Source organism: Schistocerca gregaria, chromosome 11 (genome assembly GCF_023897955.1).
Source record: "Schistocerca gregaria isolate iqSchGreg1 chromosome 11, iqSchGreg1.2, whole genome shotgun sequence".
Classification (NCBI taxonomy): Eukaryota; Metazoa; Arthropoda; class Insecta; order Orthoptera; family Acrididae; genus Schistocerca; species Schistocerca gregaria.
This window is the reverse complement of record NC_064930.1, coordinates 104732180-104804268: the sequence shown is the minus strand read 5'-3', so window position 1 is coordinate 104804268 and position 72089 is coordinate 104732180. Positions and strand designations below refer to the sequence as shown.

The following is a 72089-nucleotide window of genomic DNA, read 5'->3' as shown; positions in this document are numbered from 1 at the left end:
CTTTAATTTTAATATTCAGTGGATTACATTTCCGAAATTAATTTTTGTTTATGCTGCAAATCGTACTTCACGCGAAGTATTTATTATGTAAGTTTCAGGCTCAATTTAATAAAAAAAAAAAGATTCCGAATAATAGAAATAAAGAATAACAATCAAACAAATCAAACCTAAATAAACAGAAAGAGGGGACGTTACATCCTGTTTCCTCCTGCGTAACAAATCAATATCAACTGCTTTAGTCTATTAAACAGTGTTCCCCCAGGGTTGCCACTTCATGTCTTCCACATTACCCTCTCCAAAGCAACATTAAACAGAACAGTGCATGCACATCACCCTGCCGCAATCCTTGGTTAACTTCAAATGCCTTTGCACTCAACCTTTACTTTGCATACTGTTCTTCTCAAAGTCATTTCAACCATTTTTACCAGTTTGTTGGGTACTCCTGCCATTTGCATTGTCGTCCAGAGTTGATCCCTTTTGATACTATCATAAGCTTACTTGAAATCAATGAACGACTGGTAGACATTGATGTTATACTCGCAACATTTTTCAAGGATTTGTCTGACAGTAAAAATCTGATCTACAGTGGATCTATTAGATCCCAAACCACACTGATAGTCTTCTAGAAACTCTCCTACATATGTTCTTAGTCGCCCAGCCATGATTTTTCGTAATACTTTATAGTTCATACGGCCAGCTTTGTTATGTTTCTTATGTATAGGGAAGAGTACTGTTGAATTCCATTATTCCGGAATATTTTATTTCTGCCATATTTCCACTATAATCTTATGCAAAACCCTTATTAATTTTTCTCTGCCATATTTTATCATTTCTGCTGTAATATTGCCTTCTCCCAGAGCTTTATTGTTTTTATGAGACTGGATACTAGCTTTAACTTCTTCCGGTGTAGGTTCCTTCGCTCATACCTGGTACTCTTCTTCTCTGTTTACTTCCTACTCCACTTCTTCTACTATACTAGCATTAACATCAACGTCTCCTTTGTTTTCTAATTCTTTACTCAGTAGTTCACTAAAATACTCCACTCACCTGTCTAAAATCTGATCTTTTCCTCCAAACAGATTTCCCTCTGTATTTTTTGAGAAAAATGCTCTGGGTTGGAATACTTTCTTTATATCTTTCACCTTCATACAGATTCTCTCTTTCTCCTCCTACATTTCTGTAGTGTCCCGAGAGGGAGTAAGGAGGACGCATTTTGATTACAAGGGCTTACCTCGATCAGTGACATTAAAGAGTGAATTTTGCACAGAAAACTGGTAGAACTCCTACCTATAAAGAATCTACAAGCTAAGAGAGTGTTCAGAGACACAGAACTCAAGTGTAAATCTCAAGGAATCTCAGGCTGAATTAAACTCCAAATAGCAAAGTTCAATGACAGTTCACTTCTGACACTACTGACTTTAACTCACCTTATTCACTGCAAAATACTACTGTATGCGCTTCACTCAGTTCTTAACGATCAGCTCCTTCCTCCCTCACGGTCCCGAAACTATCTTCTCCATTCTAGTTCCCAACATGGCTCTAAATATTCTAAGTGGTGACAACCAGCACAGGAGCAGCATCCCAGACGAATGCCTGCTCTGCTCTCCTTTGGTCTGGAGCGAGTCCCCTCTACATAGTGCTCACCAGGTTGCTGGAACATTCCCTCTGACGCACATCACTGGTAAGGGAGTGTACGTTACCATATTTGGGGCAACTCGTGATACACCTGTATCAGTGTGACACGCTGCTGCACAGGACATGGGTCACGCATTGGCTGACCGTAGTCCGTCTCCGTATGTGTACAGTCTGTGTACCGTCCCCAGCCTATCGCTGTTTGAATAACCAATTGTGCCAATGCTTCCACTGTATTCCCTAGACAGTTCCTAGCTACAAGTTGAATGTAATGCTGAATTCCTCCCTTAATACTGGAATCCATGACATTCCTTATCTGCTTCCATTCCTTTCTCTTGGTATTCTTCTAAAGTACTTATTGTTCTCTGCAGCCTTCTGTTTCTTGTCTCACCATTTCTTATATCTTTTTCCTACAGTCTTCATCACAACAGACGTGGGTTCTCGATTGCTTCTTTTTACCCAGTACTCTTTCAACTGTCTCATGTATTATTCCTGTGACCATTTCCCATCTTTCTTCAATACCCTCTTCTGCCCAATCTTCCGCATCATTAATTCTATTTGTTAAAATAGTTTTATACTGTTGTGCTTTATTTTCATCATTTCTTAACTTGTCATCATCAAACCTTGTCACAATAGTTTTCTTATTATTTAATTCTTACCAAATAGTGATCATTATTTCTATCTGCACCACACACAACAAATATCCACTTTTAATATATCTGTAGCATGTCATCGTTCTATGACTATGTGATCAATCTGATTTTTTTTTCTGATCCCATCTAAGGAACACCATTTAACTTTCCTTGCATCCTTCCTTTGCATCCCCGTGCTTTTAATAAACATGGAAAAATCAATTAGTTTGATACCATTACCATTAGAATCTTTATGCAGATTTTCCTACCCGTCTGTTTTCCTGTATGGAATTTCTGTTCTTACCTGAGCATAGAAGTCACCCATAACCACCTTAACATCATGCTTTGCCACTCTTGCTATTTCCTGCTCCAGCTGCTCATAGAATATATCTTTTCCCACCAGCTCTGCATCTTCTGTTGCAGAACATATACATATGAAGAATATATTGCAAAAGCGGGCTTTCAATTGTAGTACACATATTCTTTCACTAACAGGTTTAAAGTTCAATATGGCAGCCTTATGAGCATTATCAATGAGAAAATCTGTGCCTCCACATCCTCTGCTTCCAGAGCAGTAAAACAATAGTTCAATACCACAGCCTTACGAGCATTATCAATGAGAAAATCTGTGTCTCCACATTCTCTGGCTTCCAGAGCTGTAAAATAATGTGCATGTCACACGTGCTAATATTCCACTTCCTTACCATTTCACCTCTTGTACTGCTACCTTCGTCGCATTATACACTGAAGCACCAAACAAACTGGTATAAGCATGCATATTCAAATACAGAGGTATGTAAACAGGCAGAATATGGCATTGTGGTTAGCACTGCCTGTATAAGACATCAGGTGTCAGGCACAGTTGCTACATTGGTTACTGCTGCTACAACGCCAGGTTATCAAGATTTAAGTGACTTTGAACATGGTGTTACAGTTGGTGCATGAGCAATGGGACACAGCATCTCCAAGGTAGTGATGAAGTGAGGATTTTCCCATGCAACCATTTCACGTGTGTATCATGACTACCAGGAATCCAGGAAAACATTAAATCTCTGACATTGCTGCGGCCGGAGAAATATCCTGCAAGAACGGGACCAACAATGACTGAAGAGAATCATTCAACGTGACGGAAGAGCAACCCTTCAACAAATTGCTGCAGATTTCAATGCTGGGCCTTTGACAAGTGTCAGCATGTGAATTATGCAAGGAAACATCATTGATATGGTCTTTTGGAGCCAAAGACCCACACATGTACCCTTGATGACTGCACAATACAAAGCTTTACACCTTGCTGGGGCCGTCAACACCGACATTGGACTGTTGACGATGGGAAACGTGTTGCCTGGTCAGACTAGTCTCATTTTAAATTGTACTGAGTGGATGGATGTGTATGGGTATGGAGATAACCTCACAAATCGATGGACCTGCATGTCAGCAGGAGACCGTTCAAGCTGGTGGAGTCTCTGTAATGGTGTGGGGCATGTGCAGGTGGAGTGATATTGGATCCCTGATACGTCTAGATACGACTCTGACAGGTGACATGTACCTAAGCTTTGTATCTGATCACCTGCATCCATTCATGTCCACTGTGCATTCCGATGGACTTCAGCAATTCCAGCAGGACAATGCGACATCCTACATGTCCATAATTGTTACAGAGTGGCTCCAGGAACACTTCTGCTGGCCATCGAACTCCCCAGACGTGAACATTCTTGAGCATATCTGGGATGTCTTGCCATGTACTGTTCAGAAGAGATCTCCAACCTCTCGCACTCTTACAGATTTATGGACAGCCCTGCAGGATCATGGTGTCAGTTCCCTCCACCATTACTTAAGACATCAGTTCAGTCCATGCTGCATCACGCTGTGGCATTTCTGCGTGCTCACAGGGACGCTACATGATTTTAGGTAGGGTATACCAGTTTCTTTGGCTCTTCAGTGTATCTGTTAACTTCATTTTTCAGATTCTGTAGTCCTTCAGTCTTGTCCAGTGTTCTCACATCCATGCAGCCCTGGATCTTCGATATTTCCATACCCAGGCAAAAACTTGGCATTTGAGATAGGACATCAAAAAATTCAAAAAAAAAAAATCGATTTTTCAAAGATATGTTCATTTTGTAGCACACATATTTCTGAAGAGTTTGATACATAAAACACTTATATGTTCAAGGAAACGAAAGACATGTTATTTGGTCTTAAGTCTGCCAAAGTGCAGTGCAACGTCTCTTACCCCAGTGTTCTTCTATCACACAATGCTGTATTTCGCTCTGTGGAATTCAAATGTCTGTATTTTGTAATGGAAGCCATCAAACCTATATTCAGGACAGTGGAAATTAAAATGTCCCGTGGTCTCTCTCCTGCTCAAAGTCGGCCGGTTCGACATCCTACCCCCCTTACAAAAAACTCACACTTAATACTGCGTGGGATTATTTGTGACCAGAGAGTAAGAACTCTTCAGTAAATCTACACTCTTTATTGCTTATTTGCTACTAAGTTTCTGTTTTGTGTGACATAAAATTAAATCTAGTAACCACAAAACCAGTGAAGACAAGAGACAAGCAAGGCAGGTCACATTTCTTTAATCCTTAGGCCCCAGAATTATTTTTTTTCTTTTTTCCCTCTCTAATCTTTCTATACCTATACACAGCATGCTTTCCCTTCTGCAAAAGATTTTTTTTTATTTATTTATTATCTTTTTTTGAATATAGTCACCAACTGGTGACTTTTGCAAATGACATAGCATTTTTATATAATTTTTGTACAAACAGTAGGAATTTGCAATTCACATGTACAAGAAGCCACTTATGAGTGATGCACTTGGTGATTTATAGTACAGAACTTCATAATGCAACTTACAGTTGTTACATAGTATAGGTATTTTACAAAAATAATATATATTACAATCACCTCAGAATAGTACATTGTATAGATAGAAGAGTTAGGCCTACATTTAAGAATAGCTACATTTTAATATCAGTAGTCATTCAGTGAGTACAAACATTTGAGAGTTAAGAATGATTTTAATTCCCTTTTTAATACTGTACCTCTGTGGCATCTTTATAGCACTTGGAAATTTGTTAAACCATATCTGGCCATTAATCCAAGAACTATGAGCTGTTGTCTTTAGTTTGGTTCTCTTTCTGAAGAAGCAATTTTTTTGTCTTGTGTTATGGGTATGCACATCAAAGCACTTAGTTTCATTATTTTTATGGTCCACAAAGAATGTTATTAATTTGTACAGAAACAAGGAATATACTGATAGATATTTATGTTGTACTAAGGTTTCCCTACACGAATCTCTGTATCCTAGTCAGTCTGTATCCTAGTAGTATTATGTCATCAAAGTTTGTCAAATGTTTTGCTACATGAAAAATCAAAATGTTGTTGTCTAATACTGAAAAAGGTGTTAATACAAATAGTACCCATGACTGGTGTGATTTATCAATTTGATTACATATATTTTGTCACTATCTGCTAGATAAAACAAAACAGGCCTTTCTAATATTCCAGCAATTGAAAGACATGACAAATAAGCGAGGCTGTTTTGGCACAAGTGGTCATTTTTATGTACCTCATTTACAATGATAATGGGACAGAACATAATTCACCAAGTACCAATATCAATTGACTATTAGGCCTACTACAAGCAAACAGTTTTATGTTAGGAAATAGTTTCATATTTCATTCACACACTCCAGTTCCTCAAGCATGAAATCGAAAAGTGGTAGTACGTAATTTTTATACGAATTTGAAATCTTCATTTTCTTCCATATACAAGGGTTGCCCAGAAAGTAATGTATCCCTTTTTTTTCTCAGCCAGAAACAATTCTACGAATGTGAAACTTTACGTATGTATTATTTGAAGTCTCCTGAGTGAATGTGCAAAGTTTCCACCACTTCCGATATATAGTGTAGCTGCAGGACAGTTTCAAAATGGCATCTGTAGGTGGTGCACTTTACAAGCAATGTGCCGTCATTGAATTTCTCATTGCAGAGAAAGAGACAATGGGGAATATTCACAAATGCTTGTGCAAAGTCTGAGGACTATCTGCTGTTGACAGAAGTACAGTTAGTCACTGGGCACCATCCATAAATTCAGACTATCATGGTGGAAATAAAAGACTAACAGTAAGAAAGAAGGGTGAGGTCGTCAGAAGTCGATTTGGTGCAGCTCTACAATTTGCAGTGGTCTGTGAGACCATCCACAGCTGTCACACCTGACATGTTGCAGTGAGCTGATGTTGTTATTCACAATGACAGACGCCTTATGACTTGGCTGTTGGCACCGCATTTGTCAATCAGTAAAGGAAGTATGGATGCAGTTACCCGCACTCTTGGATATTCAAAAGCATGTGATGTCCCCATTTCTTCTCCTTCCCTGTTCTAACAAACAATCCTGTCATCACGAATTCTGTAATTATACCTGCCACTATGAAAACTTAATCTCCAATTAACTTCATTAATCCTGAAACAATCACAGGTTCAGTGTTACCGCATTTAGTCTCCAGTTAGAGGTTATTACATTTTCATGAACGTGTTTTCTGTGCTATTCCGAGAATAGAACTTAAAGTGGCTACTAATAGGGGACTGTACAACTGGTAATATAGCGACCTGGCAAAAATTATTTTCTGTCAAAATTTCTTTCTTGGATACACCGAGAAGATAATACGTAATCTTTCTTACTGTTAAGTCTTTTATTTCCACCATGATAGTCTGAGTTTATGGATTTTGCTAATTATAACACTGATCATTCGCACAACCAATCAACAACATAAACAAACTGAATGGTATTGTCCCATTCAGGTTTATTTGGCTCAGCTTACTGCAGGAAAGTTGTTTTATTTCTAGATGCGACAGGTATCCCCCTGGCAGGGACATCACATACAACTTCTGATTCATTCAGAAATCAACTTACAATGTGTTCAAAAATGTTTAAAAACCAACTGGTAAGCTTTACAAAATCATGTGAATAATCGATAGACCAATGTAGGCAGGATGCTAAGTGCTTTGTGAGACAAGGTTTTTTCTTCAAAAATATAAATTTGATGCCCCCTGAAATTGCCACAAGAGGCAGATTCTCCAATTTGGGACCCTCCTTCCTCTCCCCACCTGACTCCATGTCGATAAATACCAGTTCATATGTCCAGCTTCCTTTGTCCTTTGGTTCTATAATGAGCTATTTTTTCCATGGTAGGGTTGTTAGCCCCAAACCCAATCCCCCTTCTCTATCCATGCTTGGCATTGGTACTGAGATGTCCATGGCATCTCCCAGTGGTGGAGTTCAAATGATTTATGGACAAATAAATACATAAATCTAAAATGTTCATTTAATCCTGTATTCTTTCACTTGACTTGTCCTATACTATTGATACACTACTCGTACACGTCAGCTACAGAGAGAAATAAAAGCACAAATTCTACTTATTCCTGATAGGGCGTTAACCTTTAACTAACATGGTGCGGTCTATTTGACCACGTGCTTTCTCAACAACTCTTGATTTAGCCAGTTCCCTTCACATTATTGCAGCCGTTGGCTCGTTGCCTTCGAGTTTAGGTGTGAGTGGATCAGTAAAACATGTGGTGTTATTCCAGAGCTTCTATAATGTGAGTGACGTCCTTTTGAAAATCGCTCACTGTTATTTTGCCCACACTACGTTGTTTGTGTAATTTTTTCTGCAATTACTTTCCTTACATATTCTCGATATTTTCCATTTCACAGCTTTTAAAATATGGCAGAACCTAGTAATTCTATAGGTAAAGGATCTGATGCAAGTAGCAGGCAATGTGTGAACAATTCAGACCGAAACTTTGAGGAAACTGTGAGCAGATGGTTGGAGGAATCAGACGATAGTGACTGTGATGATAATTCTGAAGAAACTGAACCCATTGTCAGTGAGCATGACACTTCGTCAGAGCAAAGTGCAACAAAAAATTATTCTGATGAAAGTAGTGATCCATGTGATGAGCAATGAAGAAGCAATTACTTACATGGCAAGAATCAGTACAAATGGGCCAAAGTATCTCTGATCTGAGCTGTTAGAACTCCTTGCCATAACATCATCATGAAATTTCCATCCAGCATGTTGACTACAGGAGATCCAAAAGACCCTTTTCCATTATGGCATCTCTAATTTTGATGAGCCGCGCAGTCTGAGGTTGAGGTGCCTTGCCATGTTTCGTGCGGCTCCCCCTGTCGGAGGTTCAAGTCCTCCCTCGGGCATGGGTGTGCGTGTTGTCCTTAGCATAAGTTAGTTTAAGTTAGATTAAGTACTGTGTGAGTCTAGGGACCAATGACCTCAGCAGTTTGGTCCCATAGGAACTTTCCACAAATTTTCAAATTTTATTTTGATGATGAACGTCTCGATCACATCCTACTATGGACAAATCCTAAAATAGATTGCGTCAGGCAGAAGTACTCTTCAAAAGCAAAGCTGAACTTCAGAACCTGGATTTGGATGAACTTTTGGCTTTTTTAGGACTTATGATATATTCTTCTATCTCTAAATCCAACCACGAAAATGTAAATTATATATTTGCAATTGATAGTTCAGATTGGGAAATTTTCAAATGTGTCATGTCTAGGAACAGTTTCCTAATGTTGTTGAACTGCTTACAGTTTGATGACTTTTGAAATAGAAAAGGGAGTCTCAAACTTGACAAAATGGCAGCAGCCTCTTTTTTCTTTACAAAAATTGTGGAAAATTCCCAAGAAATATTTCAATTTAAGCACATGTGCTACTGTAGATGAGCAACTAGTTTCCTTCCATGGTAAATGCTCATTTGTGGTCTACATGCCAAAGAAGCCTGGTAAATACGGTTTAAAAATAATGTCCTTGTGTGATGCAAGGACCAGTTACTTTTATAATGGGTATATGTACACTGGAAAAGGCTCTGATGGTGATACTTTGCCAGACAATGATAAGAAACTGATGATACCACCGCAGTCTCTGTTGCGATTGTGTAAACCAATCTATGGCAGTAATCGCGACATTACTGCTGACAATTGGTTCTGCTCAATACAGGCCATAGAAGAGTTAAGGAAAAGACGATTGACTTTTTTTGGAACTCTAAAAAAGAATAAGAGAGAGATTCCACAAGCCTTCCAACCAAATAAGCATAGGCCAATTGCTTCATCTTTGTACAGTTTTTACCCAAGGCACCACTCTGTTGATACATGTGCCAAAGACAAACAAAGCAGTTCTTCTGGTCTCTTCCATGCATCATAGCCCCAACGATGATTTGACTTCCGAGAAACTGAAATAAAATCATACTATGACACCACTACAGGAGGTGTCGATGAACTGATACTCCTGTAGTCAAAGGACTCGACATTGGCCGGTGTGTTTATTCTACCGTTTATTGGACATCAGCACAGTAAATGCATATGTTCTTCAGAAGAATGGATAAGATGAAGCTCCTGTCAACAGATTTATCTTTCTGAAAGAGCTGGCACGTAGTCTTGTGCTGAAACATAGGCGAGCTCAGAACCCATGACTTCTGCAGGTGTTACGACTAATGACCTACCGGATTTAAGGTCCCGATGCTCCAACAGAAGGAGTGGAAGCAGAAGAAGATCCTACGAATAAATCAGTGTGCAGAATCTACCCAGGCAGTAAAAAAAAGAAGACTACACGTTTGCTACATCTGCAAGAGACCAATATGCATGCAGTGCTGTTCCCAGGTCTGCAAGCACTAATATGAAAAATTGTGATTTAGAGGGTTCTGATTTTTCATGAGGTATTTTTTCAGGCTACAAACGTTACATTTTTTGTTCCATTAGTTCTTCAAGAAGAAATACAAAATCTATCGAAGCATTAATTTCGTTATTAGCTTATGAAAAACATATATTAGTTTACGAGATGTGCAGTAAACATATCTAAATGCCAGTTTATCAATAAATATTTAATGTTAATATTTTGTATTTTCATGTTTATTTGCTTTGTATTAAAGACTCTACTATATGCAAAACAGAGAGTTTCAAAGTGATTCAAACTGTTAACATTGCAACCACCTATAAGTAGAAGGTCAGACTGACTGCTCCATGTTGTTAGTATCCCATGTTAGCCACTACATTAGTTAAAGGTTAATGATACAAGATTTTCCTTGTATCAAGCTTAATTTTAAACTAGAGCAAGGGCTATGCAACAGATCAGTCTGTCACTGGGTGTACACTACGTTTGTTACCGTATTACAAAGTACTTTGGTATAACAACAATATTTCATTCTTTAGCATTCTGAGTGTATTTTACAACATAATCCAGAGAAAATATTTTATATATTTAAAAACAAAGATGATGTGACTTACCAAACAAAAGTGCTGGCAGGTCAATACACACAAACAAACACACAAAATTCAAGCTTTTGCAACCAACGGCTGCTTCTCCAGGAAAGAGGGAAGGAGAGGGAAAGATGTGGGTTTTAAGGGAGAGGGTAAGGAGTCATTCCAATCCTGGGAGTGTAAAGACTTACCTTAGGGGAAAAAAGGACAGGTATACACTTGCACACACACACATATCCATCCGCACATACAAAGACACAGACAGAGAAAATATTTTGTCATATTTGTATTGCATTCCAAGGAAGTGTTGATGAACTAGACAAAAAGTGCTTCATACACTCCTGCAGTCAAAGAACTCGACGTTGGCCAATGTGTTTATTCTACCGTTTATTGGACATCAGCACAGTAAATGCATATTTTCTTCAGAAGAGTGGATCAGATGAAGCTCCTGTCGACAGAGGTATCTCCCTGAAAGAGCTGGCCTGTAGTCTTGTCCTGAAACATATGCAAAAGCGAGCTCAGAACCCACGTCTTCCGCAGGAGTTACAACGAATGACCCGCTGGATTTTAGGCCCCGATGCTCCAATAGGAGAAGCAGTGGAAACAGAATTAGGTCCTAGGAATAGGAAAACATGCAGAGTCTGCCCAGCCAGCAAGAAAAGGAAAGCTTCACATGTTTGCTACATCTGCAAGAGACCAATATGCATGCAGTGCTGTTCCCAGGTCTGCAAGCACTGTTGTGAAAAATTGTGATTTGGAGGGCTCTATTTTTTTCATGAGGTATTTTTTCAGGCTTAAAACATTACATTATTATAAAATTGCTTCTTAAGACAGCCACTGCACAGTAAGGACCTGTAAGTGAGAAAGTAATGTCAATTCTTCCTGTGCAGGCAAATTAATTCTAGAGCTGTCGGTGACACTACCGCATTTAACACAAATCTCAACACATTGCGTCAACCTAACACAAAATCCTTAGCTCCTTTTAAATTAGCATCCTTGGTGTATTTGCACCAGTAAACCACCAAAATAGGTTGTAATTGAACAGAAAGTACACTTTCCAAATTCCTATGTTCTGATCCTTCGCTAGCATTGTTGTGAATCACCTGATTCAGTTAATTGTCCTTTGTACATAATAAATAATAGAAATTTTCTAATGCAGAAAAATAAAAGAAATATGAACTATGCCCAGAATTGCATGCAGTGTAGATACTATATTTAAAATATCACAGTAGACCACAACAATCCAAAGTTACAATTCGAAAGAAATCAGCCATTTACAGGTGTGAATATTACTGAACTATCAATTTAATAAGTCATGATTGCAAAATACTAACACAAATCCATTACAGAAGAATGGAAAAAGAAGCATACCTCGGGAAATTCAGTTTGGATCCCAAAGAAATATAGGATCATGTGAGGCAATACTGACCATATGACTTATCTTAGAAGATGGGTTAAGAAAAGGCAAATCTACACTTATAGCATTTGTGGACTTAGAGAAAGCTTTAGGCAATGTTGACTTAAATACTCACTTTGAAATTCTGAAGGTAGAAGTGGTAAAATACAGGGAGTGAAAGGCTGTTTATAACTTGTAGAGAAACCAGATGGCAGTTATAAGAGTTGAGAGTATGAAAGGGAAGCAGTGGTTGAGAAGGGCTGTAGCCTATCATAGATGTTACTCAACCTGTACAATGAGCAAGCAGTAAAACTTTGAGGTATGCTGATGACATTGTGATTCTGTGAGAGACGGTAAAGGACTTGGAAGAGCAGGTGAACAGAATGGACAGTGCATGAAAGGAGGATATAAGATGAACATCAACAAAAGCGAAACAAGGCTGAGGGAATTAGATTAGGAAATGAGACACATAAAGTGGTAGGTGAATTTGTTATTTTGGCAAAATAGAGAGGATATAAAATGACAAGAAAAGAATTTCTGAAGAAGAGAAATTTATTAACATTGTAAGTAGAGGGAAGTCTTTTCTGAAAGTATTTGTATGGAGTATAGCCATGTCTGGAAGTGAAACTTGGATGAGAAAAAATTTAGACAAGAAGAGTGAAATTTGGTGCTACAGAGGAATGCTGAAGATCAGATGGATAGATCGGGTAACTAATGAGGATGTACTGAATAGAATTGGGGAGAAAAGAAATTTGTGGCACAATCTAACTAGAAGAAGAGATTGGTTGTTAGGACACATTATGAGACATCACGGGGTTATCAATTTAATTGTAGGGGGAGAGCAAGAGATGAATACAGTAAGTAGATTCAGAAGGATGTAAGTTGCAATTGTTATTCGGAGTTGAAGAGGCTTGCACAGGATAGAGTAGCATGGAGAGATGCATCAAACCAGTCTTCAAACTGAAGACCACAACAACACAGCTTTTCATCCCAAAATGGGAATCAAAACGTCCATCCTCATTCATCTCCCCTCCCACTGTCGCACCCTGCTCCCCTTTCTCCCCTCAACCCATCAATGCCTCTGCGAAGTATGGTCTGTTTATCTCCTCTAATGCAACATTAAGATATTCAGTGTCGGCATACTTGAAACAATGGTTATCTTTGTAAACAGATAAGGTGTGTGTCTGAGGGTTACATAACCGTTAATCTCCTGATAGCATTAGTGTGTGGCACTTCTATTCACTGATATGAGCAGTGCCCTCTTGCATCATCACTCACAGATTACGCCAAGGATGAGATGCTATCTGCAGATAAGCTGTCCTGTTGTCTGATTTGGTAGACACGTGGTAACACACCAAACAGTTCTGTAACTGGAGCAGTGCATAGCGAGTGGACTGAATCGTTGACTGAAAACTCTAAGGTTAGTTTTTTTCCAGTAATATACTGCAGACTCTACCAGAGAGGGGAACTTTGACAGATGTGGAATAAGTCAAGGATTACATTAACATACAACAAAGGTGTCACAGTTACTTACCGTGTGTACAGTATTAACGAATTATTATTATACTGCTTAAAGCGATATGTGCTTACACTGCCTAATATAATCGAGTAACTTAGTGAGGAAGCTAAAGAAAAGCTGCTGCATCCTCAGTTGTTGCTACTGTTGCTGCTGTTTATCTGCTATTAGCAGCTTCCTATTTACTTGATTACAATGGTACATCTACATCTATAAGGTGTCTCAGGAGGAACTGTCGGTTTATTTATTTATTTTTTATTCTTTTAAACATCTAGTTCTGTATGACCAAACTGAGGAGCAAATCTCCCAGATATGGAATGAGTCAGTACATGAAATTAACACAAATAAAATAAAATGTAGACAAAACCTATGCAGATAAACCGAAAGTTATCTATTACCATAATTAACAATATAACACAGAAATCAGCTTTATTTTTCAAGGAGCTCCCCAACAGAATAGGAAGAGTGATCCATGATGAAGTTCTTTGGTATCAACTTAAATGTGCAATGATTATTGCTGAGATTTTTCAGTTCCTGTGGCAGCCTATTGAAAATGCGGATTGGATTTTTGACTAGTATTAACTGGTGGAAGCTGCTAATTCTTGGGATTAAGCTCATATATTTAACAACAAATGGCATTAAAGAAAATAAATGTTGAGAGGCCAATGTCAGAACTCCCAAACTCCTGAACAGGGATTGACAAGAGGTTTGCAAATTTACACCACATACTGCTTGAACTGCCCATTTCTGAGCCATAAATACCCTTTGTGAATGGGAAGAGTTACCCCAGAATAAAATGCTGTAAGTCAGAAGCAAATTAAAATAAGCAAAGTAGACTAATTTTCATGTTGGACCTTCACTTACTGCAAACACTGTTGTAATGGCAAATATAGCAGCATTCAGTTATTGTACAAGATCCTGAACATACGCTTTCCATGACAGTTTACTATCAATCTGAATACCTATAAATTTGAATTGTTCAATACAGTAATCATATGTCCATTTTGTGTAATTGAAATGTCAGTTTTAGTTGAACTGTATGTTAGAAACTATAAAAACTGAGTTCTGCTGTGATTTAGAATCAATTTATTTTCTACAAGCCATGAAGATATGTCCTTAACTTCAGTATTGTATTTAATACACTGACTATGTTGCACTCAACATCCTTCACTATCCAGCTAGTGTCATTAAACAAATGTTTTAGAACCAACTGTTGTATTACAATGTATATCGTTTATACATGAGAAACTGAGAACCATAAAGGGCCTAAAGCACAGAAGCAAATGTTTGAGAACAATAAATTTTTGTGAAAATAAAATTTGTAGACAAACTAACTACTAGTCCCATAGGCCTGAATTCTTTTCTAACCAAATCATTACATCCTACACTGCCTATGAAAAAATAATGCACTGACTTTATGTTATGAAAAATTTGTTCAACATTTAAAATTATATTTATTATTAATATTAGTTCAAAAAAATTTGATATGTAGGCTAGCGACCACAGTGTCTTTTTACAGTTGTGAAGTTTGTAATTAATGTGAAGTTAGTATCAGAACATGAAGAACAGATATTAAAAACACCACACATGTGACGTATTCCAACAGTTCAGTTCATGGCCCTTATCATCTACATGTGCATCTACACTAGTACTCTGCAAATCACACTTAAGTGTGTGCAGAGGGTTAATTGAACGATAATTCTCTATTATTCTAATCACAAACAGCACATTGAAAAAATGAACACTTATATCTTTCTGTGTGTGCACTGATTTTCCTTATTTTATTATGATGATCATTTCTCCTTATGTAGGTCGGCATCAACAAAATATTTTAGCATTCGGAGGAGAAAGTTGGAGTAAACAATCCCTTTAGTAGATCTGTTACAGCTTCTAAGTGTTCTGCCAATGAAAAGCAGTCTTTGGTATCGTCTTCCCCACAACATTTTCTATGTGTTCTTTCCCAGTTGTTCATAATTGTAATTTCTAGGTATTTAGTTGTTTTTACAGCTCTCGGATATGGCTGATTTATCATGTAACTGAAGTTTAACAGACTCCTTTTAGCAATCATGTGGATGATCTAACACTTTTCATTATTTAGGGTCAATTACCAATATGAGAAACAACAGAAGGCACATAACACCACCTTGGGGAACATGAGAGATCACTTCTGTTTTACTTGATGACTTTCTATCAGTTACTATGAACTGTGACCTCTCTGACAGGAAATCACAATTCAGTCACATAACTGAGATGATATTTCATAAGTGCGCAATTTGATTACAACCTGCTTGTGAGGCAAGGTCGAAATCTAGATCTGCTGCAATAAATTTCAAATTTTTTGCAATTGACTGCTGTCCTCATTTAAATTTAAATCTTCAATGATTTATCGACAAAAGTTTACCAATACTTAAGTGGAACATGATGACTCCGCATGGCAATATACACTGAATCGCCAAAGAAACTGGTATGACCATGCATATTCAAATACAGAGGTATGTAAACAAGCAAAATATGGTGCTGCAGTCAGTAACACTTATATAAGATGACAAGTGTGTGGCTCAGTTTTTAGATCTGTTACTGCTGCTACAATGACAGGTTATCAAGATTCAAGTAAGTTTGAATGTAGTATTGTAGTCAACGCACAAACAATGAGAGACAACATCTCCGAGGTAGCGATGAAGTGGGAATTTTCCCATACGACCATTTCACGAGTGTATCGTGAATGTCAGTAGCCCTGTAAAAATAAAACCTCTGACATTGCTGCAGCCAGTAAAAGATCTTCGAAGAACGGGGACAATGACGACTGAAGAGAATTGTTCAAGAGTGACAGAAGTGCAACCCTTCCGCAAATTGCTGCAGGTTTAAATACTGTGACATCAATAAGTGTCAGCGTGTGAACCATTCAACAACACATCATCAATATGGGCCTTTGGAGCCAAAGGGCCATTTGTGAACCCTTGATGACTGCACAAAACAAAGCTTTATGCCTCGCCTGGGTCTGTCAACACCGACATTGGACTGTTGATGACTGGAAATATGTTGCCTGGTCAGACGAGTCTTGGACGTGTACGGGTATGGAGACAACCTCATGAATCCATGGACCCTGCATGTCAGCAGGGGACTGTTCAAGCCGGTGAAGGCTCTGTAATGGTGTGAGGCATGTGCAGTTGGAGTGATATGGAACTCTGGCCCATCTACATACGATTCTGACAGCTGGCATGTACATAAGCGTCCTGTCTCATCACCTGCATCCATTCATTCATGTCCATTGTGCAGTCCAACGGGCTTGGGCAATTCCATCAGGACAATGAGACACTCCAGAATTGCTACAGAGTGGCTTCAGCAACGCTCTTCTGTGTTGAAACACTTCTGCTGGCCACCGAAATCCCCATACGTGAACATTATTGAGCATATCTGGGATGCCTTGCAATGTGCTGTTCAGCCTCATACACTTACAGATTTACGGACAGCCCTGAGGGATTCACGCTGCCATTTCCCTCCAGCACTATTTCTTCTCTGCTCTGATTCTCTTAGTGCCTTACAATCACTGCAGAACCTGTACCCGAATGAGGAGATGGTCCAGTTGATACATGACCAACTGTACTTGCTCCAATGGCGGGGTACAGAAGTATCCTTCTGCTGGGTGCCTGGTCATGTCGGCATCTGGGGCAATCAACAGGCTGATCGGGCTGCCAAGGAGGCCTGCAGAGAGCAGGATGTGGTCCAGTGTCCTATTCCCTTGCAGGTTGTCATCGCTGCACTCCACAGGAAGTGCATGGAGTTGTGGGAGGACGAATGGCTGGCAGTGACGACCAATAAACTTCGGTTGGTGAAGTCAACAACTCGGCCATGGCGCTCCTCCTGCCGGTTGCTCAGGTGGGAGGAGGTGGCCCTCACACGTCTTCGGATAGGGCACTGTCCTCTCACACATAGCTTTTTATTACGGCGGGAGGATCCACCGTTTTGTGACGCTTGTGGTGTGCACATCTCTGTCCGGCACATTTTAACAGACTGCATTTTATACCGTGATGCACGGGCAGAAGCACAAGTTGATGGGGATCTGCCTTCTGTTTTAGCTAATGATGAGACGTGTGTGTCTAGGGTTTTTAAGTTTTGTGATGTGTCTGGACTCTGGCCTAAACTTTTAGGCTGGAGGTTTTAGTGTATTGCAGAGTGGCTGACTCCTCCCCTTTTTTCCTTGCGGCCAGCCAGCCACTTCCATCTGCTACATTGTTTTAGCTCCCTCTATCATTTTCTTCCTGTGTTGTCCATGTTTTACTGCTGACACTCTGCTTCATCCCACGCTTTGGTGTGGGTGGGCACATGTTTTATAATGATTGTTACCCATGCTTTCTGTTTCGTTTTATATTCCTGTTCTGGGATGTTTCTTGACACCCGTCTCACTATGTTACTGAACGGGCGCTGAAGACCTTGCTGTTGTGCGCCCAAAACCCCTCTACTACTACGACTACTACTTCAGACATTAGTCGAGTCCACGTCACATCGAGCTGCAGCACTTCTGCGTACTTACGGGCCCCTACAGGATATAAGGCAGGTGTACCAGTTTTTTTGGCTCTTCAGTGTAGATTGTTATTCCCTGGCATCAGTATACTCTGAAAGAAACCTGACTGGTATACAATCTGGATCAAAAGTCTCGTTTTTCTTAAGGATATTTACTTCTAAGTTACTCATGTTGACAGCTGTTCTTGATTTCATTTCATTAAAGACATCCTGTGGCTTGAGATTCAGCTAAAGCTGCCAATACAATCTGACTATGAAGTATTACTACTACATACATGACATGGACTCTAAATTATATTAACAGCCATAGATACCAATTGACCATTGCAGATCTACAGAATTATGCTTTGTGCTTGGGGCCCATACAGAAATGAATGTCCGAGAAATTGGTGAGACAGCTTTCTGTAACTGTTCATGTGTATAGTGTGGGGCTACAGATATAGGTAAAGTTGGTTTGCCATAAGATTAACAGATGTTTCAGGAGCATGCATACATGCTACAATCTCAAAATCGATGACAGAGGGCTTTACACCCCTATGGATCTCAGTGCCTCATATATAATAAACAGGGATATGACAGGAAAGATCATTCGAAGCAAAAATGTCAAATAAACATGAGCTCTAAAATACATATCTTAAGATCTACAAGCACTTCTTGATAGTCAGTAATGTGAAACAAAGCTCTTCTTGTGCAAGCTCTTTGCTTTCCATATTTTGGTAGAAGGTAGTATGGAACAAAACAAAAAATTTGTCTACGAAACAAGGGCTCTAAAAAACAACATGGGCTTCAAAATGCATAGCTTAAGAGCTATGAACACATCTTCAGTAGAAGAGATGCATTTCACAATAGTGAATATGAACAAGTGCTCAAAGCTGTTAAGGTATGCATTTGGAGCCTATATATCTTAGAGCATTTTGCTAGGGAATGATCATTGCTCTCATATCCCTGAATACTGACTATTGCTCCTGGGGCATCTTGTATAGCTGTCTTTCTGGAAAATATCCCTGGATGTGGTCCAGCTATAGTTTTAGGCTCTTTGGACCAGCGTGTTTAGCAGTCCTTCCGTATCTGATGGGTGATGACAGCTAGAGGTGTAAAGATGTGGGTTTTCTTCTGATAGACACTGTGTCCCAGGGTTCTGTATGGTGCTCACCATATCAGAACATCCCAGAATGATGGCTCCATAGTGAACTGAATTTGGTTGTGAACAGTTCAGGTGTTGCAAGAATATTTGAAGTTCATTTCTCACATAAGGCCAAATGAGAAACATATCACCAACAAATCTGTGAAAGACTATTTTAATGGTGCTGAATCTAGTATCTTGTCCTCAAAGTCTTCCATGTACACTATGTGATCAAAAGTATCTGGACACCCCAAAAACATACATTTTTCATATTAGGTGTCTTGTGCTGCTACCTACTGCCAGGTACTCCATATCAGCGACCTCAGTAGACATTAGACACAGTGAGGGAGCAGAATGGGGTACTCTGCGGAACTCACGGACTTTGAATGTGGTCAGGTGATTGGGTGTTACTTGTGCCATACGTTTGTATGCGAGATTTCCACACTCCTGAACATCCGTAGGTCCACTGTTTTCAATATGATAAAGAAGAAAGTGTACAGGCCGACCTTGTCTGTTGACTGACAGAGACCACCGACAGTTGAAAAGGGTCATAATGTTTAATAGGGAGACATCTATACAGACTATCATACAGAAATTCCAAACTGCATCACAATCCATTGCAAGTACCATGACAATTAGGCAGGACGTGAGAAAACTTGAATATCATGCTTGACGAGCTGCTCGTAAGCCACAAATTACACTGGTAAATGCCAAAATAATGCTTTTCTTGGTGTAAGGAGTGCACACATTGAATGGTTGAACAATGGAAAAATGCTGTGTTGAGTGACAAATCACAGTACACAGTTTGGCAAACTGATGGCAGGGTATGGGTATGGCGAATGCCAGGTGAACATCATCTGCCAGCGTGTGTAGAGCCAACATTAAAATTCAGAGGCAGTGGTGTTACGGTGTTGTCGTGTGTTTCATGGAGGTGGTTTACACCCCTAGCTATTTTGCATGACACTGTCACAGCACAGGCCTACATTGATGTTTTAAGCATCTTCTTACTTCCTACTGTTGAAAAGCAATACAGAGATGGCGAGTGCACCTTTCAACACGATTGAGCAGCTGTTCATAATGCACGGCCTATGGCAGAGTGGTCACACGGCAATAATATCCATGTAATGGACTGGTCTGAACAGAGTCGTGACCTGAATCCTATAGAATATCTTTGGGATGTTTTGAGATGCTGACTTCATCCCAGGTCTCACCGACGGACATTGATACCTCTCCTCAGTGCAGCACTTTGTGAGGAATGGGCTGCCATTCCCCTAGGAACCTTCCAGCACCTGACCGAGTGTATGCCTGTGACAGTGGAAGCTGTCATCGAGGCTAAGGGTGGGCCAACACCATACTGAATTCCAGCATTACCAATAGAGGGCGCCACAAACTTGAAAGTCATTTTCAGCCAGGTGTCTGGACACTTTAGATCAAATAGTGTACATTCCTTTACTGGGAGGGAATGCTACAGCAAGTTATAAAATCCAGTAAGCTCCAAAATGAGAAACAATGCCTAATGGTTTCCCTTGCCTTTTTGAAAACGTGCCAGGAGGTCTGCAGTGTGCCAACCTGGGCTGAAATCGTACTTCATATCCAGACACCAGCAGTGAACCGACTTACCAGAATAGCGAGCCTGACTCTACTGCACAAACGGATGAGAGACACACGCTGCCAGTTTTCACTCCATAGGCCACAAATTCTTCACCCTACATCTACAATTAACTGAAGTGGGTTGACTCCTGAGTGCACGCAGAGCGGGCACAATGAAACACACCTCTGAAACTGTCTTAAAAATTCATCCGACTAGCAATAAAACAGCCAAAATGAGAGACTAGACAAACATACAGTGAAAACCATAATGAAGCTGCAGTGTCTGTCCTTGAGAAAGTCTTAAGCTTTGCCCCAGCACCAGCAGCATTACCTGTGACAGAAATCATCAGCACAGTTGAATAAATTGCCTCCACTTTGCCACCCGATATGGTGGAGGTATTGAGGGGAAATGTGCCGTACTCTTGCCAGGTCTGTGCCACTGAGGCATAATGTCTCCAAATGGGAAGGAGCCATGTTGCATTCTCTATGTGACGATCCAGACATTGTCATCCTCCCAGTGGATAAGGGGAAAATAATTGTTTTACTAACTGTCATACAGTGTGTCTCAAAAGAAAGCTTGCATTTGAGGTGTCGAAATAAAATACAGGTTGTAGTCTATTGACAAAATCTTTATTTATTAGTGAAGTATGGAGTTTAGGAATTTGCTTCTTGAAAATAACATTTAAATGCAATCCAGCATGCCTAAGGCACTCATTTAAATGATGAACAAAATTTTGGATCATGTTCGGCATGTAGACACTGGGAAGGCTGCAACTTCGCTACAGATATTTTTTTCTTCAATTCCTCCAGAGAAGTTGAATTATTGACATGCACTTTCGAAAAAAAATCCATGGGCCTCAAATCTGGACTGTGTGGAGGCTAACTTATGTCACTTATCAGTATCTTAATGCCTCCAGATGTCGCCATCTGCCACAAAGGGAACGAGCGCGAAACACTATGGTCCACAAGCTTGTGTGATAACTGATGAAGAAAGCCTAAAACTGGAACTGCACCACCTCAGGGATGTGTTCCAGATAAACAGCTACAGTGACAGAAAAATTCTACATCCGTTCAAGCAAATGACCACACCACAGCCAATACCAAATGAAGACCAACCAAAGAAGATACTCTACATTCCATATGTGGAAAATGTATCTGGAAAAATCTGTAGGATTTTATGATGACAAAAGATCAAATGTGTGTACAAAAGATGACCTGGAACACTGGAACTCTGGAATGTATTACATATCATGTGAGTGCGGGAATGTGTAAGTCAGATAAAATACCTGTGCAATTGAAGAAAAGAGCACAGAACACAAAGGGGGCACTGACCTCCAGCAGTCCGCAAAATTGACAATTGCTGAACACTGTCTTGAAGCCAACCACAAAATGAAATAAGAAGATACAAAAATTCTGTAAAATACACTCCATTATTGGGGCTGTGTATACCAGGAGGCTATCAAAATCTGGTTAAATGAAAACCTCAACAATGACACTGGATTTCAACTTAGTTAAGTGTGAGCTCTTGCACTGACAAATTCTCCAAAAACAGTGGAAATAGGACACAACAGTGGAAATAGGACACAGCACCACAAAGGCCTTACGTGAGAAGGGAACGAGCGCGAAACACTATGGTCCACAAGCTTGTGTGATAACTGATGAAGAAAGCCTAAAACTGGAACTGCACCACCTCAGGGATGTGTTCCAGATAAACAGCTACAGTGACAGAAAAATTCTACATCCGTTCAAGCAAATGACCACACCACAGCCAATACCAAATGAAGACCAACCAAAGAAGATACTCTACATTCCATATGTGGAAAATGTATCTGGAAAAATCTGTAGGATTTTATGATGACAAAAGATCAAATGTGTGTACAAAAGATGACCTGGAACACTGGAACTCTGGAATGTATTACATATCATGTGAGTGCGGGAATGTGTAAGTCAGATAAAATACCTGTGCAATTGAAGAAAAGAGCACAGAACACAAAGGGGGCACTGACCTCCAGCAGTCCGCAAAATTGACAATTGCTGAACACTGTCTTGAAGCCAACCACAAAATGAAATAAGAAGATACAAAAATTCTGTAAAATACACTCCATTATTGGGGCTGTGTATACCAGGAGGCTATCAAAATCTGGTTAAATGAAAACCTCAACAATGACACTGGATTTCAACTTAGTTAAGTGTGAGCTCTTGCACTGACGAATTCTCCAAAAACAGTGGAAATAGGACACAACAGTGGAAATAGGACACAGCACCACAAAGGCAGAGCGCAGATTGAGAACCGCCAATCGATTCCTTGGTGCGAACTACCCCCACCACCACGGCTGGCACATTGTATGGCTCAGCCAGCAGAAGTAACCTGATGATGATGATGATGATGATGATGATGATGATGATGACACGTTATGCTGTTGAAAATTCATATCTACAATGACCAATCAATATGGCTACATGCCCAAGGAACTTTCAAGCATTCTCAAATTTTGTTGTTGTTGTCATTCATGAGACATTTGTGGGAATAAGTCATATGTTGTCCAACTGCTCCCAAAACCACTCTCTCAGAATTGCAATAAAACCTGTCCATGATGCACAACACAGATATTTTTTACATCTGTAAATACTGAGTCCCATTAATAGTAGAGTATTACTTGCCATTTTGTATTATAAGAAAAGTGTTGAACTTGCCATGTACCAAACAGAAATTTTCAATTCTTCAACCTAGATATTCTGGTAATTTGTAGAAATAGTGACTAATGATATGTGATTTTAGTTTTCATTTGAATTTGCACATATTACCAATTCCATGCTTTATGTTAGATGGGAGCTTGTTGAATGTCAGACCAGTGGAGTATAACTCCATTCTGAGTCTGCTTGTGTCTGTGTATGTGCGGATGGATATGTGTGTGTGTGCGAGTGTACACCTGTCCTTTTTTCCCCCTAAGGGAAGTCTTTCCGCTCCCGGGATTGGAATGACTCCTTACCCTCTCCCTTAAAACCCACATCCTTTCGTCTTTCCCTCTCCTTCCCTCTTTCCTGAAGAAGCAACCGTCGGTTGCGAAAGCTAGAAATTGTGTGTGTGTGTTTGTGTGTCTATCGACTTGCCAGCGCTTTTGTTTGGTAAGTCACATCATCTTTGTTTTTATATATATTTTTACCAAGTGGAATGTTTCCCTCTATTATATAAATACACATTTCCTGAAGAAGCAACCATCGGTTGCAAAAGCTAGAAATTCTGTGTGTGTTTTTGTGTGTTTTATTTACTGTGCCTATCTACTGGCACTTTCCCACTTGGTAAGTCTTGGAATCTTTGTTTTTAATATATGAAAATTATTTTTGGGTCTTATGTTGTGACTGTGTATAGTACAGTTTAGTTGAAAATGATTTTTATTTTCAGCAGCAAAACCCACTGAGGAGTAGACGTATTGGGAAGGCTTCTGTGAGATGTATGGATATACAATATTCTTACAGCTGGCTTATGCTAAACAAATATTTTATTTACTTCAGGTGCACTTTCTCAGAAGACACTTCTGTACAACTACTAGTCTTTTGAACTCTGGGTATAAGATATATGCAGAACTAATAACAAATGTTGTTGTTGTTGTGGTCTTCAGTCCTGAGACTGGTTTGATGCAGCTCTCCATGCTACTCTATCCTGTGCAAGCCTCTTCATCTCCCAGTACCTACTGCAACCCACATCCTTCTGAATCTGCTTAGTGTATTCATCTCTTGGTCTCCCTCTACGATTTTTACCCTCCACGCTACCCTTCAATACTAAATTGGTGATCCCTTCTTGCCTCAGAACGTGTCCTACCAACCGATCCCTTCTTCTGGTCAAGTTGTGCCCAAACTTCTCTTCTCCCCAATCCTATTCAATACTTCCTCATTAGTTATGTGATCTACCCATCTAATTTTCAGCATTCTTCTGTAGCACCACATTTCGAAAGCTTCAATTCTCTTCTTGTCCAAACTATTTGTCGTCCATGTTTCACTTCCATACATGGCTACACTCCATACAAATACTTTCAGAAATGACTTCCTGACACTTAAATCTATATTCGATGTTAACAAATTTCTCTTCTTCAGAAACGCTTTCCATGCCATTGCCAGTCTACATTTTATATCCTCTCAACTTCGACCATCATCAGTTATTTTACTCCCAAATAGCAATAATCTAATTCCCTCAACATCACCCGACTTAATTAGACTATATTCCATTATCCTCGTTTTGCTTTTGTCTATGTTCATCTTATATCCTCCTTTCAAAACGCTGTCCATTCCGTTCAACTGCTCTTCCAAGTCCTTTGCTGTCTCTGACAGAATTACAATGTCATCAGTGAACCTCAAAGTTTTTATTTCTTTTCCCTGGATTTTAATACCTACTCCGAATTTTTCTTTTGTTTCCTTTACTGCTTGTTAAATATACAGATTGAATAACATCGGGGATAGGCTACAACCCTGTCTCACTCCCTTCCCAACCACTGCTTCCCTTTCATGCCCCTCGACTCTTATGACTGCCATCTGGTTTCTGTACAGATTGTAAATAGCCTTTCACTCCCTGTATTTTACCCCTGCCACCTTTAGAATTTGAAAGAGGGTATTCCAGTCAACATTGTCATAAGCTTTCTCTAAGTCTACAAATGCTAGAAACATAGGTTTGCCTTTCCTTAATCTTCCTTCTAAGATAAGTCGTAAGGTCAGTATTGCCTCACGTGTTCCAACATTTCTACGGAATCCAAACTGATCTCCCCCGAGGTCGGCTTCTACTAGTTTTTCCATTTGTCTGTAGAGAATTCATGTTAGTATTTTGCAGCTGTGGCTTATTAAACTGATTGTTCGGTAATTTTCACATCTGTCAGCACCTGCTTTCTTTGGGATTGGAATTATTATATTATTCTTGAAGTCTGACGGTATTTCGCCCATTTCATACATCTTGCTCACCAGATGGTAGAGTTTTGTCAGGACTGGCTCTCCCAAGGCCGTCAGTAGTTCCAATGGAATGTTGTCTACTCCCGGGGCCTTGTTTCGACTCAGGTCTTTCAGTGCTCTGTCAAACTCTTCACGCAGTATCGTATCTCCCAGTTCATCTTCATCTACACCCTCTTCCATTTCCATAATATTGTTGTCAAGTACATCGCCCTTTTATAGACCTCCTATGAACTCCTTCCACCTTCCTGCTTTCCCTTATTTGCTTAGAACTGGGTTTCTACCTGAGCTCTTAATAGATTAGATTAGATTAGATTAATACTTGTTCCATAGATCATGAATACGACACTTCGTAATGATGTGGAACGTGTCAGGTTAATAAAAGATGTCTGTACAAGAAATTACATTACACAAAATATTGCATGACACTAATGATTAAGTTTTTTTTTTTTTTTTTTTTTACTTACTTTATATCTAAAAATTCAGCCAATGAGTAGAAGGAGTTGTCACCTAGAAATTCTTTTAATTTATTTTTAAATGTTAGTTGGCTATCTGTCAGGCTTTTGATGCTGTTTGGTAGGTGCCCAAAGACTTTTGTGGCAGCATAATTTACCCCTTTCTGTGCCAAAGTCAGATTTAGCCCTGCATAGTGAAGATCATCCTTTCTCCTGGTGTTATAGCTATGCACACTGCTATTACTTTTGAATTGGGTTGGATTATTATCAACAAATTTCATAAGGGAATATATATACTGTGAGGTTACTGTGAGGATCCCTAGATCCTTAAAGAGATGTCTGCAGGATGACCGTGGGTGGGCTCCAGCAATTATTCTGATTACACGTTTTTGTGCAATGAATACTTTTCTACTCAACGATGAATTACCCCAGAATATGATACCATACGAAAGCAGTGAATGAAAGTAGGCATAGTAAGCTAATTTACTGAGATTCTTATCACCAAAATTTGCAATAACCCTAATAGCATACGTAGCTGAACTCAGACGTTTCAGCAGACCATCAATGTGTTGCTTCCAGTTTAACCTCTCATCAATGGACACACCTAAAAATTTTGAAAATTCTACCTTAGCTACAGACTTCTGTTCAAATTCTATATTTATTACTGGAGTTGTGCCATTTACTGTACGGAACTGTATATACTGTGTTTTATCAAAATTTAAAGAGAGTCCGTTTGCTGAGAACCACTTAATAATTTTGTGAAAAACATCATTTACAATTACATCACTTAGTTCTTGGTTTTTGGATGTTATTACTATACTTGTATCATCAGCAAAAAGAACTAACTTTGCATCTTCATCAATGTGGAATGGTAAGTCATTAATGTATATCAAGAACAGTAAAGGACCTAAGACCAAACCCTGTGGGACCCCGTGCTTGATAGCACCCCAGTTTGAGCAATCACCTGTTGTTTTAACATTACACGAACCACTTATTTCAACTTTCTGCTTCTTCCAGTTAAGTATGAATTAAACCATTTGTGCACTGCCCCACTCAAACCATAATGATTTAGCTTATCTAAAAGAATTCCATGATTTACACAATCAAAGGCCTTTGAGAGATCACAAAAAATACCAATGGGTGATGTCCGGTTATTCAGAGCATTTAATATTTGATCAGTGAAAGCATATATAGCATTTTCTGTTGAAAAGCCTTTCTGAAAACCAAACTGACATTTTGTTAGTACTTTATTTTTACAAATATGGGAGGCTACTCTTGAATACATTACTTTCTCAAAAATTTTTGATAGAGCTGTCAGAAGAGAGATTGGGCGGTAGTTGTTTACATCCGACATATCCCCCTTTTTATGCAATGGTTTTACAATGGCATATTTCAGTCTATCAGGGAAAACACCCTGCTCCAAAGAGCTATTACATACGTGGCTGAGAATTCTACTTATCTGTGGGGAACAAGCTTTAAGTACTTTGCTGGAAATGCCATCAATTCCGTAAGAGCTTTTACTTTTCAGTGAGTTTATTATTTTACTGATTTCAGAGGGAGAGGTTGGTGGAATTACAGCTGTTTCAAACTGTGCAGGTATGGCCTCTTCTATTAATAGCCTTGCCTCTTCTAGTGAAGATCTAGATCCTATTTTCTCCACAACATTTAAAAAATGATTATTCAAAATATTTTCAATTTCTGATTGTTTGTTAGTGCACTTGTCATTCAATTTTATTGCACTAAAGTCTTCCTGTGCTCTTGGTTGCCCTGTTTCCCTTTCAATAATATTCCAAATTGCTTTAATTTTATTATCAGAGTTACTGATCTCAGACATGATACACATGCTTCTGGACTTTTTAATAACTTTTCTTAGTACCGCACAATAGTTTTTATAATATTGAACAATTTCGAGGTCAATACTCCATCTTGCTGTTAGATACAGTTCTCTTTTGCGGTTGCAAGATATTCTTATTCCTTTAGTTAGCCAAGGTTTTTTATATGTTTTCTTGGAATTATGTTTAACTATTTTCTTGGGAAAACAATTTTCAAATACCCTTAAAAATGTATTGTGAAATAAGTTATATTTCAAGTTTGCATCGGGTTCCTTATACACTTCATCCCAGTCTAGCTGCTGTAGGCTTTCCCTAAAGTTTGCAATATTTATATTGTTAATTGAACGCACTGCTTTGAAAGTCTGATTTATTATACTGCATGGAGCTATGTCATGTACTGTAACAAGCTGTGCACTATGATCTGAAAGACCATTCTCAACAGGATAAGCATTTATGTCCTTAAACTTATCTTGGTCTATAAAAAAGTTATCTATCAATGTACTGCTGTTCTTTGTTATCCGAGTAGGAAAATCAATGATGGAGCTCAAATTGAAAGAACTGAGTAATACTAAAAGGTCATTCTTCCTATTACACTCTTTCAGGGAATCAACATTGAAATCCCCACAAATGATAATTTGCTTCCCCCTGTCTGACAGATAGCACAACAAAGCATCCAAGTTTTCCAGAAATAGCTGGAAATTCCCTGAGGGGGACCTATACACTGTTACAATTATGAAAGTGCCATCCTTTAGTTTAAGTTCAGTGGCACATGCTTCCATATGTTGCTCTACACAAAATTTTTTAGTTTCTAAATTTTTTGCACTGTGGAAGCTTTTGACATATATGGCAACTCCTCCTCTCATCATATTATCTCTACTTACATGTGCAGCTAATTTGTACCCATTGATGCTAACCTTTTGCATATCAGTGACAATGTGATGCTCAGACAGGCATAGTATATCTATTACATTCTTGGTTTCTATATCTTCTAAACAAAGCAGAAGCTCATCAATTTTATTCTTCAAGCCCCCAATATTTTGATGAAATATACTAACAGTATTCATACAAGTGGTTCTCTTTTCTCCAAAGGTCTCTTTAATTTTCCTGTTGGCAATATCTATCTTACCCCTAGTGAGATAAGCCTCTACATCCTTACATTTGTCCTCTAGCCATCCCTGCTTAGCCATTTTGCACTTCCTGTCGATCTCATTTTTGAGACGTTTGTATTCCTTTTTGCCTGCTTCATTTACTGCATTTTTATATTTTCTCCTTTCATCAATTAAATTCAATATTTTTTCTGTTACCCACGTATTTCTATTAGCCCTCATCTTTTTACCTACTTGATCTTCTGCTGCCTTCACTACTTCATCCCTAAGAGCTACCCATTCTTCTTCTACTGTATTTCTTTCCAACATTCCTGTCTATTGTTCCCTTATGCTCTCCCTGAAACACTCTCCAACCTCTGGTACTTTCAGTTTATCCAGGTCCCATCTCCTTAAATTCTCACCTTTTTGCAGTTTCTTCAGAGTTTCAGAGTCCACATCTGACCCTGGAAATGTCTTACAATTTAAAACCTGGTTCCTAAATCTCTGTCTTACCATTATATAATCTATCTGATACCTTTTAGTATCTCCATTATATTAAGTAATTCCATTTTAGCGCATTTTTACTTCACAAAATGCACTGAGCATTAAATTATTGTGTTTCTCCCGAGAGAGTTTGGCACTGAATTTGAATTTTTGTTTACTCTCTCTCTCTCTCTCTCTCTCTCTCTCTCTCTCTCTCTCTCTCTCTCTCTCTCTCTCTCTCTCTCTGTGTGTGTGTGGGGGGGGGGGGCTGTGTGCTTGTAAGCTCCTTTAACTATTTGTTTCCATTTAAAACTTGTTTGCCTTCTGTATGTGGCAGTTCTCTTCTATTGTCAGTTGGTGGTATAGACTGTGATTGGATTTCAGTATTTTTAAATCTGTTACTATTGTAGTTTGATGGTGGTAATGGGCTACTAGGCAGTCAGCAAATGTGTTATGGGTGCTGTTGCTTTTTAGGGCTCTGAGGTGTTCTGAGTATCTTGTTTTAAAGTTCCTGCATGTTTGTCCTATGTATACTGATTAGCAAGTGTTGCATATGAGTTCATATATTCCTAATCTGTTGACTTTGCCTGTGGGTGCCCCGGTATTCTTTTTTCTGTGTTGTGGTGTCTGTCTTATATCCTATTTGAAGTCCCTGTTTTTGCAATATGTTAACAGTTGCTCAATAAACAAAACCCAGTGATGATAGCACAGAGATGTTGAAACATGTTTGGGTCACAAGATAGACAGTGTTTTGCATAAAAGATGGAACCTATATCCAATAACATTGTTGTAGACTTCAATCTGAAGACTGGTTTGATGCAGCTCTGCATACTACTCTTTCCTGTGCTATCCTCTTCATCTCTGCATAAGTTTTGATCTCCCTCTACAATTCCACCCCCCCCCCCCCCTCCCCCTCTCACCACACGCACACACTCCTCTCCATTACGAAATTGACAGTTTCTTGATGTCTCAGAATGTGTCTTATCGACTGATCCATTCTCTAATCACATTGTGCCATTATATATATATATATATATATATATTAAAAACAAAGATTCCAAGACTTACCAAGCGGGAAAGCGCCGGTAGATAGGCATAATGAATAAAACACACACACAGAATTTCGAGCTTTCGCAACCGGCAGCTGCTTCGTCAGGAAAGAGGGAAGGAAAAGGAAAGATGAAAGGATGTGGGTTTTATGGGAGAGGGTAAGGAGTCATTCCAATCCCAGGAGAGGAAAGACTTACCTTAGGGGGAAAAAAGGATAGGTATATACTCGCGCGCACACACACACACACACACACACACGCATATCCATCCATCGTTGTACAAACAAAAAGAGAAAGTAAGATGATAGAGAAGATTTCGAAATGCAACAGAGACAATAACAAACGTAATTGTTGGTTTCAAATAAATGATGATGTAAATAAAATAGAAAGAAACTTCCACATGGGAAAAATATATTAAAAACAAAGATTCGAAGATTTACCAAGCGGGAAAGTGCCGGTAGATAGGCACAATGAATAAAACACACAAACACACACACAGAATTTTGAGCTTTCGCAACCGGCGTCTGCTTCGTCAGGAAGGAGGGAAGGAAAAGGAAAGATGAAAGGATGTGGGTTTTAAGGGAGAGGGTAAGGAGTCATTCCAATCCCGGGAGCGGAAAGACTTACCTTAGGGGGAAAGAAAGGACAGGTGTAGACTCGCACACACGCACATATCCATCCGCACATACACAGACACAAGCAGACAAATGTCCCATTAACATTTTAAACACAACTGCACAACAGCAACAGTTTCACGTAATAAAATTATGAACAGCCGACCAGTTGCAATGGATAAAGAAATTCTTTACCTAGGTTTCAACAAATATAAATTTGTCTTCTTCAGAAGGTAGCAATTTTACATTAGTAAGGACTAATGTACCATCACCATTTTTACAATTGTCGGCATAGATCCATGTGTCAAAAATAAAATATAGCCCTAAATTAGGGTTTGTCATGTAAATATAAAATAGCTCACGGATCTTGCAGGAAACACAGAAGGGAACACTTTTGTGTGAATATATTAAAACATTGCTAATGTAAACACACTGAAAGATTAAAATTGTTGATTTTTACCTGGTGTCTCTCTGGTGGGTAAGGTAACAGTGTCACCATCAATATTTGTAACCTCTTTCTTCTCTGTTGCAGAAACACCAGAGGACAAGACCGTGTGAGAAATGCTGCCCCCGACTTACGTTCCGGGTTTCCACGACGAGGCGGCCGTGAAAGCGATGCGCTATAATGACCTCGGCACGACAGGTCTCAAAGTGTCCCACCTGGCGCTGGGTGGTGGTGCACTTGGGCTATACGGGTAAGCGACACCTGTGAAACACAATTTGTTTTGCAGGAGACGTGGCAATATTTACTGTGAAATCTTTTTATATGAATACTACAAAAGTTTTACAATTCTTTTTAGAAATTTTCACTGTGAGGCAGTTACATGATTGATTTCAGTCTACAAAAAATATACAATTCTGTTCTTCAGATTGTGCACTTGTCATTCATTCATTCACTCACTCATTGTGTTCCATCATTCACATAATTCAGGATAGCCTTCAATGGTAAGGAATGAGTCAAGTCATACACTGACAGGCAGGGGCAAATACTGCTGGCTACTTCTGTAAAGTATAGTGGCAATAATCTATGATTGGTACTAATCTGCTCAAAGTGATAATTACTTATAGATTACTTTATATACACTACTGGCCATTAAAATTGCTACACCAAGAAGAAATGCAGATGATAAATGGGTATTCATTGGACAAATATATTATACTAGAACTGACATGTGATTACATTTTCATGCAATTTGGGTGCATAGATCCTGAGAAATCAGTACCCAGAACAACCACCTCTGGCCGTAATGATGACCTTGATTTGCCTGGGCAGCTTGGATGTCATGTACAGGTACAGCTGCCCATGCAGCTTCAACACGATACCACAGTTCATCAAGAATAGTGACTGGAGTATTGTGACGAGCCAGTTGCTGGGCCACCATTGACCAGATGTTTACAATTTGTGAGAGATCTGGAGAATGTGCTGGCTAGGGCAGCAGTCGAACATTTTCTGTGTCCAGAAAGGTCCGTATAGGACCTGCAACATACGGCCGTGCATTATCTTGCTGAAATGTAGGGTTTCGCAGGGATCGAATGAAGGGTAGAGCCATGGGTCATAACACATCTGAAATGTAACGTTCCCAGTTCAAATGGCTGTCAATGCCAACAAGAGGTGACCGAGACGTGTAAATAATAGCAACCCATACTATCACGCTGGGTGATACGTCAGTATGGCGATGATGAATACACGCTTCCAATGTCCATTCATGGCGATGTCACCAAACACGGATGTGACCGTCATGATGTTGCTGGATTCACCCGTAAAAGTTACGTTTTGCCATTCATGCACCCAGGTTTGACGCCGAGTACACCATCGCAGGTGCTCCTGTCTGTGATGCAGCATCAAGGATAACTGCAGCCACAGTCTCTGAGCTGATAGTCCGTGCTGCTGCAAACGTAGTCGAACTGTTCGTGCAGATCGTTGTTGTCTTGCAAATATCGCCATCTGTTGACTCAGAGATCGAGACGTGGCTGCACGATCCGTTACAGCCATGCGGATAAGATGCCTGTCATCTCGACTGCTAGTTTATATGAGGCCACTGGGATCCAGCACGGTGTTCCGTATTACCCTCCTGAATCCACCGATTCCACATTCTCCTAATGGTCATTGGATCTCGACCAACACAAGCAGCAATGTCGCGATACGATAAACCACAATCACGATAGGCTACAACCATTCGCAGAAGTGTACCCGTGGAGGCCAATCGGCTGCTGATAGTGCCTGCACACGCTGTACACGGTACGGAAACAACTGGTTCACCCGTGGCACTCTCCATACAGTGACGTGGTCAACGTTACCTTGTACAGCAGCAACTTCTCTGACGCTGACATTAGGGTTATCGTCAACTGCACAAAGAATTGCCTCGTCCATTGCAGGTGTCCTCGTCGTTCTAGGTCTTCCCCAGTTGCGAGTCATAGGCTGGAATGTTCCGTGCTCTCCCTAAGACGCCGATCAATCACTTCGAACGTCTTCCTGTCGGGACACCTTCATTCTGGAAATCTGTCTCGATACAAACGTACTGCGCCATGGCTATTGCCCCGTGCTAATCCGTACATCAAATGCGAATCTGCCAACTCCGCATTTGTAAACATTGCACTGACTGCAAAACCACGTTCGTGATGAACACTAACCTGTTGATGCTACGTACTGATGTGCTCGATGCTAGTACTGTAGAGCAATGAGTCGCATGTCAACACAAGCACCGGAGTCAACATTAGCTTCCTTCAATTGGGCCAACTGGCGGTGAATCGAGGAAGTACAGTACATACTGATGAAACTAAAATGAGCTCTAACATGGAAATTATGCACTTCCAGACACATGTCCACATAACATCTTTTCTTTATTTGTGTGTAAGGAATTTTTCCTGAAAGTTTGGCCGTACCTTTTTGTAACACCCGGTATATGACTGACTATTCTATCATGGTCCATTCTGACATGGCCCACTCTTGCAAATTCCTCACTTTAAGAGGTTTGTTGCATAGCTTAACTAGTTCTTCATTGGATATGCAAACATACCTTTTGTTGCTTGGTCAAAAATTGTCCCAAAAAATATCCTGCAAACTTTATTTTCAAAGATTCAGGGTTTGTGCCCTTCTCTTTTGGTCACACTTCACGTTTCTGCTCTACACATCAGTTCTGGCCTGATGATTGTGTTGTAGAGATTCGGAGTTTGGAGGACAGAAGATTTTGGGGGGAAAAATAAACACTGTGTGCTTTCCTTAGTCTAATATGGTATTGGACTCCTCTTCTATTGCAGTCATTTGTGTTAACACTGAGTTATTTGATGTTTGGAGTGATCTTGAAAGTGAAGTTTTCTACCTGAAGGTCATCACATTGTTATGTAGTTATCTTTTCTCTTTGCAAGTTCTTTTATTCTAATATTTTCTTCATTAATTTTTAAACATATTTTCATGATAGTTGCATTTAGTTTCTTGAACAATACTTCAGTTTCACCACTGTGCCATCTGCATAGGCCATTATATGTAGTTGATTGTTATTTTTTCATTAGTTGCTTATTAGGATTTCTCTTACTTCTTTTTGAATGACAAGGTTGAAGATAATGAGCCACAGGATGTAACTCAGCTTGCTGCCTTCTCCGTACACATTTTGACCACACTTATGATTTTTTTAGGGATTCTGTAATCTGTCATGATTTCTCATATCATTTTTCTGTGTACAGAACTGTACACCCCCCAAAAGTCAATGAACAGGTAATGGACATCCTTATTTTATTCAGTACTGTTTCACTGATGAACTTGCTGCAAAATATTCTGTCTGTTGTAAATTCATTATGATAGTCCTCTATTACTTCTCAGTATAAGGTTTCAGTCTTCGCAATATTATGCACGAAAATACTTTATATGCTTTGACCAGTAGGGAAATTCCTCTGTAATGCCGGCAATTTTGTTTAACTTCATTCTTGTGTATAGGGTCAATGATTAATTCCATCCATTCACCCTGTATTTTTTCATCCCACCAAATTTTAAGAATAAGATGTAACAATTTCTGATGCAGTTTATGATGACCATATTTAGCAATTCCACTGTTAATTTGTTAGTCCCAGCCATTTTGTGATTCTTCAGTTTTTTTAACAGTATGGTGGGTTACTGACAAGAGAACCCTCCCTGCTGGAGGGCTAGTTTTCTTGAGTTTGTTTTCTGGTTCAGGGCAGTTAAAAAATCAAAATATTATTTCCAAGTCTATAATATACCATCTGATCCAGTGATAATGTTAACACTGATATGAAGAGCTGCTGTCCCCATCTGATATCCCTCCATGATGTTATTTGCAGTACCATGTACTTTGCAGATGATGTAAATGTTCACATTTTAAATGATTGATGTTATACAACATTTTCTGAAAATGTCTATTTCAGAATTCTATGTATCTTGTACAAAAATTGTATTACATAAATAAATTTTTGTGTACCTGGATTTGAAACTATTGAATTGACTGAACAGGAGGATCTGTTGATAAATTTTCAGTTTCTGCAGAATTGTAGCATTGCATACGTAATGAGATGAACTTTATCTTCTGCATTTCTTTAAATTACTTCAAATGAGGTTAAGTAATTATTAATAAGTGTAACAGAAAGAAAAACAGTAGAGAGTATGTATCAACATAATAAAAATTAGTGTATCACATACTTCACTAGAAGCATGTATTTTTCTACTCCTATAGGAATTAGTATCAGGTATTTCAGTAAGCAATTGTCCCAACAAGCCAGTTATATCTGAACCAGCTGTATGCCTGTAACCAATGAAACACAGACATATGTTATATGCAATGTTTTACTAGAATTGCTCTGTACTACCACCTACTAAAATACTTACTCATCTTCCTGAAACACCCTATATCATATTATAATAGGCGAATATATGGCCGAATGTATTAATGTACAGAGGTGAGACAGCTCACCTGCAATGACACCACATTTGCTGTTGTAGGGACTACCCTGAAGAGGATGCAATTGCTGCAGTGCGGGAGGCGATCCGGCAGGGCATCAACTACATCGACACGGCACCCTTCTACGGCCTCGGGAGGTCTGAAGAAGTTCTTGGCAAGGTGAGGTCGAGCTGCAGTGGGCCTAATCCTTTCACCAAGGATGGAAGCTGCTGTTGCCATTTTTTTGAGTCTGTTCAGTATGCATGTGCTGTAGATTAGGTGGCTTTTGTAAGCCAATTTGTGGTTATTCTCCAACTTGGTAGATCCCAAGTCTCCTGTATTCAACTGTTCATCAGTCTCCTGTATTCAACTGTTCATCATAACTTCCCCTACACCACTGTGTTACTTTCTAAGAAATTATCATTTACACCCTGTATTGGAAAACATTACCAATGTTGTATTTTGAATCAGTTCTGGAGTCCAGAGTCCCTGAATTTGCAAGTGCTAATATGATAGTTAATGTGTATTTTTTGGTAAAGTTGTGTACATACAGGGTGTTACAAAAAGGTACAGTCAAACTTTCAGGAAACATTCCTCACACACAAATAAAGAAATGATGTTATGTGGACATGTGTCCGAATCGCTCTATTTCCATGTTAGAGCTCATTTTAGTTTCGTCAGTATTTACTGTACTTCCTTGTTTCACCGCCAGTTGGCCCAATTGAAGGAAGGTAATGTTGACTTCGGTGTTTGTGTTGACATGCGACTCATTGCTCTATAGTACTAGTATAGAGCACATCAGTATGTAGCATCAACAGGTTGGTGTTCGTCAAGAACGTGGTTTAGCAGTCAGTGTAATGTTTACAAATGCGGAGTTGGCAGATGCCCATTTGATGTATGGATTAGCACGGGGCAATAGCCGTGGCGCGGTATGTTTGTATCGAGACAGATTTCCAGAACGAAGGTGTCCCGACAGGAAGACGTTCGAAGTGATTGATCGGCGTCTTAGGGAGCACGGAACATTCCAGCCTACGACTCACAACTAGGGAAGACCTAGAATGACGAGGACACCTGCAATGGACGAGGCAATTCTTCGTGCAGTTGACGGTAACCCTAATGTCAGCGTCAGAGAAGTTGCTGCTTTACAAGGTAACGTTGACCACGTCACTGTATGGAGAGTGCTACGGGAGAACTAGTTATTTCCGTGCCGTGTACAGCGTGTGCAGGCACTATCAGCAGCTGATTGGCCTCCACGGGTACACTTCTGCGAATGGTTCATCCAACAATGTGTTAATCCTCACTTCAGTGAAAATGTTCTCTTTACAGATGAGGCTTCATTACAACGTGATCAAACTGTAAATTTTCACAATCAACATGTATGGGCTGACGAGAATCCGCACACAATTGTGCAATCACGTCATCAACACAGATTTCTGTGAACGTTTGGGCAGTCATTGCTGGTGATGTCTCGATTGGGCCCCATGTTCTTCCACCTACGCTCAATGGAGCATGTTATCACGATTTCATACGGGATACTCTACCTGTGCTGCTAGAACATGTGCCTTTACAAGTACGACACAACATGTGGTTCATGCACGATGGAGCTCCTGCACATTTCAGTCAAAGTGTTCATACGCTTCTCAACAACAGATTCGGTGACCGATGGATCGGTAGAGGTGGACCAATTCTGTGGCCTCCATGCTCTCCTGACCTCAACCCTCTTGACTTTCATTTATGGGAGCATTTGAAAGCTCTTGTCTACGCAACCCTGGTGCCAAATGTAGAGACTTTTCGTGCTGGTATTGTGGACGACTATGATACAATACACCATTCTCCAGGGCTGCATCAGCGCATCCATGTGAAAGAGGGTGGATGCATGTATTCTTGCTAATGGAGAACATTTTGAACATTTCCTGTAACAAAGTGTTTGAAGTCACGCTGGTACATTCTGTTTTGCTGTGTGTTTCCGTTCCACGATTAATGTGATTAGAACAGAAGTAATAAAATGAGCTCTAACATGGAAAGCGAGTGTTTCCAGACACATGTCCACATATTTTCGTTCTTTGTGTGTGAGGAATGTTTTCTGAAAGTTTGGCCGTACCTTTTTCTAACACCCTGTATATTATTTATAACAACATATAAATGACATCGTGAATACTAGCTAATCTTCAAATAACCACTGAGAACACCCCTTTCAGAAATTCTCAATTTCATGTACAGTCACTGACAGGCTTTTTGTTTCCAAATGTGAAATACATAGCCCAACAGTATTATGAAAAGGAAAGTTACTACTCACCATGTGGCGGTGATGCTGAGTTGCAGATAGGCACAACAAAAAGACTGTCACAAATGAAGCTTTCGGCCAGTAGGCCCTTTGTTAAAAATAGACAACACACACACACACACACACACACACACACACACACACACACACACACACACACACACACACACACACTGCAAATGCAACACAGACATACGACTGCAGCCTCAGGCAACTGAAACCACACTGCGAGCAACAGCATCAGTGCATGATGGGAGTGACGACTGAGTGGAGCTAAGGAGAAGGCTGGGTTGGCGAGAGGGAGGGATAGTATGGTAACGGTGCCAGACATTGAAATGCTGCAGGTTAGATGGAGGGCAGCAGAGAGAGGGGGGAGTAGCGGAAAAGGAGAGAAGTAAACAGACTCAGTATGATGGTGGAATCCAGCTGTCTAGTGTTGGAATGGGAACAGGGAGGGCTCTGGATGGGTTGAGGCCAGGAGGGATGCGGGAACGTAGGATGTATTGCAGGGAAAGCTCTCACCTGCACAGTTCAGAAAAGCTGGTGTTGGTGGGACGGATCCATATGGCACAGGCTGTGAAGCAGTCATTGAAATGAAGGGTGTCATGTTTGGCGGTGTGCTCAGCAACAGGCTATGTACATGACATAAATATTTCTGAAAACAGAAAAAAATCAAGGCTACACAACTGTGCCATTGGATTTTGAGAAGAAGTACCTTTTAAGGTTTCAACATTTTGAATAGGAATAATTTCTGAAATATTAAATTTTCGGAAAAAATAAAATGTTTGGTGAAAAGTGGAGATAAGGACTTTTAAATGAGTTATGTTCATCTGGAATAAACAATTTTAGTATCATGGAAGTTTGTTTGAAATGCACAGTTATCATAAATTAGGAATATTTCATTAAATAAAATGTTTTCATATGAACTGAATGTACTGCTGTCATTGGCTGTCACTAAATTATAAAGTGAGTAACAAAGTTTAATAAAATAATGCCTGAATGAGCATTTAGTAATTTCCTGTAGCCATCGTATGCATACTACTAATGAAAAGACGCCAGACAACAACAAAATTACATCGGCATCGAGAATGTTACGAGAACAAATGGGGTAGCCCCAGCTTGCTCAGTTACAAACGTCTGCAAGCAACAATAAAAATGATAACCTATTTCCTCCCCAAAGAGATAAAGGATGTAAAACAGAAGTTGCTTGGTGAAGTTCGACAAACTTTGCAATAGAAGAGAGCGATTGTAATGTGCACTTTAGTATTTGTAAAATTTCCTCCCATAGCTTTTTCTCATTACATTTGCATGCAAAAATGATAGGGATTTCACCTGTCATAATATTAGCAGTTATTGAAGACTTTACCTGGCTGCATACTGCAAATTGTTTGAAATTACAGGAAATGCTCGGCTTTGGGTAAAAGAGTAAGTTGACCAGTGTCTACAGTGTTCCTAAAATTTGTCCACTGTTACCTGTTTTGCAGGCTCTGAAGGGCATCCCTCGGCAGGCATACTATATCGCCACCAAGGTCGGCTGCTATACAATGGACCCACGCACCATGTTCGATTTCTCTGCGCAGAAGACGAGAGAGAGTGTCGCAAAGAGCCTCGAGCTGCTGCAACTGGACTATGTGGACGTCATACAGGTGATGTCCTCTCCGATGTTACAGCTAGAAACAATGGGAGGAACGGTTAGAGCCTGGGGTGTGAGAATTATTAAATATGTGTGTGGATTTCTAAGGTACCAAACTGCTTAGGTCATCAGTCCCTAGACTTACACACTACTTAAACTAGCTTATGCTAAGAACAACATACAGACCTATGCCCGAGGGAGGCCTCAAACCTCCGGCAGAGAGGGGCCACACAGTTCGTGACATGACCCCTCAAAACACGTGGCTACTCCGCGTGGCAGATGTAAGAATACTTGCATGTAGGGACAGGAAAAATTGTTTTATTTTCTGCCCAATTTCTGTGTTATTTTTTGACAATTTCAGTGCTATTTTTGAACAGCTTACTTTTGAAATATTCCCCACATGTTCTTTGTCACTGTTTTTTACTGTTATGCTAAAGCTAAAAATATGACTAAGTGTTACATGGTTAATTGACATAATATTTATTTACATTACTGAGAAAAGAAATGTTTATGTTGAACGTATTAAGTGTACTCAGGAAAGGAGAAACAGCTTTGCAACCACACACCATTGATTGTTTTTCAAAGGAAAGCACTGTCATAACTCTAAATTATCGGAGACATCATTCCACCAGTCAGTCAACACTTCACTATAGTGTGAAATCAGCCACTCAAAATTTATATTCAAAAGTGGAAGAAAAATTGCCTTTAGCACAACAGCAGGGATTTGGCAATGTCCACCTTTGCTGCTAATACAGAAAGTTCCTTATACACTACGTTTTGAAGGGATCTGTACCTTGGTTTCATCACCAAAATATTCACCCTTGCACATTAATGAAGCCGTCTTTTAAATTGGAGTAGAGATAACAACTTTATCTGGTGACATCTCATTTCTCTAAACTTTAGCTCAGAAAATCATACTAAATATGTGAATATAACAATTGTCTTTGTTTTGTGTTTCTACTTGGATTCTATGCAAATATGCAGTTTAACTGACGCTTCATATTCAAGATCTGTCAAAAATGTGTAATTTATGGCAAGATTTGGTGCAGAAATGTAACAGAAAATGTGACATCACAGAACAAAACTGCAAATTCTAATAAACTTTATGCAGCAGCTGGTGGTGTATACAAACATTTCCTCCATTAAATAAATTACAGACATGAAGCACCACTTTGCAAGAATATTTCATAAACCTGCGAGGGCAGGTTGCGACTTGTGCTTGGATACCTCAATTGACAAGTGCTCGGTAGCAAAAGACGGAGGCAACAGCTTCCAGTTCTGGTCTGGCACACAGTTTTAGTCTGCTAGGAAGTCCCAGTATTTATGTTGTGTTTCTGCATAAGTGTGGAAACCTTCCATGAAATGACATTTGACCACAGTGAGCAACTCCAAAAATTTTCTCCTCTCACATTCCAGGTGCACGATGTGGAGTTCGCTCTGAACCTGGACATAATTATCCAGGAGACTCTTCCAGCGCTGCAGGAACTTGTGGCAAAGGGCAAGGCGAGGTTCATCGGCATCACGGGGTACCCTCTCGAGCCGCTCCGAGAGATCATCGAGAAGAGTGGCAGCGTGAAGGTGGACACGGTGCTGTCGTACACCAGAGACACTCTCATAGACGATACACTGCAGCAGCACCTGCCATTCTTCAAGGTGTGTCCCTGCATCAGTTTAGTTTACTGTGCTTGACTTAAACCTTTGAATGCTGTTGATGAGTTAATTCGTTGTGCTCCACTGATCCCCGTATATTGACAAATTTAAGCATGGCCTACATCTACATACATACTCCACAATCCACTATACGGTGCGTGGCAGAGGCTACCTCGTACCACAACTAGCATCTCCTCTTCCTGTTCCACTCCCAAATAGAACGAGGGAAAAATGACTGCCTATTTGCCTCTGTACGAGCCCTAATCTCCCTTATCTTATCTTTGTGGTCTTTCTGTGAAATGTAAGTTGGCAGCAGTAAAATTGTACTGCAGTCAGCCTCAAATGCTGGTTCTCTAAATTTACTCAGTAGCGATTCATGAAAAGAATGCCTCCTTTCCTCCAAAGACTCCCACCCAAGTTCCTGAAGCATTTCCGTAACACTTGCGCAATGAGCAAACCTACCAGTAATAAATCTATTAGCCCGATTCTGATTTGCTTCTATGTCCTCCCTCAATCCGACCTGATAGGGATCCCAAACGCTTGAACAGAACTCGAGAATAGGTTGTATTATTGTTTTATAAGCGGTCTCCTTTACGGATGAACCACATCTTCCCAAAATTCTACCAATGAACCGAAGATGACTATCCGCCTTCCTCACAACTGCCATTACATGCTTGTCCCACTTCATATCGCTCTGCAGTGTTACGCCCAAATATTTAATTGACGTGGCTGTGTCACGCGCTACACTACTAATGGAGTATTCAAACATTAGTGGATTCTTTTTCCTATTCCTCTACATTAATTTACATTTATCTATATTTAGAGCTAGCTGCCATTCTTTACACCAATCACAAATCCTGTCCAAGTCATCTTGTATCCTCCTACAGTCACTCTACGACGACACCTTCCCGTACACCACAGCATCATCAGCAAACAGCCGCACATTGCTATCCACCCTATCCAAAAGATCATTTATGTAGACAGAAAACAACAGCGGACCTACCACACTTCCCTGGGGCACTCCAGATGATACCCTCACCTCCAACAAACACTCACCATCGAGGACAACGTACTGGGTTCTATTACTTAAGAAGTCTTTGACCCACTAACATACTTGGGAACCAATCCCATATGCTCGTACCTTAGTTAGGAGTCTGCAAAAAAATGGTTGAAATGGCTCTGAGCACAATGGGACTTAACATCTATGGTCATCAGTCCCCTAGAACTTAGAACTACTTAAACATAACTAACCTAAGGACATCACACAACACCCAACCATCACGAGGCAGAGAAAATCCCTGACCCTGCCAGGAATCGAACCCGGGAACCCGGGTGTGGGAAGCGAGAACGCTACCGCACAACCATGAGATGCGGGCAGGAGTCTGCAGTGGGGCACCAAGTCAAACGCTTTCCGGAAGTCAAGGAATATGGCATCCGTCTGATACCCTTCATCCACGGTTCGCAAGTTATCATGTGAAAAAAGGGTGAGTTGCGTTTCGCAGGAGCGACGCTTTCTAAAGCCGTGCTGATGCACGGACAGAATCTTCTCTGTCTCAAGGACAGTGCTATTGACAAGTTAGGCCTCCTTGGTGACCTCTGAGCACCAATGGCAAGTGCAGAGCATCACCAATCAGGTATCTGAGTGCTACTGACAAGTGTAAGATTACAGCAGAACTTTTTACCCCTTCTCAGTAGCTTTCCAGTTTTAGCATCTGTGGTCTGTACTGGTACATTGTGTTTAGTGATCTTCCCTTGCTGCATTCAGCTTCACTTTACACCTTACTGTTCATCTGGATTAGCATCACAGTGTTTTGTTCATCGTCTCTTCTGCAAAGGAAATAACGTGTTGCACTAAGCTTAGATTGTGGAGGTACTCATGAAGAGCAACAGTGAGAATTAATCATTTGATGACAATGTGATAATGCCTGTAACAGTCAGGCTGTTTACTTCAACATGTTTAACACTAAAATCTTATGTTTCAACAAGAGAAGTAATTGATAGTTTTTCAAATCCAAGGAATCTAGAAATGATAAGCCTTTACACCACTACAGACTTGTAATAACTGTAAATATGCAAAGAATCTTCAAAGTCAAAAAAGTATTTTTACACCTACAGTAATGTTTGTCTTGGCAGTGACAAATCTTAGGGAAACAGAAGGAAACATTACAGAAAGCACTCCAGAAATATTAGATAGGTAGCAAGGGAGGCCACTCAGCACAGAGTGAAGCACAGATGCAGAGTACTTGGCGCGGGTAATAGTGATCCAACACTCATCTTGGAACATAGCGAACATGTCAGCACAAGCCACCCATCACAAAAGATAAGCAGAGATGTAAATTGATGCACATGAGTAGGAAAAACAAATGTTCAAATACAGCATTAATAATACCGAGCGAGGTGGCGCAGAGGTTAGCACACTGGACTCGCATTCCGGAGGTCGACGGTTCAATCCCGTCTCCGGCCATCCTGATTTAGGTTTTCCGTGATTTCCCTAAAATCGCTTCAGGCAAATGCCGGGATGGTTCCTTTGAAAGGGCATGGCCGATTTCCTTCCCCATCCTTCCCTCACCCAAGCTTGCGCTCTGTCTCTACTGACCTCGTTGTCGACGGGACGTTAAACACTAATCTCCTCCTCCTCCAGCATTAATAGTGTGCTGTGTGACACAGTCACACTGATTGATCTAGACGTAACATTGCAAGCAATATGAAATAGAAACAGCAAGTCAGGACTGTAATAGGGAAGGCAAATTGCTGACTTGCGTTTACGGGAGAATTTTAGGAAAGTGTGGTTCATCTGTAAAGAAGACAGCACATACTGAGCTTGTGCAACCCATTCTGGAATATTACTCGTGTGTTTGGCATCTGCCCCAGGTCAGATTACAAGAAGACATCAAAGAAATTCAGAGACATGTTTGATAGATTTGTTACTGGTAGGTTCAAACTCATGCCAGTTTTAAACTCAAATGGGATTCCGTGGAGGGAAGATTATGTTCTTTTCGAGGAACACTACTGAGAAAACTTAGAGAACCAAGCCAACTGTGGATCAAATCAACTGCTGCCAATATACATTTCACATTAGAACAATGAACATAAGGTGAGAGAAATTGGAGGCAGATAGACAGTGAAGAGACAGACAGACACTTTCTACCACACACTTGTATGGTATATTGCAGAGTATGGATATAGATTATTCCAACAAAATTGATGGCTCTTAAAAAGTCAACTGCAGTAGCAAGTATCACCTGCAGTTCTCATATCCATTTTAAGGGAAATCAGTGACATATTCAAAATATAGTATGAATGAATTCTGAAGCAATGTGTAAAAAAAATAATCAAGAAATGATAGAATTTTCAGTCATAAACAGACATCTACTAGCTTATTTTGAAAAATGGTCAATTACTAACATTAACAGCATTGGTTTCTAACTTTTTAGAAATAATCTCTAGATTTCACTTTTAAGAAGTGATTTTACATTGTGTCATTTGTCATCATTAAAAACATGACACCCCAGAAATTGACAGAGTAGTTTGTTTACAGTCACTGTCTGAAGAAATGGAAATTTCACATGATGTGTTTCGTTGCATGCATTTTTTTTTTTACAATTTTTGCAATTAATGGCCTAACTTGATGACACTGCCTCAGATCACTTTGTTCAGCTTTTGGTAATTGTTGTGACAGTGCCACGACATTCAACAGTGCCGCCACAACAGTACGCGCAAATGGCGATAGAGGCACTCCGCAAGTTGGCTGAGCGCGGGAGTGCCACCTAGCCACGGATGGCGCCGGCCGCATGTCACGGCATTGCAGTCGAATAAGAGATACTGGTTGTTATCATGTAGCCAGCTATTGTTTCTAAGTGAGTGTGTTTGAATATCCACGCAATTATTGGTGATTAAAGTTATAACAGTAATCAGTCACATTCAAAATATTTTACAATCCATTTGCACAATTTCATTGTGGTCTTCTTTCAGTGGTGAATCTTGTGAAGGTCAACTAAAATAGCTTGTTGTTCCAAAAACACGGGTGCCGTATGCAACACGTCCCGCAGTTCTATTGAAAAGGTTCGATATCTGACTTACTGTGAGACAGAGGCATTTGTATGCCTACTGAAGACTGTAGTGCATTTGATTTTGTGTAGCTATTTAGCTGTGGAGAAGATAAGTTCCCTGTTGATTCCACATGGTTTGACAGAAGCTTAAACAAATCTTTTCTCAATTGGTTTAAGGCTGGGGTGGCCAAGATTTTGGATTACTGACTGTGTCCTGGCAGGAGTGCCATAGTGCTCAATCTGGCTGCAAACTTCCTCCTCTGCCTCACTTCCTAAGTGTGAGGAGGGGGAGACTGCAAACATGTTGCATTTAAATGGCAATGCTGTTGCACTGCATATGACTGTTTTATGTTTCACATTTCTCAACAACATAGATTACAAACAATACGAACTTTCAGTATTACTTCATTATTATTGGCATAATATAATCTTTATCTGGTACAAACTGTTGGCATACTTACAGTCACAGACAATTGTACATGTTCTTGGCCTCGAGCTGCTATGTAATCGTGACTTATCTAGTTTCATAATTAAAAAAAGGTCTTTCACACACACATATATTGATATAAATATTGTGGCACTTTTGCAACCTCATTATGGAGGTGTGGAAACTACCTGAGGTAAGCAATATAAATGTCCTGGCAATTTCAATACAGGTGTCCTAGCAATGTAGTTATCCTGGACAGGTTTAATGTAACAGGATATGTCTCTGAAATAGGAATTATGTTACAGGTCTGTCAGTTACATTTGCACATGCACATGCACAACTGAAATGGCAAGCAAACTCATAAACAGCTTGAAAACATATGTACGATTTACAGTGTCCTCAGAACATTTCATTTCAGAAACTATCCTCATAACTCTTTCAAGGCCATAATGAATTCTTCAGTCCGTGTATTTTCTTTAACAGAATTGAACTTAGGAACTGAACTGTGTTCATCCGAATGTATGACTTCTATAACGTGATTTTCTTTTTAAATGCCTCCCCATCAAATCAGAAAGAAGTTGTTTCTCATCTTGCAGTGTCTTACTACGGCCACTGTGCAGTCACATCCACTTAAAATGTGAGGTCTTCAATCCATTCCAGGTGTTCTAATTTTCATTCCTGCACTCCTGTTTCCTTCACAAATTCAACAATAGTGAAAAAGCATTCCAGGCATGCTGTTTGACTTAACCGATGTATTGTATTGTATGTTATCTGGGGACCTAGAAACGACAGAGAGGCTCCGTCCCCGCCGCAGCCGCAGTGGTCCATAACCCCACGATGACTACCGCAGTCCACTTCACCCCCCCACCGCCCCACACCGAACCCAGGGTTATTGTGCGGTTCGGTCCCCAGTGGATTCCCCCCCCCCCCCCCCCCTCCCCTCCAGGGAACGTTTCACACCAGACAAGTGTAACGCCTATGTTTGCGTGGAAGAGTAATGGTGGTGTATGCGTACGTGGAGAATTTGTTTGTGCAGCAATCACCGACATAGTGTGACTGAGGCGGAATAAGGGGAACCAGCCCGCATTCGCCAAGGCACACGGAAAACCACCTAAAAACCATCCACAGACTGGCCGGTTCACCGGACCTCGACACAAATCCGCCGGGCGGATTCGTGCCAGGGACCAGGCGCTCCTTCCCACCTGGAAAGCCTTGCGTTAGACCGCACGGCCAACCGGCTGGGCTAACCGATGTACTTTGCACTGATATACAAAGTCTCCATTCTCTTCATACTCCATACTCTTTGTTCATGACAATACAATAAAGTGTACAACTTCAGAAATTTTGCTATTTGTACCACTTCTTCATGTGCTACATGCCTGCAAATTAGCACAAAGTGCTTCATGATGTACAGAACAATGAATCCCGTCTGTCAATCATTGTAATTTTTTGCTCTTTTTTTGTCGACTAAACCTGGGCACTGAGGAACATATCAGACAGAACAATCCATGGTCAAATACTTGACAAATTTAGTAATGTTCTACAGTTTGTTTGATCATGTAGGGGGCCTTTAGACCCAGTATATTTCTAAAATGAGTGGGGTTCTGAACAATTTGTTGTAAGTGGGTCTTAGAGATGACATATTGTTATGTTCCACAGGACTTCCTTTTTCATATCCACCATTTACAAAACTGTAGTTATCCCCAGTGATTGTTGGATGATTAAAGTCTCCTCCGACGATGACAGTATGATTGGGAACTTGTGTATTAGTGAACTTAGGTTTTCTATAAAGTTTTGGGTTACACCTGGAGGTGAGTCTGATAATCAATAATAATAATAATAATAATAATAATAATAATACCAATTATACTATCAACTACAGGAGTCATACAACACAATATCCACCAGTACATCAACGCAATACAGCTACATCCAAACGTATATATACAACTACAGAAATCTGTAATTATTGATACTTGTTCAATTACCCGAAAGTTCCTAAATGCAATGTAACATATACTGCACAGTTAAAAGGAAGTCACGCTTGATCAAGGTCTGTGTCACTTTCCATTTTTAACCAGACATAACGTCTGAGACAGGAAAGAGAAATAATAATAATAATGTATGAAAAACGAACTCCAAGTTCACAAAAAAACACTAAAAAAATAGAAAAATATTAAAAATAGTTAAATTAGTAGAGAATTTTAAGACTTAAAAAGTTTTGTGTGCTATCTTTACTAAGTCTGAGAGTTTCACTTGAAAATGTTCTGGTGGACTTTAGTTTCGACAGTGTGATTTTGTGGGCTTTTAGGAAACGACCAATCCAACTTTTACCAGCAATTTCATACTTCAAATGATACACAACGTTATTTTATTTTTTACTGCCATCCTTCCAACCTTTCTTATTTTTTCGAATAGCAGCAAGTGCTTTGATCAGTCTTTCCCAAGTTATTTGTTACAGTCTGCAACGAACTGCACAGAATTAGATCTGGCTAAAACAAGCCTCATCTCGTCAAACAACTTGCGTACCGCTGCTCAAAAACAATGAAAAGGGGGGGGGGGGTGGTAAAAATTGCTACACATAAAGGACATTTTTCACTATAAAGTTATTAATGATTGTCTGTCAAGAACAATTGCAGCAGATAATGAACGTGCTCCACTGCAGAGCGGAGATCTAACGTAAGTTAATAGTTACAGACCAGGCAAATGCACAGCTGGAAGACTGGTGTCAGTTTTATGTAGAGATTCTCAGATTTGGGCATTTTGTATTATTTTCCTTATTTATTTAAATAACTTTTTTTAAGTTGTGAAACAGTGGGATTATTGTGCTTCTATTTGTCCTTTTTTGGGCGTGAAACTTATTTACAGTTTTATTTACAGCCCTCGGTATGAGTTTACAGCCCTCGGTATGAGAAGTTTAGTATCAGTCATAATTTGTTGTCTATGTACTTTAAAGAAGTAGGGAGCAGTGGCCACAACTTGACTCCTTCCATATCCTCAAAGGCTCTTATTATTCGACCCAGTGTGTGAGCGAGTGAACAAAGTGTCCCGTTTTCATCCCTTTGGCAGGAGAAGGGCGTGGGCGTCATCTGCGCGGCGGGTACGGCGATGGGCCTCCTGAGCAGTGCGGGGCCACAGCCGTGGCACCCGGCATCCCAGGAGCTGCAGGACGTGTGCAGGGCGGCAGCCGACTACTGCAAGGTGGGTGCGAGGCCAGCTAAGGTAACGGCAGGATAAAGATGTGTCAGTGTGTAAGAAGCTGAGTGAAGGTAAAAATGACACATACACCACTGGCAATTAAAACTGCCACACCATGAAGATGACGTGCTACAGGCGCGAAATTTAACCGACAGGGAGAAGATGCTGTGATATGCAAATGATTAGCTTTTCAGAGCATTAACACAAGGTTGGCGCCGGTGGCGACACCTACAATGTGCTGACATGAGGAAAGTTTCCAACTGATTTCTCATACACAAACAGCAGTTGACCGGTGTTGCCTGATGAAACATTGTTGTGATTCCTCGTGTGAGGAGGAGAAATACCTACCATGACGTTTCTGACTCTGATAAAGGTCGGATTGTAGCCTATCGTGATTGCGATTTATCATATCACGACATTCTTGCTCGCGTTGGTCAAGATCCAATGTCTGTTAGCAGAATATGGAATTGGTGGGTTCAGGAGGGTAACACGGAACACGGTGCTGGATCCCAACGGGCTCGTATCACTAGCGGTCGAGATGACCGCACGGCTGTAACGGATCGTGCAGCCATCTCTCGATCCCCCAAGTCAACAGATGGGGACGTTTGCAAGACAACAACCATATGTACGAACAGTTAGATGACATTTGCAGCAGCATGGACTATCAGCTCGGAGACCAAGGCTGTGGTTACCCTTGATGCTGCTTCACAGACAAGAGTGCCTGCGATGGTGTACTCAACGACGAAACTGGGTGCACGAATGGCAAAACATCATTTTTTCGGATGAGTCCAGGTTCTGTTTACAGCATCATGATGGTCGCATCCATGTTTGGTGACACCATGGTGAACGCACATTGGAAGGGTGTATTCGTCATCGCCATACTGGTGTATCACCCGGCGTGATGGTATGGGGTGCCATTGGTTACACGTCTCGGTTACCTCTTGTTCGCATTGATGGCACTCTCAACAGTGGACGTTACATTTCAGATGTGTTACGACCCGTTGCTCTATCCTTCATTTGATCCCTGCGAAACCCTACATTTCAGCACGATAATGCACGACCGCATGTTGCAGGTCCTGTACGGGCCTTTCTGGATACAGAAAACATTCGACTGCTGCCCTGGCCAGCACATTCTCCAGATCTCTCACGAATTGAAAACGTCTGGTCAATGGTGGCCGAGCAACTGGCTCATCACAATATGCCAGTCACTACTCTTGATGAACTGTGGTATCATGTTGAAGCTGCATGGGCAGCTGTACCTGTACACGCCATACAAGCCCAGTTTGACTCAATGCCCTGGCGTACCAAGGCTGTTATTATGGCCAGAGGTAGTTGTTCTGGGTACTGATTTCTCAGGACCTATGCACCAAAATTGCTTGAAAATGTAATCACATGTCAGTTCCAGTATAATATATTTGTCCAATGAATACCCGTTTATCAATTGCATTTGTTCTTGGTGTAGCAATTTTAATGGCCAGTAGTGTACAATATACTGAGGTGACAAAAGTCGCCGGATACCTCCTAATATCATAACGGGCCTCCTTTTGTCTCGTGTAGTGCAGCAACTCGGCACAGTACGGACTCGACAAGTCATTTGACATCCCCTGCAGATACATTGAGCCACCCTGCCTCTAAGCCGTTCGTTGTCACAAAAGTGTTGCCAGTGCAGGATTTTGTGCACAGACTTGACCTCTTGACTACACGTCCCATAAATGTTCAAGGAGAATTGTGTCGGGCAATCTGGGGGGCCAAATGATTTCACTTGAATTGTCTACAACGTTCTTCAATCCAATCACGAAAAAGTGTTGCCTGGTGACATCGTTGTATGAGATTGTGAAGTGCATGAATGGAAATTGTCTCCAAGTATCTGAACATAACCATTTCCAGTCAATGATCATTTAAGTTGGACCAGAGGTTCCACTACATTCTTTGTAAACACAGCCTACATCATTATGGGTACACCACCAGCTTGCACAGTGCCTTGTTGACAACTTTGGTCCATGGCTTTGTAGGGTCTACCACTTTGTTTCAGGATCATAACTACACACCCACAATTCATAGGCAGTTATGACTCTGGGCAGCGTCTCGATCCACTTGCGATCTTGACTGCGCACCCGATCTCAACAGTCTCACTGGTGTACATTCTACCCCAGTGGTGTGCTTTCTACTTACAAAGAACGAAATTTGCTGCAATTTGTCTCTTCGTTCAATTCATCAGCTAGACATGCCTCGTATGAAATTTTAAACATGTGCTATCTGTATTTTATCCTGTTTCATCACTTCGTGCGCTTGGAAGATCATTTTGGGAGTTATGCATTATGACAGCTGGGCAGAGTGTTTGTCATTCTGTACAGGCTCCTGGGCATCTTAAAATCACTAAAACACTCAAATCTTCCACCGAGCGAGGTGGCGCAGTGGTTAGCACACTGGACTCGCATTTGGGAGGATGACAGTTCAGTCCCGCGTCCGCCCATCCTGATTTAGGTTTTCCGTGATTGCCCTAAATCGCTCCAGGCAAATGCTGGGATGGTTCCTGAGAAAGGACACAGCCAGCTTCCTTCCCGTCCTTCCCTAATCCGATGAGACCGAAGACCTCGCAGTTTGGTCTCTTCCCCCAAACAACCCAACCCAAGTCAAATGTTCCTGCTTGCCCACCAAAACCATCATGTAGCACATTGTGGGTTTCAGCTGCAGTTCTGCTGAGCATAAAACAAAACTTAATGCATATATCTTTGTTCATTCAAGTTAGCTATGTTGAAATTTGCACACACAGTAGAAAAAGGTGTAAAGACATCTGCAAAAACCGAGCGAGGTGGCGCAGTGGTTAGCACACTGGACTCGCATTCGAGAGGACGACGGTTCAATCCCGTCTCCGGCCATCCTGATTTAGGTTTTCCGTGATTTCCCTAAATCGTTTCAGGCAAATGCCGGGACGGTTCCTTTGAAAGGGCACGGCCGATTTCCTTCCCAATCCTTCCCTAACCCGAGCTTGTGCTCCGTTTCTAATGACCTCGTTGTCGACGGGACGTTAAACACAAACCACCACCACCACATCTGCAAAAACTTTTGCACTGATGAATTCACAATGACTTTATATGGCACATTAGCAGCTGAAAAATGCACCTAGATACACCTACTGATGGAAGTTTATTACTGCTGATAATTTTGGGTACAATATTCAAATTCTCATAACACAAAAATAATTATGCCTAACACAGCGCCATACGCATGAAAATTATAGCAAATTCAGTGTACTACAACCTGCTACGTATCACTCACAAAGGGATCATGAGGATAGGATCAGAATAAATACTGCACACACAGAGGCACTCAGTCATTATTCCCATGTCCCATACGTGAATGGAATGGGAAGAAACCCTGATAAGCAGTACAAACCTCATGGTGGTTTGCAGAGTACAGATGTAGCTGCAGATGTAAAAATGTGCTACTGGGAGCAGTGCCAGCTGGTAAACTGACCAGTAATCTACATCTACACATCTACTTACATACTCAGCTAGCCACTGAGTGGTGTGTGGCGGAGGGCACAATTCGTGACAAAGTCATATTTCCCCGCCTCTGTCCCACCCACGGATCGCGCGAGGGAAAAACAACTGTCTGAACGCCTTATCTTTGAATGGTGATCATTACGCAATTTGAAAGTTAGTGGTAATAATATATGCTCTACATCCTCGGAGAAGATCGGATTTCAGAATTTAGTGAGTAGCCCCTTGTGTTTAGCACCTTGTCTATCTGCAAGTGTGTCCCAATCCAAACTTTCAATGAGATTTGTAACACTCTCGTGATGGATAAATGTACCAGTCACGCATCTTGCTGCTCTTCTTTGGACCTTCTCAATCTCTTGAATCAGACCCAACTGGTAAGGATCCCATACAGACGAACAGTGCTCAAAGACTGGACAAACTAATGTATTGTAAGCTATTTCCTTTGTTGAAGGACTGCATCACTTCAGGATTCTACCAATAAACTGCAATACCATCAACCAGATCATTTATGTAAGTCGTTAAAAGCAGTGGACCTATTACGCTGCCTACCTGAAGTTACGCCTGTTTCTGTTGAAGTCATCCCATTCAGAATGATATACTGCCCTGTCTGTTAGAAAACTTTCTATCCAACCACATATGTCATCAGATAGACTGTAAGCACGCACTTTTTGTAGCAAGCGACAGTGCAGAACTGAGTCGAACACCTTTCGAAAGTCGAGAAATATGGCATCAACCTGGGAGCCGGTATCTAGAGCCTGTTGTATGTCATGCACAAAGAGGGCCAGCTGTGTCTCGCATGAGCGTCGTTTCCTAAAACCGTGCTGGTTTCTGCAGTTGAGATCCTCAGAGTCAATGTACACTTCCACAGCTTACATCTCATTCACACCAAACGGTCCCATCCCTGCAGCCTGTGCAACATATCTGATCTGCCACTAGATCCCTCGGCACCTACATCTACATCTACATCTACATGACTACTCTGGAATTCATATTTAAGTGCTTGGCAGAGGGTTCATTGAACCTCACCCTACCATTCCACTCCCGAACAGCGCACGGGAAAAACGAACACCTAAACCTTTCTGTTCGAACTCTGATTTCTATTATTTTATTTTGACGATCATTTCTATGTAGGTTGGGCTCAACAAAACATTTTCGCATTCGGAAGAGAAAGTTGGTGACTGAAATTTCGTAAATAGATCTCGCCGCGACGGAAAACGTCTTTGGTTTAATGATTTCCATCCCAACTCGCGTATCATATCTGCCACACTCTCCCCCCTATTACGTGATAATACAAAACGAGCTGCCCTTTTTTGCACCCTTTTGATGTCCTCTGTCAATCCCACGTGGTAAGGATCCCACACCGCACAGCAGTATTCTAACAGAGGACGAATGGGTGTAGTGTTAGCTGTCTCTTTAGTGGACTTGTTGCATCTTCTAAGTGTCCTGGCAATGAAACGCAACCTTTGGCTCGCCTTCCCCACAATATTATCTATGTGGTGTTTCCAACTGAAGTTGTTCGTAATTTTAACACCCAGGTACTTGAATTGACAGCCTCAAGAATTGTACTATTTATCAAGTAATCGCATTCCAACGGATTTCTTTTGGAACTCGTGTGGATCACCTCACACTTTTCGTTATTTAGCATCAACTGCCACACCATACGGCAATCTTTTCTAAATTGCTTTGCAACTGATACTGGTCTTCGGATGACCTTACTAGACAGTAAATTACAGCATCATCTACGAACAACCTACGAGAACTGCTCAGATTGTCAACCAGATCATTTGTAGAGATCAGGAACAGCAGAGTCCCGGGACACATCCCTGGGGAACACCTTATATCACTTCAGTTTTACTCGATGATTTGCCATCTATTACTACGAACTATAACCTTGCTGACAGGAAATCACGAATCCAGTCCCACAACTGAGACGATACCCCATGGCCCCGCAGCCTGATTAGAAGTCGCTTGTGAGGAACGGTGTCAAAGCTTTCCGGAAATCTAGAAATACAGAATCAACTTGAGATCCCCTGTCGATAGCGGCCATTACTTCGTGCGAATAAAGAGCTAGCTGCGTTGCACAAGAACGATGTTTTCTGAAACCATGCTGATTACGTATCAATAAATCATTCCCTTCGAGGGGATTCATAATGTTTGAATACAGTATATGCCTCAAAACCCTACTGCAAACCGACGTCAATGATACAGGTCTGTAGTTCGATGGATTACTCCTACTACCCTTCTTAAACACTGGTGCGACCTGCGCAATTTTCCAATCTGTAGGTACAGATCTATTGGTGAGCGAGCAATTGTAAATGATTGTGACCTACATTAGTGACCTACATTAGTGACCTTCCTTAGGCTTTCCTCTCCCGCAACTGCCCCACAGATGTTACTCAAAAACAAATCTACTCCTCTCACTCTCTGACTAATGCAGCTTCCACTTCCAAAAAACTCAGTAGCATTCCTCTCGTCAACCATTCTGAGTGCCCCAAGTCTATACTTCTGGTGAGGCTATTATTTTATCAAGTTGACCCCCTGAATGAGATCCTCTCCCCCGTGATATCCTTCCCAACTGACCTCACAACCTCCAAAACATCCTAGTCAAATGTGATGATCCTCCAGAACAATGTCTGTCTCCACAGCCGAATGTTGAACGAGACGTATCCTCGTGTGGTATTGCCAGAGATTTTTCCTTTGCGGGAAAACAGGACCTGGGTATTCTCGGCATCGTGATGTCAGTTGAGGAGCTTCCTGATCGAGAGGTAGTGGCTTCAATCTAAAAGTGTTGACAGTGGCCGGGAGAAGGGTGTGCTAACCCTGTGCCTCTACATACTGCATACGACGATGAATGACAGAGGATAACACGGCAGTCTGACGACTACTGTGTGGTCTTCAGGGCCTGATTACGAGTTTTCTTTCCTTTTCTCGTAAACCCTACCTCAGAATTCCTAGTTATTCAATTGTGTTGAATATTAAACATAACATTATTCCTCTTGATGAGTAGATAATGACAGGATTTTGAACTCAATCACTAATTACAAGAAATATTGAAAATCAAATTTTTCGTGCTCCTGGGAGCTGTTAAATAGTTGGAACTGACTACCGAGATAGTTGATTGCTAATATATATTTCAGAGTGAAAAATTTCATCTTCACACAAGATAACTCCACGCATTTCAACATGACTGCCCTCGTGATGAATAAAATGTTAACACAGTAATTGCAGCGAAGACAGCTACTGCCTTACGACTTTTTATTGTTTATTAATGGGATGAATGTAGGCGAAGCAGAGATCACTCTGCAGTACGATTATACCATATATACTCGAATAATCCGCGCATGTTTTTTCCCGAAACATTGTTGGTACTGCTCCGCCTCTAACAATATATCCCATTATACTATTGCATTGTTGCGGCCTCAGTCTGTGACGCATCAGTAGCACGTTAGGGGCGAAGTATTAACGTCTTCAAACTTGTTAATTATGGCCACAAGTTCTCGTTATCGCTCGTACACTGCTACAGAAAAAGTGAAAATTAGTGAAGAAGCTGAGAATATTGGAAACCGTGCAGCAGGAGAAACAAAGTACGAACTGAGTGAGAGTTGTATTCGCGGCTGGCGAAAAAATAAAACGCAGCTTCAAGAAACTAATAGTAATCGCCGGGCATTTCGCGGCCAAAAAGCGAAGCATCCAGACCTCAAGAAAAGGCTCTGCGATTATGCAGATGAGAAGCGACAATACGGATGCACGGTGACGAGTGAAATATGCCAACTTAAACCATTGTCTTTAGCCAAACAACTATGCATTAGCAGTTTCAAAGCTAGCCGGGGCTGGCGATCAAGAGTTTTCAACCGAAATGGTTTAGGATTCCGGAGGAAAACTGCTATCGCTCAGCGGCTTCCAGGCCATTATGAGGAATGTTGTTGTTGTTGTGGTCTTCAGTCCTGAGACTGATATGATGCAGCTCTCCATGCTACTCTATCCTGTGCAAGCTTCTTCATCTCCCAGTACCTACTGCAACCCACATCCTTCTGAATCTGCTTAATGTATTCATCTCTTGGTCTCCCTCTACGATTTTTACTCTACATGCTGCCATCCAGTACTAAATTGGTGATCCCTTGATGCCTCAGAACATGTCCTACCAACCGATCACTTCTTCTAGTCAAGTTGTGCCACAAACTCCTCTTCTCCCCAATTCTATTCAATACCTTCTCATTACTTATGTGATCTACCCATCTAATCTTCAGCATTCTTCTGTAGCACCACATTTCGAAAGCCTCTATTCTCTTCTCATCCAAACTATTTATCGTCCATGTTTTACTTCCATACACGGCTACACTCCATAGAAATACTTTCAGAAACAACTTCCTGACACTTAAATCTATACTCGATGTTAACAAATTTCTCTTCTTCGGAAATGCTTTCCTTCCCATTGCCAGTCTACATTTTATATCCTCTCTACTTCGACCATCATCAGTTATTTTGCTCCCCAAATAGCAAAACTCCTTTACTACTTTAAGTGTCTCATTTCCTAATCTAATTCCCTCAGCATCACCCGACTTTATTCGACTACATTCCATTATCCTCGTTTTGCTTTTGTTGATGTTCATCTTATATCCTCCTTTCAAGACACTGTACATTCCATTCAACTGCTCTTCCATGTCCGTTGCTGTCTCTGATAGAATTACAATGTCATCAGCAAACCTCAAAGTTTTTATTTCTTCTCCATGGATTTTAATACCTACACCAAATTTTTCTTTTGTTTCCTTTACTGCTTGCTCAATATACAGATTGAATAACATCGGGGAGAGGCTACAACCCTGTCTCACTCCCTTCCCTTTCGTGTCCCTCGACTCTTACAACTGCCATCTGGTCTCTGTACAAATTGTAAATAGCCTTTCGCTCCCTGTATTAACCCCCACCACCTTCAGAATTTGAAAGAGAGTATTTCAGTCAACATTTTCTAAAGCTTTCTCTAAGTCTACAAATGCTAGAAACGTAGGTTTGCCTTTCCTTAATCTAGCTTCTAAGATAAGTCGTAGGGTCAGTATTGCCTCACGTGTTCCAATATTTCTACGGAATCCAAACTGATCTTCCCCGAGGTCAGTTTCTACTAGTTTTTCCATTCGTCTGTAAAGAATTCTTGTTAGTATTTTGCAGCTGTGACTTATTAAATTGATAGTTCGAACATTTTTGCATCTGTCAGCACCTGCTTTCTTTCTGATTGGAATTATTAAATTCTTCGTGAAGTCTGAGGGAATTTCGCCTGTCTCATATATCTTGCTCACCAGATGGTAGAGTTTTGTCAGGACTGGCTCTCCCAAGACCATCAGTAGCTCTAATGGAATGTTGTCTACGCCAGGGCCTTGTTTCGACTCAGGTCTTTCAAACTCTTCACGCCATATTATATCTCCCATTTCATCTTCCATTTCCATAATATTGTCCCCAAGTTAATCGCTCTTGTATAGACCCTCTATATACTCCTTCCACCTTTCTGCTTTCCCTTCTTTGCTTAGAACTGGGTTTCCATCTGAGCTCTTGATATTCATACAAGTGGTTCTCTGTTCTCCAAAGGTCTCTTTAATTTTCCTGTAGGCAGTACGAGGAAAAAATAGTGGATTTTTATCGTTATGTGATAAATCTGCGCCAAAACAGTCTTATTTTGAGATGCCACACGACAACACAGTGAACAGAAAAGGAGAACCCAGCATCATGCTACAAACTGGCGGGAGTGAGAAAAGATGGACAGTGACATTGTGTGTAACTGGTGAGGGACGAAAGCTACCACCTTACGTGATATTTAAAAGGAAAACTACTCCAAAAATATCAGAGCGAATCCAAAAGGGTGGATGGACAATGAACTTATAATTGACTGGGTGACACACATTTGGCAATGTCGTCCTGGTGCGTTACTGAATTTACGCAACATGTCGGTTCTGGCCTAGCTTCTGCGGACATACAACTAAGGAAGTGTGAGACAAATTACAAAAAGGGAAAACTGACTTGGTCATTATCCCTGGAGGCCTAACATCCATCCTGCGACCACTAGATATGTGTATAAATCGGCCATTCAAAGCTGCACTTAAACAGCGATATACGCAATGGATGGCTGATGAAAACAATAAGTTCACACCTAGCGGAAAAATCAAGTGGCCGGATTTGTCCCAGATTTGTGAATGGGGGAAAAGTGCACGGGACTCCATTCCACTACCACTGGTGGAAAAATCCTTCAAAAAATGTGGAGTCACAAATTCACTGGACGGAACGGAGGACGACGCTCTATGGGAAGACGGTGAAGACGACAATGATTCTCCGGCTAGTGATCTACATCTATCTACATCTACATCCATACTCCGCAAGCCACCTGACGGTGTGTGGCGGAGGGTACCCTGAGTACCTCTATCGGTTCTCCCTTCTATTCCAGTCTCGTATTGTACGTGGAAAGAAGGACTGTCGGTATGCTTCTGTGTGGGCTCTAATCTCTCTGATTTTATCCTCATGGTCTCTTCGCGAGATATACGTAGGAGGGAGCAATATACTGCTTGACTCTTCGGTGAAGGTATGTTCTCGAAACTTTAACAAAAGCCCGTACCGAGCTACTGAGCGTCTCTCCTGCAGAGTCTTCCACTGGAGTTTATCTATCATCTCCGTAACGCTTTCGCAATTACTAAATGATCCTGTAACGAAGCGCGCTGCTCTCCGTTGGATCTTCTCTATCTCTTCTATCAACCCTACCTGGTGCGGATCCCACACTGCTGAGCAGTATTCAAGCATTGGGCGAACAAGCGTACTGTAACCTACTTCCTTTGTTGTCGGATTGCATTTCCTTAAGATTCTTCCAATGAATCTCAGTCTGGCATCTGCTTTACCGACGATCAACTTTATATGATCATTCCATTTTAAATCACTCCTAATGAGTACTCCCAGATAATTTATGGAATTAACTACTTCCAGTTGCTGACCTGCTATTTTGTAGCTAAATGATAAGGGACCTATCTTTCTATGTATTCGCATCACATTACACTTGTCTACATTGAGATTCAATTGCCATTCCGTGCACCATGCGTCAATTCGCTGCAGATCCTCCTGCATTTCAGTACAATTTTCCATTGTTGCAACCTCTCGATACACCACAGCATCATCTGCAAAAAGCCTCAGTGAACTTCCGATGTCATCCACCAGGTCATTTATGTATATTGTGAATAGCAACGGTCCTATGACACTCCCCTGCGGCACACCTGAAATCACTCTTACTTCGGAAGACTTGTCTCCATTGAGAATGACATGCTGCGTTCTGTTATCTAGGAACTCCTCAATCCAATCACACAATTGATCTGATAGTCCGTATGCTCTTACTTTGTTCATTAAACGACTGTGGGGAACTGTGTCAAACGCCTTGCGGAAGTCAAGAAACACGGCATCTACCTGTGAACCCGTGTCTAAGGCCCTCTGAGTCTCGTGGACGAATAGCGAGAGCTGGGTTTCACACGACCGTCTTTTTCGAAACCCATGCTGATTCCTACAGAGTAGATTTCTAGTCTCCAGAAAAGACATTATACTCGAACATGATGAAAGTGATGAATAGAGTGGTAAGAGAGGAAACGTACCGGTATTGACTACTTCTTAAACAAGATAATTCACATTTCTTTTTTGCTATTGTAGGTACACGTAGAGTCCCGGCTGGCAGTGATAATGTTCCCCGGTCACATGCCCGCTGGCTGGCCAGCTGCACGCCACTGAATCGGTTGTGTTTTAACGATGTATCAACCTGTACAGCAGCATTGCTTCAAACCAGTAGTTGTTATACTTTTGAACACATCATAACGTTGGAACAATCATTTTTGTACATAAAACAAATTAAAGCAAAAAATAATTTATTCCCCTCTTCCTCAAAATTGGGGTGCGCGGATTATTCGAGGGTGTGGATTATTCGAGTATATACAGTATTAAGACTTTAATGCTACAAAACTGTAATAACTTTTTAATGGATGTCACACTCTTGTTTACTGACAATGCCAGTGTGAACTGATAGCCTGTTTCATCTTCGTAGGAGAGGGGTGTCGAGCTGGCCCGGCTGGCGATGCACCACGCCCTGACGCGCGAGGGCCAGGCGACACATGTCGTCGGAATCAATAGCACAGAAATCCTGCGCTCCAACCTGCAGATCCTGCGTGACGGGCTGACTTCTACAGAGCAGGAGGTGCTGCGCGACATCCGACAGAAGTAAGGCCGCATTGCTGCGTGCTTTATGTTTTCGTCTGTCCTGTCTAGGTTGAGTCACTGTGCTGTCACCTTCTAAGAAAATACCATTTATCTTTGTTGTTAAGGTACACTTACACAGTCTGTAGAAATTATATCTTGCTGAGCAACATTGCTGGCCACACAAGCTGCAGCCACTTTTGGCAACACTGCTGACCACTGTGCAATGTTTGCAGCAAGCTGTTTTGCAGCCACAAGGGTTTACACAGGTGATAGTATGGCTGTGGAGTGGACGAAAGGGAGCTAGTGTACATCAAAACTTTAAATATAGCAGTACTGTAAAGCTTTTGGACTGAGAATTGGTAAGATCACTACCAAAATGAAAGAGTGTATACTGTCAGCTGGGTTTACCTTACACAACCTGACTTACATCACACTATTCCCACTAAGTTCTAGCGAGCACCATACATGGCCGGTTTTGGAACTTCTGAGTACAATGGCTGCTTAGATACGACATAGTGAACTTTACTGGATGACAAATGCCATTAAATGGACATGAGTCTCGTTATGTATTTTACATTGCCTAGAAACTTTCATTGCTATGTCATAGTTAGAGGGTGGCATTTATTGAACTATATGAAAAAAATGTAAATTACTTACAAACTACAGTGTGCACACACTTTATTAAACATGTAAGTGTCACTACAGATATTTGGATTTAGGTTATGACATGTTCGATATGCCTGCTGTCATTGGCGACGATGAGGCGCAGACGAATAGTGAAATTCTGCATGACCCGCTAAAGTGTTGGAACATCGATGCTGTCGATGACCTCTTAAACGGCTGTTTTCAGCTCAACAATGGTTTTGGGGTTATTGCTGTACACTATTTCTTTAATACAACACCACCAAAAGGAGTCAAATGTGTTCAGATGTGGAGAATATGGCAGTCAACAGAGGCCCATACCCGTGGCTTCTGGGTGCCCCAAAAGCCATAATGCGGTCCCCAATGTGCTCCTCCAGCAAATGAAACACTCTACTACTTTCATGGGGTTGAGCTCTATTTTACATGAACCACATCTTGTCTAAATCAGGGTCACTTTGGATAATGGGGGTGAAATTATCTTCCAAAACCTTCACATACTGTACAGAAGTACTGAGCGAGGCGGCAGACTGGTTAGCACACTTGACTCGCATTCGGGAGGATGACGGTTCAATCCCGTGTGCAGCCATCCTGATTTAGGTGATTTCCCTAAATTGCTCCAGGCAAATGCCGGGATCGTTCCTTTGAAAGGGCATTGCCGACTTCCTTCCCTGTCCTTCCCTAATCCGAAGAGAAAGATGACCTCGCTGTTTGGTCTCTTCTCCCAAACAACCCAACCCAATAACCCATACAGCAGCCACCGAGCCATCAAGGAATATCACACAATTGTTCCGTGACTTGAAACTGCACACCACACAGTCACCCGTTGAAGGGAAAGAGACTTCTCTATCATGAAATGTGGATTCTCAGCCCCCCAAATGCATCAATTTTGCTTATTGATGAACCCATCCAAATGAAAATGGGCTTCATTGTTAAACCAAACCATACAGCGCATACTAATTCCCATCATGCCGCAATGCCAACTATGCAGTTTGAACATCCTAACACAAACCATTCAAAAGTTATGACAATTTTATTTCATATAGTTCAGTAATTGTCACCCTGTATGTTCAAATTTTTATTCTTATTTGTACGATTAATTCAATAAGACATCAAGAGGTGGAAACTGTAGACAGAGTCATTTTCTTGTTAAGGTACGTTACCAGCGAGCAAAAAACAACTGAAACTCAATGATTTACGCTTGGGTGGAGCTAACTTTACACAGTCTGGTAGGTGGGTTGTGGTAAAATTCAGCTCAGAGAAGAAAATAAAGAGTTGTATTAGACAAAGTGATATCTTGTGATGAGAGACAAGTGAAGTTTGTGGAGATGACAGATCAATCAGTATACTTTATTTTTGCTGCAAAAACAACTAAGATCTTCGGATGAAACACATTTTTACTACACTAGGTCAATAAACGCCTGCACTAACATCATCATCAAGGGGAACGGTTCCTCGAAACATGCAGCACGCCATGGACGAAGGTTGGTGGAAGCAGTTATGCTATGGGAGATACACTCTTGCATTTGCATGGCGCCTGTGGTAGTAATCCAAGACATGCTGACAGCTGCAAACCACCTGCATACCTTCATGCTGGATGGCTTCCACGACAACAATGTCATCTGTGACTCTTCAAGCTTTCCCAGTGGATGTGCTGTAAATAGTCTTCACAGGTTTGCCGCCGGATCACGTGCAAATTCCATAATGTTCCCTTGGAGCAACTGTCCGACATCTTCAGGTGGTTCAACCTTGCCGGTGGCTAGGTACAACTGATGGTCGATGCCCCATTTCCAGAAATGGTTCATCGATGTGCAGATACCGTCAGTCGTACCTATCCACCAGCAAGGTTGAACCACCTGAAGATGCCGGACAGTTTCTATGAGAGAACATTGTGGAATTTGCACAACGTGATCTGGAGGCAAACCCGTGAGGACTATTTATGATAATTTCATCTTTCAGCAGTATAAATGTCTGTGTCTCAGAGCCAGAATCGTGCTACAGATGTTTGAGGAGCATTATACTGAACTCAAGGAGTTGATGTCTTGGTGACCAATTTCGCCTGATGTAAATCCTATGGATCTAGGTCACTTTTGGGCACCTTCACCATCTATGCAAATCAGTGACCCATTATTTATGGGAATTTCATGACCTGTGTATAGAATCTAATGCCACATACCTCCACAAACCTACCAACAAACTGTTGGATCCCTGATGTGCAGAATCAGTGATGCATTTTCTTCCGAAGCCAAACAAATAAGCTATTAAGTAGGTAGTCATAATGTTTTGGCTCATCAGTGCATTAACATAAAAATAAAGCACTTTTAAGCAAGGACATACACCAATGTGTTGCGATACGGTGGCCGAGAAATGCTGCTCTAGAGTATCATGTGAAATTCTTTTTTGTCAATTACTCTCAAACAAAAGCTGTTGGGGTGAATGGCTGCAAATGCATGATATCTGGGACCCCAACCCACACCACCACATAGATGATTCCATAAAAATGGTCCCTCCGCTTGTAAAATACCAAACTTGCTGCTTAATATACTTTAGCAAACTTCTCCATTCTTAAAACTTTTCTCGTAATTTACATTTCTTGCCTCCTGCATGATGAGTGTGGCTCTTCCTATGATTAAATCTGTTTTTACTCTCCCTCCCGAAGTCTCTCTAATCACTTAAAATGCCAAAGTTTACAGTTTCTTTGTTATTCAATAATATTTTGTAGTTAAGTGTCTTTTGCTCCTCTCCATGTATCTTTTCTCTTATGTTTCTTCTTGAAAAATCTGTTAAGGATATACATCTTGTTCTTCTTCATAAAAATGCTACTGAGGTGTGACTTTAGTGATTTCTGTTACCATACTCAAAGCTTAATTCTTTAGATTTTACTCTTCTTCCACATAAAAATCTCCCATTATATCTTATTGTAGTGGAATTTGCTGTCATTTATCAACACATCTTTCTTTTCCTAGATCTTTTACCTTAACATGTTGGTGCAAAGCCTTGAGTGGTTCCCATGAAATTGTTTTTGTTTATTTTTAATACTAATCTGACAGTTCTGTCTATGATTCCATGAGAGTGTGTCAGTGCTGTTTCTAATCTTCTCTTTTACAATAACTCTTGTATCAGGATTTGTCCTTAGCTCTGTTGGTTTACAGTAAAGTAGGGCATATGTCTTGATTACAGATCTGTTTGATCTTCATTTTTCTGGCACACTTATGACAATCCTATTACATCCCATTATGTGATTTAACTTCTAGTCCAACTCCACTAATTGTCTGCTAATCCTGAAGTGATGCTGTTAATTATCTCTGTATGAAAAAATAGTAAAAGCGGTTTTGTTTTTAATGCCCTGATTATTGTATGTGTGTCCAAACATGGGGTCGTAGCGCGACCTCTGAAATAGTCTACTGCTGCCAGTTGTCTCTCACCTGGTTTTGAACACCGTCATCCCAAAAAATTGTAGTCTCTGACAGCTCTAAGCACATCACACTAGAAGGCCAAAACCTGAAGACTATTTTCCCCCTTTCATATCCCTCTCATTTCTACTTTCTTTCTATTCCATAATTTCTTTATATTTTCATTTAATTTTCTTCCTCTTTTAACCCAAGCTTACTACTCATTTGCTTCCTTCAATCATCATGTGTACTGAAGTGGACATAGTGCTTATCAATGTGCCATTTTAATCTAAAGAAAGCAGCTTTTTCAAAGTAGCAGCTTTCTTTCTAATTTACTGAACAGATGTAGACACCATTAATATGAGTAACATTAAGCAGCCTAGTGATAGTTTATTGTTAGTATATTGTACATATTAAGTTTCCGTGATGACTTTGTCCTATATTAATGTATACCTTGACTTGTTCCACATGTAACACTATCTAATAACTCTTGAAAATATAATGTAACTGGATAGGTAAAAAAATCTACTCACCAAGTGGCAGCAGGATAACACACACATATAAAGGTTAAGGAAATCTGCAAGCTTTTGTAACCAGTGGCACCTTACTCTGGCAGAAGGACTGGAGGCAAATGAAGAGGACTGAAGGAAAAGATTTGGCGAGGATCAGGAAATGGGGAGAGTTTGAAACAGTTGCTTAGAACTCTGGGCCAGGGGAGGCTTACCAGATGGGATGAGAAGGAAAGACTGATTGTTGGGCACTGCACTGGATGAGATTTCATAAACTGAGAGCTCGGAGATGGAAGATACAGTAGTAAGTAAGACGGAGATTACTGGCAAAAAATCATGCAAGACGTAATAAAAGCAGAAAGCTAAGTGTATTTTATGTGGTGAATGTGAGGGTGGGGTGGGAGACAGGTCAGAAAGTAACAGATATACAAAACCAAAAGGGAGTGAAGAAAGGAGTAGCCACTGCGAAGAAATGCTGAGACTCAGGAAAGTAACAAATTAAGGTCAAGCGCATTGAGAAACCAGACCGAGTTACCACCAAGGAAGTTCTGAGAAGCTAATGGACTGGATTGTTTGGGGGAGGAGACCAGACAGCGAGGTCATCGGTCTCATCAAAGGACGGGGAAGGAAGTCAGCCGTGCCCTTTCAAAGGAACCACCCCGGCATTTGCCTGAAGTGATTTAGGGAAATCAAGGAAAACCTAAATCAGGACGGCCGGACGCGGGATTGAACTGTCGTCCTCCCGAATGCGAGTCCAGTGTGCAAGCCACTGCGCCACCTCGCTCGGTGCTGAGAAGCTAATGTCTGGTGGCAGCGTCCAGATGGCACATTTGGTGAAACGTGCACAGAAGTCACAACAGTCATATTGTACAGCATGCCGTGAACATGATATTCTGTGTTGTCAGTGTGTATACTCTGCCTATGCCCATTCATCCTAATTTATAACTTGGTGATAGTCAAGCCAAAGTAAAAGGCCAAACATTGCCTTCATAGCAGCTGGTACATGACATATGTTGTTTCATAGGTGGCTCTCTAATTGACAGTATATGTTTTGACGGTTACAGGGCTGGTATAGGTGATGGTAGGAGGGTACATAGGGCAAGTCTTACAAGGAGGTCAGTCCGACCAGGATATAGCTGAGACTGGGAAGGGGTGGGGGTGAAATATTTTAGGTGTTGTGGGGAAAATGTCTGATGGAATGGACCTCATTTCAGGACATGATTTTAGGAAGTCATGGGCTTGTCAAAGTAGCTGATTAATACATTCAAGACAAGGATAATACTAAGTTACAGAAGGTGTACTCTTAAGCTGTTTATTTGGAGGACTCGACAGGACCTGAATTGGATCTGGATCGGAGATTTTCTCCGCTCAGGGACTGGGTGTTGTGTTGTCCTATTCATCATCATCTCATCCCCATAGACGCGCTAGTTGCCGAAGTGCCATCAAATTGAAAAAAAAGTGTAGGAATAGTGTTTAGGCGCACATGTTTGTGGTGGACTTTTGTGAGTACCTGGATTTAATTGGCGTTAGATCATCATTTCTTTGTGTCTTTCTCACTCAAATTTTGTAGCTAGAGATTTTTAGTATCCATTACTTTTTGCTGTTTGAATTATTATGTCTAGCTCCTTTTTGTAGTTGTTGTGCTTCTCTAGTTATACTGTGCTTAATCTGTGGAGAATGTATATGAGATCTTATTGCTTTTTGGAACTGTGGGTGGTTTGATGATTGGTATAGTTTCTGACTACTCTGGTGATTTTCCTATCAATGTTGAATGAGTGTTACTTTTTGTGATGGATATATCTAGAAAGTTTATTTGCCTCGCTTGTTCTTTCTCTGATTTTGAACCAGGCTGGTGGGGTTAATTACATCCAGTGAAGGCTGAAGTCAGAACAGTGGTGCATTGCTCTAAAGAGTTTGCATCTGAACACACACTATGTGATCAGAAGTATCTGGACACCCACAAAAACATATGTTTCTCATATTAGGTGCATTGTGCTGCCACCTACTGCTAGGTACTCCATATCAGCAATCTCAGTAGTCATTACACACTGCGAGAGAGCAGAGTGGGGTGCTCCACAGAACTCACAGACTTTGAACGTGGTCAAGTCTGTACGTGAGATTTTCACACTCCTACACATCCCTAGGTCGACTGTTTCCAATGTGACAGTGAAGTGCAACCGTGAAGGGACACGTACAGCACAAAAGTGTACAGGCCGACCTCGTCTGTTGACTGACAGAGACCACTGACAGTTGAAGAGGGTCGTAATGTGTAATAGGCAGACATCTATCCAGACCATCACACAGGAATTCCAAACTGCATCGGGATCCATTGCAATTAGTATGACAGTTAGGCTGAAGATGAGAAAAATTGGATATCATTCTCAAGTGGCTGCTCATAAGCCACACATCACACCGGTAAATGCCAGTGATGCCTCACTTGGTGTAAAGAGTGTAAACATTGGACGATTGAACTGTAGAAAAATGTTGAGTTGAGTGCCGAATCATGGTACACAATGTGTCGATTCGATGGCAAAGTGTGGATATGGCAAATGCCCATTGATCGTCATCTGCCAGCCTGTATGGTGCCAACGATAAAGTTCAGAGGCAGCGGTGTTATGGTCTGGTCGAATTTTTCTTGGAGGAGGCTTGCACCCCTTTTCGTTTTGCGTGGCACTATCACAGCAGAGGCCTCATGATGTTTTAAGCAACTTCCTGCTTCCCACTATTGAAGAGCAATTCGGGGATGGTGACTGCATCTTTCAACACAATAGAGCACCTGTTCATAATGCACAGCCTGTGGCGGAGCAGTCTCATGACAATAACATCCATGTAATGGGCTGGCCTACACAGAGTCCTACCTGAATCTTACAGGACACCTTGCAGATGATTTAGAACGCCGATTTTGTGCCAGGCTTGACCGACCGATGTTGATACCTCTCCTGAGAGCAGCACTCCGTGAAGAATGGGCTGCCATTCCCCAAGAAACCTTCCAGCACCTGACTGAACATATGCCTGTGAGAGGGGAAACTTTCATCAAGGCTAAGAGTGGGCCAACACCATACTGTATCCCAGCATTACCAATGGGGCGTACCACGAACCTGTAAGTAATTTTCAGCCAGGTGTCCGGATACTTTTGACCGCATAGTGTACATTCACTTCTAATGCCAAGGCTGTATGGGAAGAAATGTTTGACATGTAAAGGACTGCAACTGTTGTTTGTTAGTAGAGTTAATGTTAACAGAAGTGAGTCGCTGACATTTGGTGAGGATGAGGTCAACATAAAGGAAAGTGGTTTGGGATACAGAATCGGACCATGTGAAATTTAATTGGGAAAATATACTCACTGAAATTCTAAGAATTTTAACATGTAAACCTCACTGGCGGTCCATATGGCAAAGATTTCATCAATGTATCTAGATTAAACTACAAGCTGAAGGATTATGGGTCCCAGAAAGCCCCTCCAAGGGACTCATGAAAAGATTGGCATAGGAAGGAGACATCCTGGTTCCATGGTCATGCCCCTGATGTATTTGTATGTCTGCCCCAGGGGATAAAGCAGTTGTTGGTAGGTGTAAAGTTTAGTAAGGTGAATATCTAGTGAGAACTGGCATTATGTGATGTCCTTGATTGTCGCCACTCAACTGACCTTAATTTACGTTAGTTTCTTTGGTCTCAGCGTATCTTCTCAGTCACTATTCCTTTCTTCACTCCCTTTTAGTTGTTTTCTATATCATTTATGTTCTGACTCCACCCCCCCCCCTCCCCACACCCTCTACCACTTACAATGTACTTAGATTTCCACTCTTATTAACTCCTGCATAGTGTTTCATCAGTAAAGTCTGTCTCGATTATTACTATATCTTCACTTCTAAGCTCTCAGTTCGGTAAGTCCCCTAACCCAAGGTTCTGGGTAACTTTTCCAAACACTTCCCATTCCCGAAACCTTGCCAGTTCTTTTTCTTCATCCCTCTTCCTTCCCCTTGAACCCTTCTGCCAGAGGAAAGAGTCAATGGCTCCAAAAGCTTGCAAATTTCCTTAACCATTCACGTGTGTGTTATCCTGCCGCCACTTGGTGAGTAGGTTTATCATCAACCCAGTTACATAACATCTAACAACTCTGTAATTCATATGCTATTACTTTTCTAAATTTTGATCCTGTCATGTTATTAATGGTTTGTTTAGACAATCAGACTCAGTTATTTGTGTCTGATACACACCTTAATCAGGATAAAATAAAAGAAAGCAAATTGTGAAATGTATCTGTTAGGTAGCACAAAGTTGTTGTCAGTTGTAGCGGGGTAATATTATGGTTGCCAGCCCAAGTTGGATAACATATTAGTAAACAAGGTAATCATAATCTTTAAATCCACAATATCAAAAAGCAAATAAATTTCTTCACTGTTTCATGAGAAAACTATTTCATGGAATGAGGTTCCCACTGTAACAGATTTCACATTTTAGGATGGGATAAAAATTTACAAGAAAACCATACGTCCACATTAACCATTATGAAAATAATGTGGATGGATGTGAATAAAGCAACATGTAAAGTTATCATGGAGCAGAATATCAAGAAGACTGAATGTAGACTAAGTTGGAGACTATTTAACATGATAGCTTTTGTGCCCCCTCTTTTTTATATCTTTCCATTTCATTTTCTATTCATTTTTAAAGTCTTGCCTGTTTTAACTGAAGATGATGGCCTACTCTTAAAACACAGAATGACTTATCACAAATTTCATGAGCTTTCATCTAAATTTTAATATTTTTTCAAATTTAGGTTTTTTGTGATAACCCTGAATCATTTAAAATTAATGCTGAGATGGTCTGACTGAAAAGGATACAACAGATTTCCTTCCGCACCCTTCCCCTTCAGGAGTGTGCACACTCGCTCAAACAATATTGCCATCAATGAAATGTGAAGCACACTCACCGTCCTCTTCTTTTGCAGGTTCTTCGCTAAGCTGCCAATGCATCACTGGGAAGGTGTGGAGCTGGCAAAGATGAGAGAAGAGTGGCGGAAGCTGGGGATGCTCTGAGCTGCTGAGGCTCCGCATTGTGAAATGCGGGGTGTTGAAAGCTGTTGGTGTTGACTTCCTGCTGTCAAACTCTTCCTGCTGTCAAACTCTCTGTCAGACGCTGAGCTGTTGAGGCTCCGCATTGTGAAATGCGGGGTGTTGAAAGCTGCTGGTGTTGACTTCCTGCTGTCAAACCTGTCCTTCAAAAATTCACTGTCTGCCCCTCTGTCAAATGGCTGGTGCCACTGCAGCTCCTGCACATTGCAGTTGGCATTCTAAACGGGCGGTGCTCTATATCACCCGCAGGAGTTTTGTTCAAACTCAAGTTGAATTTTTTAAAAGCTGCTGTTTGGAATGTATATCCTGCATTTGTATAAAGGTGTATTCACAATTGATTTCAACAGCCTTGATAGCCTTCATAACATGTTAATTTTCTTAAGTGATAACATTTCCGACAGTGTTTTCTCATTTCTTGTCAACAATGCAGATTGTCTGAACTATGTACTGCAAGAAAATTTCTAATTTTTGCAGAAAGTGTGTACTGCTCTACTTTGATTGCATTTGTTGTAAGTCATATGATTTTATATTTTATTTCATTCCTCTCAACTTTAATATCTACGCTTTCTGTGATTTGTTTTTATTTCAGTCCATACACGAAAGCAAACATCAACACAAAAAGAGTAAAGAATAAAACTACACACCTGCACAAAAAAGAAAAAAAAATATTCTAAAAACAAAGATGATGTGACTTACCAAACGAAAGCGCTGGCAGATCGATAGACACACAAACAAACACAAACATACACACAAAATTCAAGCTTTCGCAACCAACGGTTGCTTCGTCAGGAAAGAGGGAAGGAGAGGGAAAGACGAAAGGATGTGAGTTTTAAGGGAGAGGGTAAGGAGTCATTCCAATCCTGGGAGCGGAAAGACTTACCTTAGGGGGAAAAAGGGACAGGTATACACTCGCACACACACACATATCCATCCACACATATACAGACACAAGCAGACATATTTAAAGGAAAATGCCTCAATCTGCCAGCGCTTTCGTTTGGTAAGTCACAGCATCTTTGTTTTTATATTAAAAATAAAGATTCCAAGACTTACCAAGCGGGAAAGCGCCGGCAGACAGGCACATGAACAAAACACACAAACACACACACAGAATTACAAGCTTTCGCAACTGGCAGTTGCTTCGTCAGGAAGGAAGGGAGGAGAGGGAAAAATGAAAGGGTGTGGGTTTTAAGGGAGAGGGTAAGGAGTCATTCCAATCCCGGGAGCGGAAAGACTTCCCTTAGGGGAAAAAAAGGACAGGTGTACACTCGCACACACACACACACATATCCATCCGCACATACGTGTATGTGCGGATGGATATGTGTGTGTGTGTGTGCGAGTGTACACCTGTCCTTTTTTTCCCCTAAGGGAAGTCTTTCCGCTCCCGGGATTGGAATGACTCCTTACCCTCTCCCTTAAAACCCACACCCTTTCATTTTTCCCTCTCCTCCCTTCCTTCCTGACGAAGCAACTGCCAGTTGCGAAAGCTTGTAATTCTGTG

General features: G+C 40.9%; 1 protein-coding gene across 1 annotated transcript; it reads left to right on the top strand.

Annotated features, from left to right (window-relative positions):
* The first annotated feature begins 13279 nt into the window (after positions 1–13279).
* LOC126295443 (uncharacterized) lies at positions 13280–71557 on the top strand. Its single transcript, XM_049987942.1, has 8 exons — positions 13280–13358; positions 31671–31833; positions 36087–36204; positions 39793–39954; positions 41358–41594; positions 49137–49268; positions 60819–60991; positions 70462–71557. Exons 2-8 carry the CDS (start codon positions 31700–31702, stop codon positions 70547–70549), a joined length of 1044 nt encoding a protein of 347 aa, XP_049843899.1. The 5' UTR covers positions 13280–13358; positions 31671–31699; the 3' UTR covers positions 70550–71557.
* The last annotated feature ends 532 nt before the right edge of the window (positions 71558–72089 follow it).

Coding starts and splice junctions, on each gene's coding strand:
- LOC126295443 (XM_049987942.1), top strand. CDS start 31,700: ATGCTGCCCCCGACTTACGTTCCGGGTTTCCACGACGAGGCGGCCGTG. Junction 39,955..41,357: donor ACTATGTGGACGTCATACAG/GTGATGTCCTCT, acceptor CTCACATTCCAG/GTGCACGATGTGGAGTTCGC. Junction 60,992..70,461: donor CTGCGCGACATCCGACAGAA/GTAAGGCCGCAT, acceptor CTTCTTTTGCAG/GTTCTTCGCTAAGCTGCCAA.